Source organism: Lissotriton helveticus, chromosome 4_1, assembly GCF_964261635.1.
Source record: "Lissotriton helveticus chromosome 4_1, aLisHel1.1, whole genome shotgun sequence".
Taxonomy (NCBI): Eukaryota; Metazoa; Chordata; class Amphibia; order Caudata; family Salamandridae; genus Lissotriton; species Lissotriton helveticus.
Genome location: NC_136063.1, coordinates 1,928,921,249 through 1,928,993,337, shown reverse-complemented (window position 1 = coordinate 1,928,993,337; position 72,089 = coordinate 1,928,921,249).

The following is a 72,089-nucleotide window of genomic DNA, read 5'->3' as shown; positions in this document are numbered from 1 at the left end:
TGTCTTGCTCCCTCTAGCTCCCTCTCTCTTATTCCCTCTAGCTCCCTCTCTCTCTGTCTTGCTCCCTCTAGCTCCCTCTCTCTCTATCTTACTCCCTCTGGCTCCCTCTCTCTGTCTTACTTCCTCTAGATCCCTCTCTCTCTGTCTTGCTCCCTCTAGCTCCCTCTCTCTTATTCCCCCTAGCTCCCTCTCTCTCTGTCTTGCTCCCTCTAGCTCCCTCTCTCTCTATCTTACTCCCTCTAGCTCCCTCTCTCTGTCTTACTTCCTCTTGCTCCCTCTCTCTCTGTCTTGCTCCCTCTAGCTCCCTCTCTCTCTATCTTACTCCCTCTAGCTCCCTCTCTCTGTCTAGCTCCCTCTCTCCCTGTCTTACTTCCTCTAGCTACCTCTGTCTCCCTCTCTCTGTCTTACCCCCTCTAGCTCCCTCTCTCTCTTTCTTTCTCACTCTAGCTCCCTCTCTCTCTGTCTTACTCCCTCTAGCTCCCTCTCTCTCTGTCTTACTCCCTTTATCCCCCTCTCTGTCTTACTCTCTCTAGCTCCCTCTCTCTCTTTGTTACTCCCTCTTGCTCCATCTATCTCTGTCTTGCTCTCTCTAGCTCCCTCTCTCTGTATTACTCCCTCTAGCTCCCTCTGCCTCCCTCTCTCTCTTATTCCATCTGTCTTCCCTGGATTTGTATAAACAAGAGTGCGAGCAACAGGTGGCACTGTAGTAAAGAGCAAGCTGAAATTTGGAACTGGTTCACTGGAAAACTGAAGACTGTGCAAGATAGGAAACCATGCACCCTCAGATGAGCTAGGCTGCTATAGAGTTGCCTTGTGAGCAAAGAAAATTGCAGTAAAGCATTCCAGATCTCCTGCAAGACGCTGGCGAGTGTGAACAGCATGAGGAACAAGCTTGCACAGGGAGCGACAGTAAAGGTGAGAGCAGAGGCGAGGCTGCAGTGCAGATTGGTGTCACCCCATGTGTTGGTGTCACCCGGTGCGGTCCGCACCCCCCGCACCCCCATAGTGACGCCACTGTGCCCTGGCATTGGAGCCGCTGGCACATTGGGTAAGGACGGATCCTGGGTGTGGGGCATAGCCATGGGGGGTGGAGGGGAGGAACGCATATCCCTTTACGCCGACGATATATTGTTATACACCCAGCGACTGTCGGAATCCATACCGCTACTAATGGCTATGCTGCGACTCTTCGGGGAATACTCCGGGTACCGTGTCATCTGGAACAAATCCTTGTGCTATACTCTGACGGGGCCCCAACCTCACGCTGTGGTGGGTTGTGAGGGCCCAGTCTGGCACGCAATGTTCTGTTATTTAGGGATATGGGTCATACCGTCTGACACCGAGTTTCTCCAGCTCAACGTACAGTCGCAACTAGATCGCTTGCACAGTGACGTGCAGCACGGAAGACCCTACCGGTCTCCCTTATGGGCAGAGCTGTGTTATTCAAAATGATGGCTTTGCCCCGTTTGTTATATGTGCTGCAGAGTTCGCCCTTCCCGATCCCGGAGCACGTCTTTAAGACGGTGGAGTCTGAGCAGCGCTCTTTATTGTGGGGCGGAGGATGTCCGAGGATTGCCCTTCGGAAACTGCAACGGGGTCCCTATGAGGGGGGCCTGGCAGTACCCGACATCCGTCTATATTATTGGGCGGCACAGCTGATTAACATCAACGGTTGGGTGTTTGCTCCGCAGGAGGAACCTGCATACCGGGTCGATCGTATGGCCCTAGGAGTAGACTCCTAACTAGTGGCTCTCTATTCTAAACCGAGGCGCAGCCAACCCTTGCCTCCCCAGACTGCGGTGGTGGTGGGAGTCTGGAAAAGGGCAACGAAATTGCTCGGGTGGGAGATGAAGCTTACGGCACAAACGCTCTTATGGAAAGGCGACTTCCTCGGGGAGATGGCGAGACTTAGCGACCTACGCCAGTGGAGCCTGATAGGTATAGACGTGCTGGGGGACGTCTGGAAGAGGGGGCAGATAGTGGAGTTTGCGACTCTTCGGACAAACTTCCAGATGGGTGAAGGCGAGTTCCTGCATTATCAACAATTTAAGCCCGCTCTGCACAAGCAGGGGGACCAACTTCCTGAGCACGCTCCACTCGAGGATAGGCTACTATTAGACCCCATGATCGACAAAGCAATCTCGCTTACCTACAAGAAGCTTATTCAGATTCAGATTCAGAAATATCTTTATTTCGGTTAATATTTTACCATAAAAGACGTTCATAACATACAATTAAAACTGATTGTACTAAAAAAGGTTTATACAACAAATTGTAAAATTTATAAAATCAGCTTTTAGAAAAATCCAAATTGCACCCTGTTAGCCTGTGTGCAGAAAAATCAGTTAACAGCTCTGAGGCATTTCCTTCTGAGAGCGCCCAGGTACTTAGCCACTGCAAACACGATGTGGTCAGACAAATCAGTTTTAAGGACTCTAAAAGCGGCCATGCACTTCACAAATCCCAGATTCCTGCATAAGGGAACAATCCAGTACTTGCGGATCTCTCGGTAGGCGGGGCAAAAAAAGAGAATGTGAAGTTCGGTTTCATCCGAGGTTTTACATGCTGGGCAAGTACTGCTTGCATCATCACTCCAGTTAGATGTAAATGTTCTGATAGGGAGTGGCCCATGTCTCCACTGTAGGTATAGTTTCCTAAGTAGAGAAGGGTATACTTTATCCAGGGTTGGTTCCAGGTTATACTTGGCCTTGAAGGACATAAAGGAGACTGTCAGAGTCCCGAGGTTTTGTTGGTTAGAAAGCAGTGATAGTTTGCTATCTCGGTATGTCTTGGCAAGCTCCTTTTTGGAAATGAGTTGGCACGTAGTCAGGGGATCGGACCACAATTTAGAAAGGCCCAAACCCTCCAGTTCCAGTTTGATGAAATTGAGCCATTTAATTTTTCCCGCCCCCGAGATAGCAAGGACATCCTGGAGTCCTTGTCTGTAGCTGTCCAATTCTGGAGTTGACCATAATCTGCGCCAAAAGGCCAGCGGGCGGAAGGCCAGCTCATCATCAAGCGGGCAAAGGCCTAAATCCATCCTGAGAGGAACAAGGGGGGTGCTCGGTGGTAAACCAACTAGGTTTCGGATAAATTTGTTTTCCACTTTCAGGAGGGCTGATGTTCCAATGTGGCCCCAAAGTTCAGACCCATAAATTACAGCCCCCTTGGCCTGGGATCTATAGATCTGCATTGGTGGGCCGATGGGCCTGATTGTGGATTTGTTGTTTGCCAAGAGCTTCATAATGCCCCCCGATTGTTGCGTCAGTTTGAGTGCTGCCTTCTCTAGATGTGTGTTCCAAGTAAGTTTGTCATTTAGGACAATGCCCAGGTATTCAAAGGTTTTCACTCTCTCGAGCCTGATGTGTGCAATGCTGGGGCTAGAGTGGAATTTCTGTGGGGGGTTGAGGACCATGAATTTTGTTTTGATGGCATTAATTTCCAATCCATGGGCCTCACAGAAATCCACGAAGCCATCTAGGATGCGCTGGATGCCCATTGCCGACTTAGATAACAGCAAAGTGTCGTCGGCAAACATGATGGCTGGCACCCTTTTAGCGGCTAGTTTTGGGGCATCAGAATTGGGTACCCCCTCTAGGTGAGAGATAACCCCATTGACATAAAGGCAAAACAGGGTCGGTGCAAGCACACAACCCTGTCTTACCCCCCTGCCAACGGGGAACCTCTCAGACAGTGCACCCATCCTGCCACATCTCACCTGGGCAAAGTTAGTGCTGTGGAGGCGGATTAACATTTTTAGCAAGCCTTCGGGAACCCCCAATTTGGCAAGGACCTCCCACAGCTTGTTCCGGGGGACCAGGTCGAACGCTGCCCTCAGGTCCACGAATACAGTATAGAGACTGCCACCCTCCAACTGCACCGTTTTCCAATAAATGAGGACAAGCCGAAAGACCTGGTCGATGGTGGAAACCTTCTCCCTGAAACCTGCCTGAAAGGGGCTCAGGATGCTAAAATCCCTGATCCACTCGTGCAGGCGGTTTAACAACAGCTTTGCAAAGAGTTTTTGGGACACATCAATCAGGCTTATTGGCCTGTAGTTGGTCGGGAGCAGAGGAGACCCCTTCTTAAAAATTGGGACTATCTCAGCCCCCGACCAAGTCGGAGGGATTGGCATGCCTTCCAAAATGGAGTTAAATAGCACCCTGAGGTAGGGAACCCATACCTTTGGCTCGTGTTTGTAAAGGTCGCCTGGAAGCCCGTCCAGGCCCGGCGCCTTGCCAGCCGCCAGTGTCGAAATTGACATGGTGGTTTCCTCTATACTAAATTCATCCATGTCAGTTACTCTGTTGTTGGTGGAGTGTAGTACTTTATCGGGTTCGTTCGACACCTGGTCACTGCTATGTGGTTCATATAGACTTTTGAAATGTTCCTCCCAGACAAAGGGTGCTATATTGGCCTCTACAGCTTCAAGTGGTTCAGCAGAGCCGTGCCTAACTATCTGCCAGAAAGTCCGTGCGTCTCGACGTGCAAGGGCAGCTGTCAATTTGAACCAATTCCCCTCATCCCAGTCTATTTTGGCATCACGGAGGGCTAGTTTGTAGACTAATCGTCTCTCCCTGATTACACTTATAGTGTCTCGCGCCTTAAGTGATTTTAGTAATGCGGCTTTTGCTGCCCCGCAAGAGGCATTGAACCAAGTGGCTCTTTTCAGCTTGGGCCTAGTAGGCCTGACCACTGGGTTCAGCACCTCTGCGAGGTTAGTGCATAACTCGGAGTGAATTTTACCAAGTTCAATCATTTGTGCCGGCTTATATAAGGGGGGATTAGATGCCCCAGGATTAGCTGTGGGAACGAATTCAGATTCGCTAGCTGAGTGGTGCATACAACGCTCTACCTTTTCCAAGGCAGGAACGACCAATGCATAGAGTCTCCCGATGTTACTTTCCCATTTAATTCTGCGCCTATTGCTGGTTAATGCAAGGTCTGACTGTGGTGCCGAATTATCGTCAACCTTATCTATTTGACCACCGAGAATCTCGAATTTTAATGAGAGCAGATTGTGGTCGCTATCGAGTCTGGGAATTACGCCAAAATCTTTCACTTTCCCCCAGTCCCTAGTTGGAACCATTATGTAGTCGATTCGTGACTCATGACCCAGTCTATTAAAGGTGTTTTTAGGCGGGATATCACTTTTAGTCCTGCCGTTACAAGCCCTCAACGAGTGACTAAGCGTGAGGGACATTATCTGGGTGGCAAGTGGGGACCAGGCCCTAATCGTTGAGCTTATTAATAATATTCCGGACACACTTGGGCCACTGAGAGAAAAGTGGGAATCTGACCTTGGTCTGTTAGAGGATGACGACTGGAATGAGGCCTTACAGTGTCCTAGGGAGGTGGCGATCCGAGCTCGATTCAGGTTGGTGCAGCTGCGCATCCTCCATAGGTCCTACACCCCTCGCACAGTACAATTTAAGATGGGGTATGCGTCATCACACTTTTGCTTGAGAGGCTGCGGAGAAGAGGGCACATTCTTCCACATCCTTTGGGACTGCCCTAAAATCCGTACATATTGGGTCAGACTGAAGGACATAATGGAGGAAGTGGTAGAGGCGGAGGTGCGCTGGAGGCTAGATGGCACGTTCTGGGAGTCACGGGTGAGGTGACATGGTCTAAAAGAAATAAGGTGTGGTTAGCTTTCGCCAGCATGGTAGCCAAGAGAAACATCGCACGGCTCTGGGGGAGTGACTTGATACCAACGATTGAGGAATGGGAACGGGATATGGATTGGTGTCAGAGGGCAGAAAAGGTCATATATAATAGTCGGGGTTGCCCCAAGAAATGGGGGAAGATATGGCAGGCTTGGAGGAGGCACAGGGGGGAATGGATGGCTACACCAGATGTTTCACCATGAAGGTCTCCCCCACTGAGCACCACACAATGTATACATTTGACACATCCACTTCTTGGGAGGTCAGGAACCTCGGCTGGTGAAGAGCTCTATACATGCCAGAGGGGGTCGGTAGGGGGAGGGAAGGTGGGGGGAAGACTTTGACCTGGGAGGGGGGGCTAGATGGGGGGGTGGAGACGGATGGGCGGACCTATCTGTATTCTGTTAGGGCGTGACATGGGGGCACACCGCTATTATGGCCGCTGACGACTGATTGATTGTAGTTATCTTATGTGTAAGTATCACTGCTCTTCTGCTGCTGCCTGATGAGTCTTTTGATGGAGCTGTTTTGTTTCAATAAAAAGATTTTTTTTTAAATAAAAAAAATAAAAAATTCCATAAAATGAATAATTTGCTATCTGCTGTATTCGCAGCCCATGACAGTTTGGACCATGCTACATCTCAGAGTTCTTTTTTTTCTGGCTAGAAGCACCTCTTTAAAGTTAAATCTGAGAGATTTAATAAAAAGATTATCTCTAGGTTGTCTGCAAAGGGCCAATTTCAAGTCCCTAGAGGCTCTAATACATGCGTGGTCAAACCATTCTCTATGTTTAACATGGCCTATTTTATTCGGGCGTGTCATATGTGCATCTACTATGTTGGCAATGCCAGTAAATCTGTGGAGTAACTGATTGGGGGTGTCTACATCTTTTAGGCACGAATGCCATTGTTATAACCCTTAGAGCAAATGTCATGGAAAATTTGGGTCCACTCCATCCCACTTTATGTGGACCCCATTTGGTCGGTAATACAACTAAAAGGTGTATCATTGGTCTTGCCCCGTAAAAAAACTGTCAATATAATACAGTTATGATCACTCAGGCCCGGGCTCACAACCCTTGGTATGGTACACCACTTGTATGCACTAGCTTATATCAGGATATGATCAATAACAGACGCAGAATTCCTCCCTATAGAAGTTGATATTGGGTCCCCCATTGCTATCCCAAGTACATTTTAATAAGTGTAAATCGAACTTGGTAATCAAGGAGTTCAATAGATCACCATAATCATTGTGAGGGAAGTGCAAATAACCAGTTCCATCCTCATCAGTGACCCCATATAGCTGTGTAGCAGAAAGTAGGCAGAAGTGAATGTTAAAATCTCCTGCCCAAATGAATATGAAGCTATTAGTGATGGACTGGAGTAAAGTCCCCCTTCAAGGGCTTAGACCACCTTACCCCGGGTGTTGTTAAAACAGTATTATGAAAATTGACCAAAATTAGGTACGAGCCACCCCTAAATGTTAGCCATAAAATTTATGACTGAGGGCCTATGGTTGTTTTTTTCTTCATGCTTACCGGGAGCATATTCGATATAAGGACCATAAGCCCCCCTTTTGCCCTACTTGCAATCGATTGCTCGGCCTCCAGACAGTGTTTTGAAAAACCTTCAAAATAGGCAGGCGCAATATGCCAAGTTTCTTGATTACATATTATAGCCAGGTCACTTATAAACTCCACCCATCCTAGTGTACCCTGTTTTTTCGCTAACCCTCCTACATTCCAGGTGGCGATTTTGTAACCGCCCTCCATCCCTAAGCCAGTACTACCAAGAGATAACAAGTTAGATGAAGCAACTGCTAAGAGTATGGGATCCGCAGTGTCGTTATAAAAATGACAATGGGGCAACAGATATAATATCAGTAATAGTGTGGTTGCCCTTAATGACAGGGTTTGTATCCTCTTCCCTCCCCTCAGGGGGTGAAAGCTTGCTTACCGTGTAATGCCCCGTCTCATGTCAATCAATGACCTGGGGGTCACTCAGTCTTTGGTATCTATTGGAGACCGCCAAAGGTTGGTATAAAGGGTGGTCTGGGACAGGGTAATTGGCTGTCAATTCTATTCTACTCATCTGGGGCACAGGGTACTGGAGGTGCCTGTAGAAAAAACCTAAGGGCTGTAATGATATGTTCTGTTCTAGTTGTAGTTGACGTGCCCCCTCTGTTAAAACTCCCCTTGCCCACCTTGGTTCTCTAACATTAATTATGATACAATCCCCTTTTCAATGTTTTCTCAAAGGGCCAATCCAACTCACTCTACTTGTAAACAAGATTTGGTGGGAATCCCCTACTGGGTATTGAGAATTCCTGTTAAGCCAAAGTACCACTCTTTTCTTTAATTAGTCGTAGGATTCTATTTGGCTGGGACGCAAGGGGGAGTGCATTGACTATGATTACCACATAAGGGCAACTTTCTGGAGGTAAGTTAATGGTGACCTGAGCATCTGTTATTTTAGCATTACTTTCAGTTACTAGTTTATTAACTCAAGAGGTGTGACTATGTGTCAGATGCACATTACATACGTTAGATTGCTGTGGTTGTTGCACTACTTGGGACGTAGAAGCAAATAGTCGCTCAAAATTCCTGGGGATGGATTCAGGCGTTACAACCACAACCGGTGGCTTCTAAATCTTTGCTCTAGATGTCACTATGCTACTACTCAGTGAGTCAAAGGTTGTAGTTGGCATTAGTAACGTATCAGGGACCTCCTTTGATTGCCCTTAGAGGGGTTAAAATGATGCGATCTAATCTGTTTCACCTCGGATATCAAGGTCTCTAGCTTCTCCCAGATTGGTGCTAACAGGTCTTCCACTCTAGAGGTGATGCCCATTGTAAATCCACGAGGTACTTGTTTGTGTCACAGCCTCTGTACATAGTGGAATTATAGTCTGGGGGATATGTGATCCTCCAGTTATAACAATGGCCTTCTTACATTTCCTTATCCTTTTGGGAGTAGGGGGATGGTCTGTAGTTGTACAATTATCTGAGCTAGGGGTTAATATTGCCTCAATGTTTGTCTGGATGGGTAAATTATCAGCAACACTAGGGCCATTCGTTTTCCTACTCTGGATCTCTGTTACTGGTGGTATATTTATTCCATCTACAGGGAGCCCAATAATCCCCACCCAGTCCCTCCTCCTGGTGAGAGACGTTGTTCTACTATATCTATCTCTTAGGAGATCACATTAACCGCCCGTACTAAGAAAGAATCAATGGTTGTCCGGGCATTATCAGATACTGGAGGGACATTTTTTGCCTTACGTTTACCCACAACAGCCTGTAAGTCTACTTGGAGAAAAGGAAAAAGTAACACAAGTAAGTACAAGGAAAAGGGAAATAGAGCACTTTATCAGGTTTATAACCAGTCTGTAGGATAAATCATAAAGATACAACAACCCGTTGGTGGCGTCAATTGTCAAGAGAGTCCAAGAGATTGTAACTTAATTGTTGGGAGTATCACTCGGTGTTTAACTGTGAAGGGAAACAGCTCACCCAGTTCCCTATTAGAAGCTTAAAACAGCCTTCAAACCAAGCAATTAAGACTGATAGAAAACAGTACCTTCCAATAAGTTTGGGCCTCAAATGCCAGAGGGGGGCCCAGCCCGGCCTTCTACGGTCAGTGACGGGCAAGGGTGGGCCGGCGCGTGTCCCCCGCACGGAGCCTTGCAGCTGCCTTTATGCGCCTCCAGGTGCCAGAGTATGATGCAGGAGGAAGCGGAGGAGCCTGGGAGCTCTGGTCCGCGCCTTGGCTCGGTAAAATCAGCTCTTTTTCCTTGACCTTTAGTTCTTTTCCTTGTAACCACATTGCATTGTGCTTGTAGATGACTGCATTTACAAGCATCTCTGGAGAGGTCGTGCCCGTGCTTGGACTCTGGTAAACAAAAGAGATAGTCAAGAATATTTCAAATGTAATTTGCTCACATTTGCTTATGACTTTAAGGTCCTGCTGGGAGCTCAGCTATAGAACGTTCAGATTCTAGTGTCTCTTCTATTTTCCCTTATGCCGTTGGCTTTCCGCCTCAATGCAATTTGCTTGGAAGACCCTTCAGGGAATAAATGAGATGATGGAGCGTAACCTAAAGTAACCTTAAATGTAATATACACAGAGGAACAATTGGAGTGATATGTTGTTGAGCAATAGGAGGTTAGAAGGAGTTTATATCAGCATATGTGCACGGCAGATCCTGGTTATGTATATAGACCCTATATATATTCCTCATGGTCTTATCAGTACACAGGATGCAAGGCATGCATCGCTCTTCCCCGTGAAATGAGAGTGAAATTGCGTGGAAGAGCAACATATGCAGTTGTTGAGGTAGCAGCTTGGCAGCACTCAAGAGTGGATTCCTCCCTTACAAATCACAGAGCAGTAAGGAAAACTAGAGTGTTAAACATACGAGCAACATATTCTATGGAATTCAAGATATTGTCCCTTTTCCTCCTCCATGTATTTGTTGACCACCAGTGAGCAAATACATGGCTTAACACAGGTCCTGCAGCCCCTGCAGCAAAGGGTGGCCCTCACCCTCAGGGGACCTCCATTCAGTCTAAAACCGATGGATATTTGTGAGATGGAGGAGTCCAGGGGACCCTCATCACGTTCTGCATAGGGGGCATAATTTTGCGTTGTGTCACTCCTACGTGATAAAAATCCAGTGCTTTGGAGGGCACAGGCATACTGTGAAGCAGAACAATGAACTAGTGACTTGCTAGGTCCTTTTTTTTTTGTTATAATCCAACAGTATTCTTTGAGGCCCAGTGATACCCGTATATCAGTCAGTTATACCGCAGGCATACGCCTCTTATCAGCTTCACTCCACCTCGCTCGAACATGGGCAAAAAGATTGAGGTATTTGAGAAAATAGCAGAAAAGAGACTTAAACCCAAGATAAAGAAGACACCTATATAGTTTTAGCATAAGCAAACGTAGAGATATCCAGCCCCTCAATAACAATAATTGAGTGCACAACCTGCTGGTAAAGGCAGAGCTATTGTGGTGGTGGATCACCAATATTATATTAGAGAGATGAAGAGCAAGAGGAATTACCTGTGAACAGGGCTGCAGGAAAGTAAAGATCTCCACTCAAATGCAGCTGATCTCTGAGAAAGAAAAAAGAATTGTAGAATAAAGAAAATTAATCTATTCCAGAAATGCATGGCTAACAGAAAGACCACAAAAACATGGAGGATCCACCAATTAGACTATTATTAGGAGTATTCATTCTGTGCCAGAACCACTGTCTCAATATAACTTTTTCATGACACCGCCTGTTTCTAAACTATCCTTGTGATCATTATATCGACATTAGAAGATATGCGCTAAACCCTCAGTGCCAGTGCTTTGTTACACATAACATTGCTGCTCTGTACACAAATATTCCACAAGGACCAGCTTTAGTAGGTATTCGTATGTTCTCCAGAAAAATTCAGGTTCCTTTCGAGGTTCCCTACACTTCATTGTGAACAGTGCTGAAATGATAATCTGCAATAACTTTTTATGTTAAAGGAAACAAAGGTCAACTTCGTTTAGGGGCCACAAGTGCTTCTAGTTTATAAAATCTATATGCAGTTAAAAGAAATATGTATATAATTTAATCACTCCTTTGTCTGAAAATGTCAAAAATGTATCTAGATCTAAAGACAACATCTTTTTTGTGTGAAATAATAAGCGAAATAATCTGAAGTCATTCACAAATTGGGGCCAGATTATGAGTACAAAGGTCCATGGATGTCTGTACTCGCGGTGGAGGTGCGGTGGCGGTCAGGGACTGCCGCACCTGTGGTCTGATGGCCGAATTACGAGTTCAGCGGTGGTTGCGCAGCGGTCAAGGAAAGCAATATGCTTGGCGGTGCCACTGCGGCACCACCAAGCATTTTACGACTTTCCCGACAACCAGTCTTTTCATTGCGGCGAGCCTTCAATGAAAAGTGTGGTGGTGGGGAAAGAAAGGGGGCCCTACGGGGCACCCTGTTACCCCTGTACATGAGGATGCCTGTAAGGGCTCACATGTGTGCGCCCTGTATGCATGCTCCCCCAGTACCTGCACGGCATGGACTGCACAGTCCATGCCATACAGTTATCGGATTTAGCACTCCCATTGTGGTGCTTATTGAAAAAGGCACTGCCGAACGACCCCCAGACTACAAAACAAACTCGTAATCTAGCGGACGGGTAGCCGTCCACTTTGGTGGTCTGGGAGCGGGGTGCTGGCATTGTGGACCGCTCCCAGACCACCAAAGTCATATTCAGGCCCTTAATGTTTTTGATCCTAATTCATTGTTTACATCTAACATCTCAGAGGAACATGTGCTGTTCATGGACAGTTTCATGAAGCATGGTTGTGGGATTATTCTTTTTTTTTAAACTCTTTTTATTAAAAAAGAAAGGAAAGACATTACAAAACAGAAAAGAAATCGCAGGTGATCACATATAGTTTCATCACATGAGTCATCTTGGCAAAATACAGAATTATGCGTGCAGTATTTAATACTCGGGTCAAGGGGATTCCGGCGCTTCCGGTTCCATTCTTGGCGCAGGCGGTTGACAGATCTCTCCTCGTGGGTATTCCACGCCCCCCATATCTTCCCCCACTTCTTCGTGCAACCCCTGGCTACATAAACCGATCTCTCTCTAAACATACACCAGTCTAGATCTCCAGCCCACTTAGAGACTCGGGGTGGCCGGTTGGCTCCCCAGAGCTGTGCTATGTTGCGTTTGGCCACCATGTATGCCAGTGTCACCCATTGCTTCTGGTACACGTTTAGATCTGTGGGTTCCCAAACATTCAACAGACATCTACGAGCCTCTGGTGGTATCTCAGCGCCCATGACTTCTCCCAGCTCATCATGAACCTTCGCCCAAAAGACCTGTATCACCGCAGTGTGCCAGAGAATATGCATAAGGGTACCAATGTCTCCACAATCTCTCCTAAACTCACCATTCCCTCCTCGCCCCATTCGAACCAGTCGGGCCCAGTGATTCAGGATCCATGTAGAATCTTTGGATGGACAAAGCGAAGTCTCATCTGGATAGCCACTACCTTCGGGGAGGAAACCGCTTCCACCCAATCCTCATCATCCAGTTCCAACCCATCCGCAATCCACTGAGCTCTGACTCGCTCCAGTGGGTTCTCCATGTTGTTAACCAGTTTTCTGTGTATTAAAGAAATAGTTTTGGTGGTGGTGAGAGCGTGCCTCACTTGCCGATACCGGTAGTGTCCGTTGTTATGTAAACTATACGGTACGTCACTGTTACAACGCAACTTTTACGTCGGAATGCTGTTACAACGCAGCTTTTACAACGCTGGTTCCATTACATCGGATGCCATTACAACGCAGGATATTACATAGCAGATGCTATTACAACGCATACCATTACATTGTAAGTATTGGTAAGTATATAATGTTTTTTTTATTTTTTTTAATATTATATAATTAATTTAATCATTATTAATTTTAAATAAATTAATTTATTTATATTTTTTAATATTATAAATTATATATATTAATTTAAGTAATTTTTTAAATAAGTATGAGTATAGGAGTATATGTTTTGGGGTACTGAGGTATATGTTTTGGGGTGTTTGGGTATTTTTAGGTTTTAGAGCAGGGTTTGGGTTTTGGGGTACAGGGGTATTTTTAGGTTTTAGGGCTGGGTTTGGGTTTTGAGGTACAGGGGTGTTTTTAGGTTTTAGGGCAGGTTTTGGGTTTTGGGTTTTGGGGTACAGGGGTGTTTTTAGGTTTTAGGGCTGGGTTTGGGTTTTGGGGTACAGGGGTGTTTTTAGGTTTTAGGGCAGGGTTTGGGTTTTGGGGTACAGGGGTGTTTTTAGGTTTCAGGGTAGGGTTTGGGTTTTGGGGTACAAGGGTGTTTTTAGGTTTCAGGGTAGGGTTTGGGTTTTGGGGTACAGGGGTGTTTTTAGGTTTCAGGGTAGGGTTTGGGTTTTGGGGTACAGGGGTGTTTTTAGGTTTCAGGATAGGGTTTGGGTTTTGGGGTACAGGGATGTTTTTAGGTTTCAGGGTAGGGTTTGGGTTTTGGGGTACAAGGGTGTTTTTAGGTTTCAGGGTAGGGTTTGGGTTTTGGGGTACAGGGGTGTTTTTAGGTTTCGGGGTAGGGTTTGGGTTTTGGGGTACAGGGGTGTTTTTAGGTTTCAGGGCAGGGTTTGGGTTTTGGGGTACAGGGGTGTTTTTAGGTTTCAGGGTAGGGTTTGGGTTTTGGGGTACAGGGGTGTTTTTAGGTTTCAGGGTAGGGTTTGGGTTTTGGGGTACAGGGGTGTTTTTAGGTTTCAGGGCAGGGTTTGGGTTTTGGGGTACAGGGGTGTTTTTAGGTTAAATTAAATTAATTATATTATATTAATTACATTTCTTAATTAAAATAATTAAATTAAATACATTATTTTAAATAATTTAATTTAATTACAATTTAAAAAATATTTAAATTAAATTAATTTCATTATATTAATTAAATAAAATTAATTACAATTGTTATTAAAATTAATTTAAATAAATAGATTTAAATTTATTAAATAAAATTAATTACTATTTTAAAATGTATTTTAATTAAATTAATTAAATTAAATTAATTAAATTAACTTCATTACATTTTTTTAAAAAAGGTATACTTACCTATACTTACGATGTAATGCCATGCGTTGTAATAGCATCTGCTATGTAATGCCATGCGTTGTAATGGCATCCGATGTAATGGATCCTGCGTTGTAAAAATTCCGATGTAACGGAATGCGTTGTTATAAACCGCGTTGTAGTGACACCAATCCAAACTATACAGCTCCTTGAGGGACTCAAATGTAAGTACCGCATTTTTGGCCCATACATCTTTAATCCGAGTAATGCCAATAAGGTCCCATTTATCGAATCCCTTAGTTCTCCACAAACTACCCAGCCTCTCCGAGTTCAGTAGCCGGGTGGCTAAAGTTAGTCTGTCCTTCCAGCCTAAATATCCATTAGCCGCATGCCACACCTGTACTGCGTGTGCAGTTGGGCCCGTCAGCGGAAACCTACTGGGCCTAGAATATAGGGCTCTATCTAGAATTCCACCAGGGACCTGACCCCGGACCATGGCATATCCTGGTTCACCCGGAGGTCCGTAAATGATGTTGTTAACAGCGGCTAGTTGGGAGGCCCAATAATATTTCCATAAATCCGGGAGTCCGATTCCACCATCGTACCATGGAAGCGTTAGCTTTGCGAACGATATACAGGGCTGACCGTCCTACAGGACCGTCTCTGGAGAGACTCGATCCCCTTGAAATAAGAGGCCGGTACAGGGTCCATTGAGTTTCGCAGAGCATATAAGAACCGAGGCAAAGCCATCATCTTGAAGAGAGTGGCCCTCTCGAGCAAGGATAGCGGGAGCGCCATCCAGCGCTCCACGTCTTTCTTACACCTGCGTAACGGGGAAAGAAGATTATTGGGAGTATCCCAGCTGCGAATCGAGCGTAATGTAAATACCTAAGTATTTGAACCCTATTGTCTCGATCTGAATTGGGCACGACCGTGGGGTCACAGGCCGGTCCCCAACAAGGACAAAGAGTACCGACTTCGCCCAATTTATAGCCAATCCGGAATACCTACTAAAAATGGTCAAGACATCAAAAAAGTTAGATAATGATGCCGTGGGGTTGGTGAGATATAAAAAAACATCGTCCGCATTGAGCGAGATCTTATCTTCCCAGTCGGGCGTCCATCGTATGGCACGAATCGATCTGTCCCATCTGACCCAGGTCGCCAAAGGCTCCATTGCGAGTGCGAAAAGCAATGGGGACAGCGGGCATCCCTGCCTCGTGCCCCTTCCCAGCGGAAAGGCACTTGACTTACAGTTGTTGATGACCACTCTGGCAAGGGGGTCCGCATATAATAGCCAAACCCAACCAATGAATTCACTCCCGACACCTAACTTCGCCAAGACCGCAAATAAATAATCCCATTCCACCCTATCAAAGGCCATCGTGGCGTCCAGTGAGACCAATACTGTTGACTCATGGATTTTCAAAGAGCCTCCAAGGACTCCATGGAGCCTACGCAGATTCAACACCGTGTTACGACGGGGCATGAAGCCAGATTGGTCTGGGTGAACCAGTGTCGTGGTTACCTTGACCAGCCGAGTGGCAAGGAGTTTCGCCAATACTTTGGGCTCTGCATTGAGGAGCGAGATAGGCCGATATGCGGAACATTGTGTCTTGGGTTTGCCCCCTTTATGTATAACCACTATATTAGCCACTCGCTGGTCATATGGCAGTTGAACCTTCTCCCTAGTCTCCAGAAACATGGCTCGGACATGTTGAGCAAGTCTATTGGCATTTAGCTTGTACAGCTTGAAAGGTATCCCGTTGGGGCCGGTCGCTTTACCAGACTTTAACTGCCTAATAGCCTGCGTAACTTCATCGTCAGAGAGCGGAGAATCTAGATAGCTCCTGTTTTCCTCCGACAAAGTCGGCATTGCAATGTTAATGTTAACCTAACCATTTTGCTGTTCTCAGCCTCCGTGAAGGCGCTACCAGCGGTGTAGACCATCTGAAAGTGTGCGGCAAATTCGTCTGCCACCTCCTGCGGCTCCGTAATATTGCACGAGTCTTCGCCCTCTAATTCCGGTACTAGCCTGGACGCCCGATCTCCGTGCTCAAGCCACGCGATTAGGGTTGTGGGATTATTAAGGGGAATCTGCACACAAATTTCAAAGGTATGTCAACAACAAAGGTATGTAGATGCATTTTCAAAGAAGTGATCCAAGAAGTTAAAAACAATTAAATCTTTAAGAAGTTACAACAGTTGAGAAGGCACCACACTTCAGTTGAGGGTCACTGTCATCTGCCAAGAGGTTGACTATAAAACTAATGTCATAAAGACTTCCCAAAAACCATCCACTGAGTACTTAAATGGGCCTGGTATCATAACCGAGAGGCTGTTCAAAACTTGGCAATAGGAAGTGTCCTAAGGAAATCAGAATAATCAGTGTCACCACTTTCAGTCAAATCAGTAACAAATTAAACAATATAGTTAACAGATGTCCCAGTCTCAAATCAACTTTTTCGACCCTATTTGAGGGTCACCCCAAATGAGATATATACCTTATTGGGCTTGAAGCCTATGGGCCTCATTGATATTTACAACAAGGGGTGGTGAGGGACAGAGTCTCTGAATTAAGCAGAATACTCTCACCCAGTCAAGAGATCAGGGCTAGATCCAACACCGTGTTTTAGCTCATTGCACCATCCCAGTTTCAGAACCTGGCTGTATGCAAATTAGTCTGTCCCTGGCCCAGTGCATCATGGGAACAGGGCAGACCAGACTACAAAAGCCAATTCTTACACTGGGAAGGAAAAAAGCTTCCGGGGACCGGTTTCTGGCATTGCAGCCGTCTTCGGCCCGGCTTGCTTGAATCCTGATGGTGCAATGAGCAAGGGACTCATGTCTGAGTATACCCTTCCACGCTTGGGGTGGACAAAAATATTTACAACAAGGGGTGGTGAGGGACAGAGTCTCTGAATTAAGCAGAATACTCTCACCCAGTCAAGAGATCAGGGCTAGATCCAACACTGTGTTTTAGCTCATTGCACCATCCCAGTTTCAGAACCTGGCTGTATGCAAATTAGTCTGTCCCTGGCCCAGTGCATCATGGGAACAGGGCAGACCAGACTACAAAAGCCAATAGCCTTCCTCAGCGCCCAAGATATTAACACTGCTTCCATAGTCACATAATGGTCAGGTCTGCTGCCCACTGATTGAAGCAGAGCACCTCCGCCCCCAATGATGATTACACACCACCTGTTGCCGCTCACCAGATTGTGATGGACTGCAGCACCCAGAATGCAGTATTCGGATTCCAGGTGAGATGGCGTTTATGTATGAATGTTACACAAAGTTATTTGGGCGGAATTGGAACTTGTGATGTTGGAAGCCCAATGTTAGTTCTTGTAAAGCAAACAAAGTTCTCCCTTGGGTCCCCACACCGCTTCAGCCTGCGGGTTCAGGTGCAAATTACAGCGGGGGTTGACACGACAATGCACGTCACCCACTGTAAGGTAAATACCTCACGACAGCTCCATTCTTCTTCAAACACCGTGGCCGGCTCTAAAACAATCCAATACCTCGGAGCATACACGAACTGCCGAGACAGAACCAGCGTAGTCCGGGCCACTGTAGGAAGCGGGGGCCTCTGTATTGTGTCCCTGGCCAGCGCAAACAATATGACTCCAACTCCTTCACACGAAAAGAGCAGAGGCCACACCGGGGGAATTCCTTGGAAGCAACTTTATTAGCTTTCTGTTGGCGGATGCATTTCGGCGACAATAGCCTTCCTCAGGGCCGAAGATATTAACACTGCTTCCACAGTCACATAATGGTCAGTTCTGCCGCCCACTTATTGAAGCAGAGCGGCTCTGCCCCCAATGATGATTACACACCACCTGTTGCCGCTCACCAGATTGTGATGGACTGCAGCACCCAGAATGCAGTATTCGGTTTCCAGGTGAGATGGCGTTTATGTATGAATGTTACACAAAGTTATTTGGGGCGGAATTGGAACTTGTGATGTTGGAAGCCCAATGTTAGTTCTTGTAAAGCAAACAAAGTTCTCCCTTGGGTCCCCACACCGCTTCAACCCGCAGGTTCAGGTGCAAATTACAGAGGGGGTTGACACGACAATGCATGTCACCCACTGTAAGGTAAATACCTCACGACCGCTCCATTCTTCTTCAAACACCGTGGCGGGCTCCGGAACAATCCAATACCTTGGAGCATACACGAACTGCCGAGACAGAGCCAGCGTAGTCCGGACCCCCCAGGATATAGCGGCATGGATTAGCAAATTTAGCGGCACAAAAATGGAAATTTAGCGGCACAAATATGGAAATTTAGCGGCAATTTAGCGGCATTTTATTTGGCGGTTTTTCCTACAACAAACACAGATATCTGTGTGTGTTGGTCCCTGGTGTGTCTGTGGTCTGTGTGTGTTGGTCCCTGGTGTGTTTATGGTCTGCGTGTGTTGGTCCCTGGTGTGTTTGTGGCCTGTGTGTGTTGTTCCCAGTGTGTTGGTCTGTAGTGCGTTGACGCCTGTGCCACCGGGCACTGATGCTTTCCTCTTGTCCTTTTACTATCTGAAGCTGCTGCTGTCTGCGGACACTGAAGTCCCCCCTAGGGCCCTCAGGGGACCGGGCAGTGCACATCTCCAGACAAGGGTCCGTCCGGGAGCCAGGAGAGTGAAGGAAGCCCCCAGAAGGGCTGGGGCAGAGTCAGGCTTCCAGCAGGGACGGATCCCCTGGTCTGTGCAGCTGCATTAAATGTCCCTGTAATTACGGACACGGCTTTCTTTGAAAGAGCCATCATTGTCAGAACTATTCTGGATGACATTTATTCAGATTCCAAATGCAGATCCAAAAACCTTAACGCTGCCTACTGCGGAAACTTCACCCTCAACAAAAATGCTTATTTTATGTCTGAAATTTGGAATATGGGGAGCTTTGTTTTCTTAGTCCAGTAGGGAAAGCAACAAGGTATGGCATTTGCTGTGCCACGGATTCGCGAAGGAACCAAAGTCATGTTGCATTCAGGGGTGAGCAAGAGGTGAGTGTAGATTGGCCATTGGCCATTGCTTATGAGAAGTCTTTCTTTTTTACTTGAGCGGGCCAACACCTCTACTGTACTGCACTGCCCAGGTTTCCTGCACTTTGAACCAGTATGGACATTTACTTACTGTCACCATTACATTCATTATCTTTCCTCGTGAGTTTGAATAATCAAATGGTCAACATTAATGTATTTGTAGATATGTTAAGGGTCATTGACTGGTTTGGTTCAGTGCAGTAGCCATTGATAGTAGTAGTATAACCATTTCGTATATGATTTCATATAATTTAACATTAACATACATAACAGTACTGTTAAGAAAAACATTTTTATTGCAAAATTAACAAAATCAATATTTTAAAAAATCAGTGAGCTTAATTAAATACCCAAACTAAAAAATACGATAATCGCAGCTTCCTGAATACATATTCATAGTATATAACAGTGTCAAACCTGCTCTCTTCAGATGGTGCATATTTTTAATGCATTTGTCCCCACAGACTGGTAGCAATTCTGAAAATAGGAAAGTAATAGAAAAATGCATTGAATCAAAAGCTCGGCTAATTCAGTCAGGCACTTCATTCAAGCCGCCATTCGGGCAGATGTGGCATTTTATGTGCTGAAAGAAATGCACCTCTTTAGCGGTGGTATTATTTACATTAACTATATTGTCCTGACACGTATACCTTGTGCTACACTTAAGTGCCGCTCGCTATTCTGCCAGTAATTTTCGGCTTTCATCCATATGGTCCAAATGAGGCTTTGAATTCATCAGCTGCTGCCGTTTCAGTTTCGCTTTCAAACGTTTGTTTCTATACAGAACTCAGATGAAAGACAAAGAATATTTCAATATTGATCGATGTTGTACTTCCATATCCCCCCCCAGCATATCCAGGCAAGAATAAACCATTGGACTGACAGGCCTGTTGTTCGGAGCATGGATAAATCCCTTAAAATATACTTTTCTGATAGGTACAAATTAAATGAGGGTCGCCCTACACATTGGTTTGATATGTCTGTACTTGGCAGGCCAGACGTTATTGTAAGATGCCATCTGAAGCATTCCTGTTTTCTAATTAGGCTCTCACTGCCAGTGTCTAGTAAACTTCGACTAGGACGATAATTCGGTTCGGTGTTGTCTGAGAGTAAGCTCTGCAGCCCCCCCCCCCCATTCGGTACTCGTCACTTTGATATGGAGGCATACAAAGGAGACAGTATAGCAAAATATTCGAGAAGGGACGAAAGCTAACCTTTTATTATGAAATAGATAGGGAAACAGTCTGAGTAGCGTTTTCAAGCAATGTGGTACTGGAGAAAGGTAATGTGCCATTTCATTGTGACTGATACAGTGCCCAGTTCATTCCCGATAGGAAAGCAGATCTGGGTGCCAATTGTATTGAATTTCAGGCTTTGGATTCATAGTATATAACAGTGTCAGAACCATTCCCCCTCCCCCCCCCCGCACAGGTCGGATGCTCTCCTTGGAGCCTCCAAGTTACAACGTGGCCCTCTCTCCCCTCGATCATGGGATCAGCAGAGAGCACCCCTGGAGGGTCCCACAGAGTGGCCCCTCCCCAGGCATCTCACGGAGGGAGCAGAGGCTGCCACCGCCTCCAGAGGCCAGATATTGACCAGATGGCTCTTTCCACCGGCCCTCTGGGCCCCCACCCCTCCGCAGCCCCCTTGAAAGGGGTCAGGATGTCTAGATATCGCGGGCACTTTGGAAAAATCCCGCCATTTTTACAAAAGTGCGGATTTCGCGGGCACTTTTGTAAAAATCGCGGCATTTTCACAAAAGTGCCGATTTCGCGGCAAACCACGAAATCGCGATATCCTGGAGGGTCTGACTGTAGGAAGCGGGGGCCTCTGTATTGCGCCCCTGGCCAGCGCAAACAATATGACTCCAAATTCCTTCACACGAAAAGAGCAGAGGCCACACCGGGGGAATTCCTTGGAAGCAACTTTATTAGCTTTCTGTTGGCAGATGCATTTCGGCGACAATAGCCTTCCTCAGTGCCCAAGATATTAACACTGCTTCCATAGTCACATAATGGTCAGTTCTGCCGCCCACTTATTGAAGCAGAGCGGCTCCGCCCCCAATGATGATTACACACCACCTGCTGCCGCTCACCAGATTGTGATGGACTGCAGCACCCAGAATGCAGTATTCAGATTCCAGGTGAGATGGCGTTTATGTATGAATGTTACACAAAGTTATTTGGGCGGAATTGGAACTTGTGATGTTGGAAGCCCAATGTTAGTTCTTGTAAAGCAAACAAAGTTCTCCCTTGGGTCCCCACACCGCTTCAGCCCGCGAGTTCAGGTGCAAATTACAGCGGGGGTTGACACGACAATGCAGGTCACCCACTGTAAGGTAAATACCTCACGACCGATCCATTCTTCTCCAAACACCGTGGCGGGCTCCGGAACAATCCAATACCTTGGAGCATACACGAACTGCCGAGACAGAGCCAGCATAGTCCGGGCAACTGTAGGAAGCGGGGGCCTCTGTATTGCGTCCCTGGCCAGCGCAAACAATATGACTCCAAACTCCTTCACACGAAAAGAGCATAGGCCACACCGGGGGAATTCCTTGGAAGCAACTTTATTAGCTTTCTGTTGGCGGATGCATTTTGGCGACAATAGCCTTCCTCAGCGCCCAAGATATTAACACTGATTCCATAGTCACATAATGGTCAGTTTTGCCGCCCACTTATTGAAGCAGAACGGCTCCGCCCCCAATGATGATTACACACCACCTGTTGCCACTCACCGGATTGTGATGGACTGCAGCACCCAGAATGCAGTATTCGGATTCCAGGTGAGATGTGTATATATATATTCACTGAAAAAACCATAGGTTATAGACCATATATAGTTAGGAATTAGCATTTACAAAACCTTGAAAATTCACTGAAAAAACCATAGGTTATAGACCATATATAGTTAGGAATTAGCATTTACAAAACCTTATTTTACTCACACAAAACCATTGAAATTCGCATATATAGTTAGTTGTACTAACTATATATCGCGCACCCGCAATCCACTGCTGATCATGTCACATATTACATCATTCATGACATGGTTAGTGACATCACTGATGACATCACTGATGACATCTCAAATGACATCACTGATGACATCACTGATGACATCTCAAATGACATCACTGATGACATCACTGATGACAACATCCAGTGACTGTGTATTTCTGTAAAGTTAAAATATGTCTTACATATTGAAGAATGAGTGGATGTATAAGTGTCTGGATGAAGGATTTAGTAGGTACATGACTGACTGTATGAGTGAGTGATTAAATGTGTCTCACTGAGTGCATGGGTTAGTGACTAAACTGTCTTAATTTGTCCATCATTATGTCTGTTGTTCTGTAAACTGCTGCATGTGTTGATCAGTAGCTATATGAGTAACTATATGGGTTATTGATTGGTTGCCCAAGTATTTGTATGGGAGACTGAGTGTGTGTGTGGGTGGCTGGGAGGTGTATGACTCTGTGCATAGATGTGTGAGCAGTTGATTCACTAGATGTATGGGTTCAAAAGTGCATGTGGAAACAGCTGTATGGGCGGTTGACTGTGTGCATGAGTGTATTGGTGAGTGAATGGATATCTCAGTGCTACATGTCAAAGTAAGTACATATGTAAAACACAGTACATGTGAGAGTTGACATATATAAATAACTGTGCATAAGAGCCAGTGAATGTGTGAGTGGCTGTATGGATCATTCTGAAATTGTATCAGGGATTGTATAAGAGAGTAAATATGTGTTAGTATCTGTTTGAATAAGTAAAGTGTGTATAACTGTATAGTTGAGAAAATGGAGGTGTGATTGATTCTTTGCATGACTGAGTAGGTGTGTGAGTAACTCCATGGATGAGTGACAGTCTGTGAGTGTCTGTTTACACTGAGTGTATCTAAGGTTATATTAGAGTCTGAAGAGGTTCATCGTATTATCACATGAATGATGTCATCAGTGATGTGATCAGTCATGTTATCAGTGATGTCATCAGTGATGTCATTTGAGATGTCATCAATGATGTCATCAGTGATGTCACTGACCATGTCATGAATGATGTAATATGTGACATGATCAGCAGTGGATTGCGGGTGCGCGATATATAGTTAGCACAACTAACTATATATGCGAATTTCAATGGTTTTGTGTGAGTAAAATAAGGTTTTGTAAATGCTAATTCCTAACTATATATGGTCTATAACCTATGGTTTTTTCAGTGAATTTTCAAGGTTTTGTAAATGCTAATTCCTAACTATGGGGTCGATCAGGATGGCGGACGGAAGAGCCACCGCGGCCCGTGAGTAGGCGGAAAAAGCCTTTTCCGTGTCCGCCTGCCGCGGATACTCCGTCCGCCATATCAGGATAGGAAAACGTGTCAAATTTCCGTCCGCGACGGAAAAGCACGCTCCGCCGGCCAACTACACACGACCACGCGGCGGACGGAACACATCCGGACGCTCCGCCGTACGCACTGACGTCTAAGACCGTCCCCCAAATCAAGATGGCGGAAAACACACATAAAACCGCAGCGGAAAAACAACCTGTCTTAACACGGCGGAATCCCCACAGCGAACATAGGTGACACAGCCGAGATACCCACCGCAAGCTGACCACCACCATGGACCCGGCGCTACACGCTTTCCCGATGCTCTTCGCGATCCACCACGTCCTAGTCATGGCCTACTATGGACGACGACGCAGGTAAGGTACAAACCATTGGCTGTCTGGAGGGGAATACCAGCAAGGGACGTGACGTAGGGAGGGGGAGTGTCATGTTACCGAAACCACTGATGAGAAGCATATACGAATACACATTTGCAGTACGCAAGCAGGAATGACAACGACAGACCACGAGACTTGATAGACTACCTTTATTGTCCAAAATAGGGGTCAAATCACAGTGTATGCGTGAGCATGGGCAAAGTGGGCACCAGAGCAGGTACAACATAGCAGGTAACGAGAGGGCAGCATGCAGTATCAGAGCATCAACAGGGCATTGTGCAGTACAGAGCAGGTACATCACAGCAGGTAACGAGAGGGCAGCATGCAGTATCAGAGCATCAACAGGGCATTGTGCAGTACAGAGCAGGTACATCACAGCAGGTAACGAGAGGGCAGTATGCAGTATCAGAGCATCAACAGGGCATTGTGCAGTACAGAGCAGGTACATCACAGCAGGTAACGAGAGGGCAGCATGCAGTATCAGAGCATCAACAGGGCATTGTGCAGTACAGAGCAGGTACATCACAGCAGGTAACGAGAGGGCAGTATGCAGTATCAGAGCATCAACAGGGCATTGTGCAGTACAGAGCAGGTACATCAGAGGCAGCACGTGAGAGGGGCAAAGTGCATCAACAGTCCATTGCACGGAACAGGCCCATCAGAGGCAGCACGTGAGAGGGGCAAAGTGCATCAACAGTCCATTGCACAGAACAGGCCCATCAGAGGCAGCACGTGAGAGGGGCAAAGTGCATCAACAGTCCATTGCACAGAACAGGCCCATCAGAGGCAGCACGTGAGAGGGGCAAAGTGCATCAACAGTCCATTGCACAGAACAGGTCCATCAGAGGCAGCACGTGAGAGGGGCAGTATGCAGTATCAGAGCATCAACAGGGCATTGTGCAGTACAGAGCAGGTACATCAGAGGCAGCACGTGAGAGGGGCAAAGTGCATCAACAGTCCATTGCACAGAACAGGCCCATCAGAGGCAGCACGTGAGAGGGGCAAAGTGCATCAACAGTCCATTGCACAGAACAGGTCCATCAGAGGCAGCACGTGAGAGGGGCAGTATGCAGTATCAGAGCATCAACAGGGCATTGTGCAGTACAGAGCAGGTACATCAGAGCAGGTAACGAGAGGGCAGCATGCAGTATCAGAGCATCAACAGGGCATTGTGCAGTACAGAGCAGGTACATCACAGCAGGTAACGAGAGGGCAGCATGCAGTATCAGAGCATCAACAGGGCATTGTGCAGTACAGAGCAGGTACATCAGAGGCAGCACAACTACGTGTCCCTACCAACCCGTCACAGGGACCACAAGAGTGCCACGCAGTTCTCAATGGACACACCATGTGAAGTAACATTTGAGTGAAGTGTACAGCACCTCACATCACAGAATCAGGGGGACTGCGTGAACTACCTGCCTCGGACACACTGGCAGCACCAGCAACAGGAGTGTGAGACACAGCCACAGCCCGAGTGACACACACATGGGCCACGGACCCAGACACACTGGCAGCACCAGCAACAGGAGTGTGAGACACAGCCACAGCCCGAGTGACACACACATGGGCCACGGACCCAGACACACTGGCAGCACCAGCAACAGGAGTGTGAGACGCAGCCACAGCCCGAGTGACACACACATGGGCCACGGACCCAGACACACTGGCAGCACCAGCAACAGGAGTGTGAGACACAGCCACAGCCCGAGTGACACACACATGGGCCACGGACCCAGACACACTGGCAGCACCAGCAACAGGAGTGTGAGACACAGCCACAGATGTAGTCACTGACACGTGAGCCACTGACCCAGACAGACTGCCAGCACCAGAAACAGGAGTGTGCAACACAGCCACAGATCTCCTAACTGACACGTGAGCCATAGACCCACATACCCTGCCAGGATCTGCAACAGGAGAGGGCACAACTGACACTGTGCCACCATCTGATACATGAGAGTCAACTGCACCAGCGCCACTGGGACAACTGAAATGATGAGCCACAGGGCTGTATGGGCCAGGAGGCAGGGTGGGCCTGGGAGCTGGGGATAGCTCACCTAGAGCCAAATCGGGGTTGGCAGGTGTCAATGGTGTGTGTCTGCGTTTCTTAGGGAGGTGTGAGTGCACCCTGGACAGGACAGGACTGCCAAGTGGTGGGGACTCCAAAGAATCACCACCCAGCATAGGTGGAGCAACTGCTGCCGGGGATCTGGTTTCGGGGGACGTGCTGGAGCCTGCTTGTCGTTTGCTCTGTGCCTGCCGCCTGGACTCGGAATGATGTATAATGGGGGATGCAACAACAGGGGACACCCTCCTCTGCTTCTGACTGGCCTGGATGGGAGTGGAGGTATGGGGGGACTCCGCCGCGGAGACATCAGTTTGGCGTTTAGTAGAAAACATCAGCCTCAGTGCAGCCAGGGGTGAAGTATGCCTGTCCTTGATAGCGCCATTGTCCATGCTAGATGCCTTGTCCGTAGGATGTGCCTTATCCTTAGGTGGAGTGTTGTCTCTGGATGTAGCCTGTGCCCTGCTCGCCGCCCTGTTCCTGCCAGCAGACTTGTCGTCTGTGGTGCACCTGCCTCCAGCAGACACCTGCTCCCTGTGTGTGTCCCTGCCCTTGGGAGTGTTCCTATCCACTGCTGTGGGCCTGCTCTTGGGAGTCTCCCTGCTCTTAGTAGGTGCCTTAGTCTTCTCACTGTCCTTGGGAGTGTTCCTATCCACTGCTGTGGGCCTGCTCTTGGGAGTCTCCCTGCTCTTAGTAGGTGCCTTAGTCTTCTCACTGTCCTTGGGAGTGTTCCTATCCACTGCTGTGGGCCTGCTCTTGGGAGTCTCCCTGCTCTTAGTAGGTGCCTTAGTCTTCTCACTGTCCTTGGGAGTGTCCCTTACCTGTGCTGTGGGCCTGCTCTTGGGAGTCTCCCTGCTCTCAGTAGGTGCCTTAGTCTTCTCACTGTCCTTGGGAGTGTCCCTTACCTCTGCTGTGGGCCAGCTCTTGGGAGTCTCCCTGCTCTCAGTAGGTGCCTTAGTCTTCTCACTGTCCTTGGGAGTGTCCCTTACCTCTGCTGTGGGCCAGCTCTTGGGAGTCTCCCTGCTCTCAGTAGGTGCCTTAGTCTTCTCACTGTCCTTGGGAGTGTCCCTTACCTGTGCTGTGGGCCTGCTCTTGGGAGTCTCCCTGCTCTTAGTAGGTGCCTTTGTCTTCTGACTGGCCTTGTCCAAGGAACAGTCCATGGACATGTGAGTATCCCTTGCCTTGGGAGTACCTTTCGTGTTGAATGCCTGTGTAGCTCCGGAAGGCATGTCCCCCAACAACACTTGTGGATCCTGTGTGTGTACTCCAGTGCATCTGACGTCGTCTACGTGAACAGATTTAGCTGATCTAGGGGATGGGGTCTGTGCCCTGCGTGCCCTGACGTGCTGTCTGACGCTGCTTCTAGTGCAATAACCTGTATTTGAGTCCTGCTCTGAATAATCACTACCCCCTGAGACATCCAGCGGTGTAGATGGGGAAACAGAAGTAGCACCCTGTTCATTCGACTGTACTATTGCAGACGACACACTGCTTGCCAATGACTGCACTGTCCTGTGTAGACCTGCAAGATCGCCATGCATCCCTTCCATGAATGCCACCACCTGCCCCAACTTCCTATCATGGTCCTGGAAAGCATTTGTCATATTGGTCTGCCCCACACACAGCTGTCGCAGCAGATCAACGGCCTCAGCACACAGTGCATTTTGGCTCACCGTGGCAGGGGCAGCGGTGCCTGCACCGAACGCCACTCTGCTCCCCCTACTCCTCCGGCCACGAACAATACATGGTGCAGTTGGCGGAAGTGTGGGCCCTGTGTGCTGTCTTCCGACAGAAGGTGATGAGTGCCCACTCCCAGTCTGTGACAACAGTGCAGGCTCACCAAGAGTGTCCGACGAGGAGGACGATGGTGTCTCCACATGCGAGTCCTCAGGGACGGTCCTGTCCCCCTCTCCGGCGCTGGCCTCCTCCGTGTCAGTCTGCGTGTGTGCGAAGTCTGAGCCGGACTCATTTCCTCGGCTACTCTCCACCGTCTGTGGCTGAGTGTCCTCTGTCAAAGCTGAAATGCACAGAAAAGATGTGTGAGTCATGGGCACACTCACGTACAGAAGGAACAGGATAGCCAAATCACATAGCAGACAAAGGTTTAGGAGCCCTCATCCTGCACATGGCCCACCCCTACCAGTCATCCTCACATTTTCTGCCATGGGGCCATGGACCACTAGGGGATGTGCTTTAACACTCAACTACTAAGCAAGTGGCGTGTCAACATGGCGGACCTGGATGTCAAATGAGTACCACCCAATGGGACCAAAATGGCATCACAGGCATACATACGCAACACGGAACTCAATAGTGTGTCTGTGCACCAATACATGCATAGCACTCACAAGTTTCCTACACAGACAGTATGCTCACCGCTAGTTTGCTGTTGATCGGCACTCAGACGTTCGGCCAGTTCAGGATGCGTCACTGCAATGATACGGTGCATGAGAGGGGTCATGGAGCGTCGGGCCAGACGGGGCGTCCTTGGAATCAGGCCCAGTGTTACTTCAGCTACATTCTTGCTCAGCCTGGAAATGTCGTCCCAGCGTTTGTGGCAGTGTGTATGTCGTCTGTTGCACACCCCCAATGCCCGTACTTCCTGTGCTATGGTCCTCCACAGGTCCTTGCGAAGGTGCAGCTTGACCTACCATGATGGGAGACAAAAGGGTTTAAGTCAGTGGACAGGTGGCCTGTCACACACATAGGGGCAAGACGTTACTGTCAGCAGCCATGCACAATCAGGAACATATGTCTAGCCCACACTACACAGCTAAGATAGAAATAGGCCTGATCATTTGGCCCCCTCATGCACACCAACATGTCCCACACTGCACTTACCACCCGTCCCGGTGCGCCGTAGAGGCGTCCATAGTTGCGGAGTACACCGTCCACGAGGACATCAAGCTCCGCGGCGGTGAAGGGTCGAGACCGGATCTCTTTGCCACTCGACATGGCAAGATCACGGAGTATGGCACTAGAGCAGCAGTCGGTGGTCAGCTCAGCAGCAGCAGCAGGTCGAGGTGATGGTCACAGGCAGCAGTCGGTGGTCAGCTCAGCAGCAGCAGGTCGAGGTGATGGTCACAGGCAGCAGTCGGTGGTCAGCTCAGCAGCAGCAGCAGCAGGTCGAGGTGATGGTCACAGGCAGCACTGGTCCCCAGGGTAGGAAGTTTCATTTTGGCCAAGACACATATATAGGGCCCTCAGCACGTGTCAGTGGCATACGTCGCCAGCAATTGGTCAGCCCTGGAAGCGTGATCGTGAAATGGGCCAATGACTGGCCCTGTTGTTGCGGTGCACAGCTTCCGCTACTTGCGATTGGCCGTATGCGGCCAGCGTCCCTCTTCCCATTGGCTGCATGTGCAGGGACCGTCACGGGCACACATCGGCAACCGCACGTGCAAGCCTCAGGCACGGATGCTTCAGTTGCAACATTGTACTATCACTGGCGCCTCCATGGCGGTGCACGTACACAGTGGGGGAGGTGCAGGCCTATACACCCTGCAGATGTACTCAATGGACATGCCAGTTCATGACCCCCCTTACAGTCACCTTGCATCATCCACCGTACACCGGCCGGAGCGGCCGGCCCATGAACAACCGCCGTGCCCGGCCATGAACACAACCGCCATGGCCGGGCACGGCGGTTGTTCATGGCCGGGACCGGCGGTTGTTCATGGCCGGGCACGGCGGTTGTTCATGGCCGGGACCGGCGGTTGTTCATGGCCGGGCACGGCGGTTGTTCATGGCCGGGACCGGCGGTTGTTCATGGCCGGGCACGGCGGTTGTTCATGGCCGGGCACGGCGGTTGTTCATGGCCGGGACCGGCGGTTGTTCATGGCCGGGACCGGCGGTTGTTCATGGCCGGGCACGGCGGTTGTTCATGGCCGGGCACAGCGGTTGTTCATGGCCGGGACCGGCGGTTGTTCATGGCCGGGACCGGCGGTTGTTCATGGCCGGGCACGGCGGTTGTTCATGGCCGGGCACGGCGGTTGTTCATGGCCGGGACCGGCGGTTGTTCATGGCCGGGACCGGCGGTTGTTCATGGCCGGGACCGGCGGTTGTTCATGGCCGGGACCGGCGGTTGTTCATGGCCGGGACCGGCGGTTGTTCATGGGCCGGCCGCTCCGGCCGGTGTACGGTGGATGATGCAAGGTGACTGTAAGGGGGGTCATGAACTGGCATGTCCATTGAGTACATCTGCAGGGTGTATAGGCCTGCACCTCCCCCGCTGTGTACGTGCACCGCCATGGAGGCGCCAGTGATAGTACAATGTTGCAACTGAAGCATCCGTGCCTGAGGCTTGCACGTGCGGTTGCCGATGTGTGCCCGTGACGGTCCCTGCACATGCAGCCAATGGGAAGAGGGACGCAGGCCGCATATGGCCTTTGGGAAGTAGCGGAAGTTGAGCACCGCCATGGCGGCGCCAAATATGTGATCTTGTCAGACGCTGCACCGTGATGTGTTGTGTGCAGTTGCGTCATGAGGGATGTGAGCGTGATTGTGAAAGGTCATATGTCATACAATATAGCATGTGTGTCCATACAATGGACATCGGTCGGCACACAATGGGCAACAGATGTGCATTTGTACGTGTTGACGTCGGGTTTGACCCTACAGACGTTGTTACATCTTCACAACTACACAGTACATCACGGCTGTGTGGCCAATTAATGCATCTGTTGTCAGTTTCTTGTTGTGTCGAGGTGACTACAGTGGTGGTGGTACACATGCATTCCGTGTATGTGATTTCTACGTTGTGTCACCATGCATGTCATTACCGTATGCACATCATTATTGGTGGTGGCATTTGTGCTTGATGACATGGCGTGTGTAAACTTATCGTTTGTGTGCATGCAGTTGCATGAGTGTCTGTGATGTGTCTACGATACATTAGGGTGATGACTGAAGTTTTGTCAATAAGGTACACATGTGATGGAGTTGTACACGTATGCGTCGTTTGTAAGTTGACCTAAGTTACATCTCTCTCCCACACAGGAGGGCTCCAAATGTGCATCGCCCATACACTCTGCTGGAGGATATGGTAGACGAGGAGGTGATTCAGAAATTCAGGCTGGATCGACGTCGGTTGCTGGAGCTTGTGGCTCAATTGTCTCCTCATCTGCAGCCACGTAGAACGTATCCTGGCTCGTTTACACCCACTGCAAAGGTCATGGCGGTACTACATTTCTTCGCTACTGGCACATTTCAGTATACAGTTGGAGGTGCCGGGGGGATGTCACAGGCCATGTTCAGCACGGTTCTTCGGGATGTGTTAACAGCTATGATGCTGTACAAGGATGAGTACATACATTTCCCACGTCCGGAAGAGTTGCCAGCTGTCAAAGCTGGTTTCTATGCACTGGGCCACATACCTCACGTTGTGGGCTCAATTGATGGCACGCACATCGCGCTCATTCCACCACGGGCACGCGAACAAGTGTTCAGGAATCGCAAACACTTTCATTCGCTGAACGTGCAGGTGGTGTGCCTGGCGAGCAACATCATCTCCCATGTGTGTGCAAGATTTTCTGGATCCGCACATGACGCCCACATCATGCGGACCAGCAATGTCCCACGACTCATGGCAAATCTGCCACCCGGTCAAGCGTGGCTTGTTGGTGAGTGTGCAGTGGGGACTCTTGTGATCTCTGTGTTGCATGGGGTACCCACCATATCTTGTTCTGATGTTTGTCTCTGTCATCCCCCTACATAGGCGACTCGGCTTACCCAAACCGGCCCTGGCTCCTCAGTCCCCTACGTAATCCGAGGACGGCGGGTGAAATGCGGTACAATGAGGCACATGGAAGGACACGGAGAGTCATCGAACATACCTTTGGACTGCTCAAGTCTAGGTTTCGGTGCCTCGATAAGACCGGAGGGGCCCTGCCTTCCTCACCAGGAAAAGTATGCAAGATCGTGATTGCCTGCTGCATGCTCCACAACCTGGCAGTACGCAATGACATTGAACTGCTGTTGGACCCTGAAGACGAAGGAGTTCCTCGGCCTCCCATCCCACCCATGTCGACTGATGAGGATAGTGGTGAGGAGGAAGGTGTGGACCAGAGGCGCCAGCTCATTGATCGCTACTTCCCTTGAATGTGAGTATCTACCTCTAGTGGCGGTTGACAATGCCTCATGTATGTTTTCTGGTGTTGTGTGGATATGGGGTTAATCAGCTGGGTGTGGTTTGTGATGGTTGCACATGTGTGTCTTCATGTCTTTGGACATAGGAGTGTCCATGATGTGTGTGCTCCCATCCCATGCTTGTGTGATGGTTGTCGTTTGTGTAATGTTGCTGTGCATTGTGTTGTGATGTGTGTGAATCTCTTTACTGACGTGTGTTTGCTGTCTCTGGTTTTCTCTAGGTCACTCCCGCAGCGCCATGATCATGTGCGACTATGATCCCTGTACCTGTTTACGTCTGTATCTGATGGCAATCATGTGAATAAACATGGAGGCAAAACATCATTGTGTGAGTAAATGCAATTTATTGACAGGTTGTGCTTTTGTGCTGGTGAATATTTACAAGTAAGTGGGGGGGAGGGAGTTGGAGTTGAAGGTAATGGCAGATGAAATGTCCGTGCTGACACCACATTGGGGGGTGTCAGGCTAGTCCAGCAGACCAGTGGCAATGATTGTCTATGTGGGACAGGATGCTTTGCAGGGTGAATGTCTGGCACAGGCAGTGGCATTGTCAAGGTCCTCCCCTCTTGGAGCGTGTGCCTGGCGCTCCAACACTGCTCTCAGCCACTTCCTGCCTCGGCCGCCCCCTCCGTCTCAGAGGTGGTACAGAGTCAGCTGGGAGGGCAGGTTGGTGATGGGCCACATCCGTCGCCAGGGGCTCAGGTGGTGGTGGCGGCGGTGGAGGCGGAGGCGGAGGTGGCGGGGGAGGCGGAGGTGATGGGGGAGGCGGAGGTGACGGTGGCGGTGGCGCTGACACACTTGGTGGAGGGGGGGGGTTGTTCCGGCCAACCCATTCCCTCCACATCGTTGCCTGCTGGCCCATGATCAGCAACATCTGGCCAAGGATGCCAGAGATTTCGCGCAGGATGTTGGTGTTGTCCACTGAGTCCTGGTGAACACGATCAGCGTTTGCCTGGGACCGGTCGTATGAGGCCTGGCACCTGGCAAGAGCTTGTAGGGACTGTGCCACTGGCTCGGGTAGCTGTCCTTCCTCTGCACGGCGGTGTGTGGCTCGCCTGATTGGCTGTTGTCCCGTTGCCTGTGTTTGTGGCCCACTCACCCTGCTTGTGTGTGGGGCCGTTGGACCAGCGTTGCGCACTGGGTTATGCTGGGTGGCACCGGCAGGAGTCGTGGTGCTGGTGGTAGTGGTGGTACTGGTGGTACTGGTGGTACTGGTGGTACTGGTGGTGGTAGGGACTGTGCAGATCACAGAGACAGGTGCCGCGGGAGTCACACATGCGACGTTGGTCGGTCCCGGGAGTCCCTGTGAGCCAGATGGCCCTGGCTGCGTGCTTGGTCCCGCTCCATCCTCCGCCCCGGAGCTGCCTGTGTCGTCGTCAGCAGAGAGTCCTGTAGGTGTGGGAGGCGAGGCTGGCGGCCGGGTACTGCTTTCCCCAGTCAGTTGACGATCACCTGAGGGACAAGATCGAGCTGGTCAGTAATGTGGACAGTACATGGTTACATTGATTTGTAGACATTTCTGTTTCCTGTCGCACACACCCCACCCTCCACCACCACCACCCTCCCCGTGAACATGGGGGCCTGTTGGGAGTTGTAGTTTGGGCCTCTCACACACCCCACCCTCCACCACCACCCTCCCCGTGAACATGGGGGCCTGTTGGGAGTTGTAGTTTGGGCCTCTCACACACCCCACCCTCCACCACCACCACCACCACCACCCTCCCCGTGAACATGGGGGCCTGTTGGGAGTTGTAGTTTGGGCCTCTCACACACCCCACCCTCCACCACCACCCTCCCCGTGAACATGGGGGCCTGTTGGGAGTTGTAGTTTGGGCCTCTCACACACCCCACCCTCCACCACCACCACCACCACCACCCTCCCCGTGAACATGGGGGCCTGTTGGGAGTTGTAGTTTGGGCCTCTCACACACCCCACCCTCCACCACCACCCTCCCCGTGAACATGGGGGCCTGTTGGGAGTTGTAGTTTGGGCCTCTCACACACCCCACCCTCCACCACCACCCTCCCCGTGAACATGGGGGCCTGTTGGGAGCCATGGACATGTTAGTGTGTTGGTGTCTGACGTGCATGGGTTGGGGCGTGGGGGATGTTTCTTCTCAGTTGTGTGAGCCTGACCATGTCGTGCTGATCGTGGTGCTTGGTTTGTACTCACCAGTCTCTTCTCCTTCGTCAAGGCCGTCTAGGCTCTCTGGGTGTAGTATCACCAGCACCTTCTCCTCCCAATCGGTGTAGGGTATGGGCTCCGGGGGTGTGCCACCGCCAGTAAGATTGGCTCTGGCGTGGTTTTTCGCTCGGATGCCCTTGACCCTGGTCTTCAGGTCATGCCACCGCCTCTGAATGTCGTGCTTCGTCCTCGGCACAGTCCCCGACGCATTCACCCGAGTGACGATCCTGTCCCACATGTGGTTCTTTTGCGCCACGGTCGTCTGCTGGACTTGGGCCCCGAAGATGTTGGGCTCCACACGGATTATTTCATCTACCATTACCCGCAACTCTTTCTCCGTGAATTTCGGGTTTTTTTTGGGTGCCATGGTGTGTGGTGCTCAGTGTGTGAGTTGAGTGAGTTGGGAGGTGCAGGTGTGTGGTGTGTGATGTGTAGGATTTGTGTGGTGGGTGTTTGTGTGGTGGGTGTGGTAGGGTGGTGGGTGGGTGTCTTCTATGTGATTTTATGTGAGTTAGCAGTGTCTCGAATGGCCCTCTTGCTGGCAGCAATGCTGTGGTGCAAGGGATTGTGGTTGTGTGTGGGTGTCTTTTTGTAGTCGTGTCTCAATGGTTGTTGCGAGTCAGGTGGTAGGTGGGCGTGTTGACTTGTGTGCATTATTGGATAATTGGGACGTGTCATGGTGGCTTGTGCTTGGTGGGGGGGGGCCTTGTCAATGTTCGTATGTTTGCTTAGGACTTGCGGTGCACTTTCATACATTTGTTAGGCGCTAGGGATGTTGTGCGTGTTGGCCTTCCGCAGTGATGCTGTGGTTCTCGTAGCATTGTTTCCGCCGCGGACGTGGATGGCTGTGAGTTCCGTGGTACGGGCGGATTTATCCTAATTGCGGCCACGGAGTATTCTCAGGTATGGCGGTACATGTTATATTTTCCGCGGTCATTTCCGTCCGCGGCAGTGGTTGTTCATTGGACTCCGTCCGCCGCGAACGGACTTGGTTGTGTTCCGTCCACCGCGGACGGTGTTGGTTGTGATCCGTCCGCCGCGGTCGGAGTTTCGTGACATGAATATCCTAATCCCAACCGCGGTTTCTCCGCGGCGCAGCCGGGAGTAAAATTTCCCCCACCATGGCGGACAGTACCCATTTCCGTCCGCCATCCTAATCGGCCCCTATATATGGTCTATAACCTATGGTTTTTTCAGTGAATTTCATAGGTTTTTTAATAGCAAATATCTATATGTATGAAAGTAATAATTTTTATTAGAAATTTTAAAATGTGTAAATATTTTTTTTTAATTATTTGCCCCGGTACGCGCCCCGGGGTGCTCCCGGGGCACGTACCGGTGAACGTACCGGTGAGCGCCCCGGGGCGCGTACCGGGGAGCGTCCCGTGAGCGCTTTTCCCGTGAACGAAAACAACATCATGACGTTTCGCGTAGTCGCGTGATGCGCCGCGTAAACGTGACGCATCGCGTACCCCCGTAATGCGTTTCTTCGGCGTGCTCCGTAAACGTACCCGGAAGCGCTCCGTGGCGCGACCCGGAGCGCGCAACGTAAGCGCTCCTGTGCGCGTAGCGTAAGCGCGTCGGGACATGTGACCTGAAAATAACACTTTTCATTGGTTCTCAACTTTTTTTTTCTACAAATGATGAAAGCCCCCTCCTTTTTTCCTCATTCTTACTTTTTTCTTTGAGAAAGCAAGAGCTATTTGTGAGACATGGCTTCAGTAGTAGCTGCAGCTAGTGCACCCCCACCACCACCACCACCACCACCCAGAAAGGAAGGTCCACCACCCCAGATCCTTCCAGGAGTTGAAGAAGAGGAGGAAGAAGATGATGAGGACCAACAAACCATAACATACTTGCCTGAAGAACCAAGACAAAGCCATGTCAAAGTTCATTATATATGGCAGTATTTTTCCATCCCTGCTGGGCAAAAAAATGTGAATGCCCCGAAGGTGACATGCTTAATTTGCAACGAGGTCATGTCCAGGGGCAACCCAAATAAAAAATATTCATTTGGGAACTACACAATGATCCGCCACATGCAGAGGTGGCACCCTAACAATCTGGCACAAGCTGAGGTACGGGATCTGGCTCAGAAAAAAAGAGACCATCAGGCCAGCACCTCCTCAGGTGAATCTTCATTTGCAGCACCAGAAGGGCGTAAAACAGTACCAAATATACAAAAACAATTTGGTGTAATAAAAATGGTCTGCATTTTTTGCGGAAAGACCCTCTGCTACGGGGAACTAAGCATTCACCTTATTAATGCTTCCATCGACAACCACAACTGCAGCAAGAGAAGAAAGCAGTAGGTTTTTTTTTTTTTTGCTCCTCTCGAGCCACTGTTAATTCCCAGTTTTTTGTTTCTTGTTTTTTGTTGAGCCCTTTATAATGGCTGTTTTTCGTTGTTTCCCCCCCCAAAAAACAAAAAAAACATAAAATTGTTCAAAAAATACAAAAAAAACAAAAAATGTTCAGAAAAATTAAAAAAATATATAAAACAACAAAAACATTAAAAAAAAAATATCTATATGTATGAAAGTAATAATTTTTATTAGAAATTTTAAAATGTGTAAATATTTTTTTTTAATTATTTGCCCCGGTACGCGCCCCGGGGTGCTCCCGGGGCACGTACCGGTGAACGTACCGGTGAGCGCCCCGGGGCGCGTACCGGGGAGCGTCCCGTGAGCGCTTTTCCCGCGAACGAAAACAACATCATGACGTTTCGCGTAGTCGCGTGATGCGCCGCGTAAACGTGACGCATCGCGTACCCCCGTAATGCGTTTCTTCGGCGTGCTCCGTAAACGTACCCGGAAGCGCTCCGTGGCGCGACCCGGAGCGCGCAACGTAAGCGCTCCTGTGCGCGTAGCGTAAGCGCGTCGGGACATGTGACCTGAAAATAACACTTTTCATTGGTTCTCAACTTTTTTTTTCTACAAATGATGAAAGCCCCCTCCTTTTTTCCTCATTCTTACTTTTTTCTTTGAGAAAGCAAGAGCTATTTGTGAGACATGGCTTCAGTAGTAGCTGCAGCTAGTGCACCCCCACCACCACCACCACCACCCAGAAAGGAAGGTCCACCACCCCAGATCCTTCCAGGAGTTGAAGAAGAGGAGGAAGAAGATGATGAGGACCAACAAACCATAACATACTTGCCTGAAGAACCAAGACAAAGCCATGTCAAAGTTCATTATATATGGCAGTATTTTTCCATCCCTGCTGGGCAAAAAAATGTGAATGCCCCGAAGGTGACATGCTTAATTTGCAACGAGGTCATGTCCAGGGGCAACCCAAATAAAAAATATTCATTTGGGAACTACACAATGATCCGCCACATGCAGAGGTGGCACCCTAACAATCTGGCACAAGCTGAGGTACGGGATCTGGCTCAGAAAAAAAGAGACCATCAGGCCAGCACCTCCTCAGGTGAATCTTCATTTGCAGCACCAGAAGGGCGCAAAACAGTACCAAATATACAAAAACAATTTGGTGTAATAAAAATGGTCTGCATTTTTTGCGGAAAGACCCTCTGCTACGGGGAACTAAGCATTCACCTTATTAATGCTTCCATCGACAACCACAACTGCAGCAAGAGAAGAAAGCAGTAGGTTTTTTTTTTTTTTTGCTCCTCTCGAGCCACTGTTAATTCCCAGTTTTTTGTTTCTTGTTTTTTGTTGAGCCCTTTATAATGGCTGTTTTTCGTTGTTTCCCCCCCCAAAAAACAAAAAAAACATAAAATTGTTCAAAAAATACAAAAAAAACAAAAAATGTTCAGAAAAATTAAAAAAATATATAAAACAACAAAAACATTAAAAAAAAATTCTTTTCAGAACTACCTCCCATTTTTAAAAAATTACTAACATTTTTAGCACTCTTGACTTCATTTTTCTCATTGGTGCGCTTCCCAGTACGCGCACCGGTACGCGAACCGGAAGCGAACCAAAAAAAAGAAGAGTTAGTATAAGGGAAGGAAACAGAGAGTAATGTTAAAAGAAAGACAGCTAGAGGGAGTAACAGAGAGATACTGTTTAATAGATCTATTTACCGAAGAAAAGATGGAAGAGGGTATAATTGTGAAAAACAAAATAGATAAGGAAGTGAAAGAATAAAAGGAGAGTAGAAGAATAATAAATAAGAGTTTCTTAGAGAATGTGAGTGAATGTTCAAAATAAGAAGAAAAATAGTAAAGGATGTGGAATGAGAGGTGGGGATAGAACCGGACTAAAAGAACAATCCTGAGGGAAAGTGTTAAGAAAACAGTGAGCAAAAGTAAATAGGAATAAAACAAGATGTATGATAGTGACTAAGGTTAAAACATGTGGAATAACAGAGAGAAAAAACAGAAAGCAGAAAAGAAGAAGTGACAGAAAAGGAATGATTGAAACAGCAAAGAAATGTAAATAACATAGGGGCATATTATCAACACAGGCGATAAAATTTTCGCTGCTTTTATCGGCAGAAAACTGCAGCTAAAGCCGCTTTTGCGGCAGTTTTCTGCCAATAAAAGCAGCGATAATTTTATTGCCTGTGTTGATAATATGCCCCTTAGTGTGCTTGAACTACAGGGAGAAAGCATAATGAACAAGTAGTGAAAGAGTGATCAGTCAGAGACAGTGAGAGTAATAGAACAGGAGTGAGGAACTATGAGAACAGAGGGACTGAGAAAAGGAGTGGAAGGAGTAGAGTAAGTAAGTAATAGAGAAAGGAATGAGGGAAATAGCAAAGGCAGGAAACTGAGGGTTAAAGAAATGAAGCAGTGGAACTAATAGAAGTTAAATGTGATAGAAATGTAACGAAAAGAGTACAAAACATTTACCTTATAATTGTCGTTAACTTAGTCACTTGTTATTTTTATACTTTCAATCTGTGAAAGAAAGAACACAAATTTGAAAAATATTAAAACATGTATTTAAAAATTAGAAAAGACAAGGGAAAAGATTGACAATCATCCAATTTTACAAAGAAATAAAGTTAGAGATAAACATGCAGAAAAAAAGAGAAAGAAACGGTGATAGACAGTCAGACACAAAAAGAAATTGAAATAGAGTAAATTACTAAGAGAAAAAAAAGAAGATACTTTCAGTGACAGAAAAGAAGGATAGAAGAGAAAACTAAATTGAAGTTGTGTAAGCTACTAAAGGAAAGTGAGTAAGGTAAACTATATAAGGAAAGGGTGAATAAGGAAAAGAGAGTGAGGGAGAGAGGAGACAGAGGAAGTGAAGGAAAGAGTGTCAGATACAGACTGAGTGAGGCATCTACACAATGTGATTCATAATGTTAGGAAACACAGGTAATGTAATTGAAAAACGTTCAATTTTTTTTGCTCATTCCACAATCACATCACCTGTGTTTCCTTTGCTTAGGTATCTCATTGTGCAGATGTAGTCTAGCATATGAAAGACTACGCAGAAGGTGAGCACTGTATGCAACAACTTTGACACTTACAGAAGACTCTGCTTCTCCATGCCCCCTACACAGTCCTAAATATATACATTTTAAACTGACGGTATCTTATTGCAGATGAAGTGATGCCTATCTTGCAACATGGTGCATCTTTTGCACTGCTGCTGTGTCACAAAAGTGACGCAACGGCGGCGCAAAAGAGGCGCACGGCCATCATAAAACTGCCCCTAACATTTTAAATGATTGTTTCAGGATGCCGATAAGGTGTGGCCTATCCAGAGATTTGTTTGAGGTGAGGCCTACTCAGAGTTACAGATTAAATTTAGGCTTGTTGAAGAGTACAGAGGAGATAATACATGTGCAGGCCTACCAACGAAGTGAGTCATGTCCACTGCACTCTTGAACAAAGGCCAGACCTCCTCTGTCTCCCTGGACAGGTCTAAACCTCATCTGCACAATGTGATTCATAATGTTAGGAAACACAGGTGATATAATTGAAAAACGTGCAAATATTTTTGCTCCTTTAACAATCACATCACCTGTATTTCCTCAGCTTAGGTATCTCATTGTACAGATGTAGTCTAGCATATCCAAGAGTACGCAGAAGGTGAGGACTGTATGCAACAGAGCAATGTACATTACTCACCTCCCTTGACACTTACAGAAGCCTCAGTTTCTCCATGCCTCCTACACAGTTCTAAATGTATATCATAAATACAAAAAGTACAGAATTAATTATACATGTTAAATGGTTTATTTTTGCTGTTCTCAGAATATATCAAATTTCACTAAAAACAGTGACTTGAAGGTATTCATCATATAACAGCGGAGAAAAAAAAACACAATCAAAATGATTGTGTTTAAAAAACCCATATAACATAACCAATCAGAAATCAGAACTCCTCAAAAGTAACTTACTTTCCATGACGTTGAAGGATGTCCTATGAACAGCTTATACTCTGTTGTGCTGTTATTATTTTCAGCCCGCCACTTTCTGAAAGAAAAGCTCCATCGTTTTGACAAATATGTTACATACAATAAATGACTTCTCGCTCTCTACCGCACTTCTCCTCAAGGCCAAATCGTGTAAGAGACATTTATAACTCTTGGAATTCTTCTAAGCAAATCCCGTCATTTTCTTTTTCCGCAACTTTCAGAAAGAAAACGTTCAAGATCACTTTCACAATCCTGTACTAGTAATATCTCACCCTCCTTGCTCACTCATGTTCCACATTTCCTATGACACTGATACTGCTTACTATGAAGCAGACTTACACTACATCTATGACTACTACAATTATTTAATTCTCTACATCACTTTTAATCACAAAGCAATTTAAAACAGTACATAAAATTATATCAACTCCTAGAATCATTATAGGCCAGTTACCTACCCTAAATTCTTTCTTCTGAAAACAGAAAGAAAGAATATTTTTAAGTCAAAAGGCAACATTGTTTCATAGACAAATGTGAATCATTTCCGAAACATCAGCTTTTTTTACATTTTCAATACGCTGTGTAATAAGCAGATGTTGTCAAAGGACCATTATGTCATATAATAGCTGCAGTTAGAAATGTTCTTCCTAAAATTAACAACTGTGTAGCCACAACATTTGTAATTAAAGTTGAAAACTTATTTTCATCAGGTTTATATAGTTGGAATTTTAAAATGACATTATAACCAAAAGTTTGTTCAAAAAATGTGTACACCATTGCAGACTTACATTACCTCTACTCCATGTTTTGATTGGCTGCTTGAATTAGCTTATTAAAAGAAACAGTTTTTCTGAACTCATTCAAAGTGCAGTTATTTTTCCATGACGTCAAGTGTTATGGTAAGAACACCGTTTGCTTTGGGGAATACTCTGTTGTCCTTTAACTAATCCGTGCCCACCACTTTCTGTAAGAAAACCTTTTTTTTTTCAGGAACTACTTAAAACTCAAAAATAACTTTTTACTCTGTACTACACTTATCCTCAAGGCCAAATAGTGTAGGAGCCATTAGAACCTCTTGAAATTCCTCAGAGCAAATCCCGAGATTCTTTCCCTAAAAATTTGGTTGTAAAAATAGCAGGTAAGAATTTTTAAGGTCAAAAGGCAATTTTTTTTTTAAAGTTAAAACAGAATCATTGCAGAATGACCAGCCGTTTCTAGACTTCAAATAAGCTGTGTAATGTCCTGATGTTGTTGAAGGACCGTCATGATATATAATTGCTGCAGTTACAAAAGTCCTTCCTGATATTGACAACTGCGAAGCCACAACATTTTTTATTAAAGTTGTCAATTTTGTTCCATCAGGCCTACATCGTTGGAACATTAAAATGACATACTGGCCATATGTTCGTATAAATAATGTTGACAACATTGCAGACTTACATTGGCTACACTCCATGTTGTGATCAGCTGCTTTACTAGCTTATTAAAGGACACTGATTTACTGTCTGGCAAAGTTAAATATATAAATCTTTCTGAGTCTACACTAGTAGTACTTGATAACCTACAGTTCTCGCAGTCATGCTGCCATTGATAAGAAAGGCCAAAGAGATGATCTACATCTACACCTTCATCTTGCAATACATCAAGCATATACGTTAAAAACTCCTGATAATCTTGCTGAATATTTTGAGAGAATTGCGTTTGACCTGAACATTTGTCTAACAGATTTCGAATTTCAGACACACTTTCTATTTTTATTCTATCAGTGCTACATGTCCCTAACACAGAATTCAACAAACTGCTAAATCTTTGATCCGAATTGACCACAATCTCTTCTTTTAAAGTTTCTAGAGAAAAGACAACATTAACCACTACATTAGCATAGCAGTTGACACCAGAACTATTTTCAAATTGAAAACCAACAACATCTTCAACAGAATCCATTTTTTTTCTGCTTATAATTTTGGGTTCATCGACTTTTCGTCTTTTTGCTACAACCTCCCTACTATTGGTCACATTTCTTCATTTCCGGCCTACCACATGTTTCTCAAACAAAGGATATTGAGGCAAATGTGGCGCATACTCTCTCCTTAACCTATTGTATTCCTTAATACAATCTAGATCCGCACAAATGTTTGTGACATCACACTCAATCAAGTACAATCCCGATAAAGTTCTGACTCGTGACAATGCCACATATGCCATACCTTCCTTGAACACAGAACTGCCAATATTCACCAATGCACTGTCTACACTTAAACCTTGCGATTTATGGATTGTCACCGCATATGCTAAGCAAACAGGAAACTGCTCACGGCGAACATATAAGTCTTTTACAAGCAAAAACCTAGCAGAGCAACGACCAATTAGCTGTACTTCCTCAATGCCATCAAATTTAATTTTTAAAAATTCAATTCCATCTCTATTTCTGTATTTCTCAAAATCAACAACATTACCCATTGATCCATTTACCAGACCTCTTTCAACATGTAAATTCCTTCTTAAAATTATACGGCAATTTAAGCACACATTCAGAGTCTTTTCAAAACCAGCAGTTTTAGATATAGTCTTCTCTAATGAATCCAATTTTGATTTCAAATTCTCAGACAAAATAATTGTTGCTCCCATATGCTCTATTCTGTCAATAGCTTCCAGTTTCACAATCTCTTGGTTTTCTAAATTCAACATTTTATTGTTGAAGATGGCACATTCTGCAAGAGTTGGCATCAAACATATTCCAGATTTCTTCTCAGTAATTTTCCGAAAAATATTCTCAGGCACAACGTTTTCTTCTGGATACAAATTTGACAGTAATCGTGCATGTAAAGCTTCTTTCCCATGCTCGGTCACTTTTCCGATTCTAACATCTTGTAGAATATTCTTATAATCTTCATCCTTCGCTTGACGCATATTTTCACGCAGTTCAGCATAATTGAAGTTTAACCATATATTGACATTGCCAATGCTCCCTAGGCACTTCCTGGTATCTTCATTCGTGAGCATTTTGAACACAGGTTGTTCTTTCACTGGTGTCAGCTGCAGAAGATCACCGAAAACAATGATGTGTTTGCCACCAAATAACACATCATACTCTGTTTTGAGAACTTCTTGCATTCTCAAATGCACAAAGGCAAGCATGACATTGGAAACCATGCTTACTTCGTCAATGATAAGAAGTTTCATTTTCCTCAAGACTCTTGAAACTTCACAACAAGCATCTCCAGATAACTTGTGGTATTGTAATTTGTTATCATGCTCCACTGGCAGCATCAGTAGACGATGCAAAGTAATACCTTTAATGTTATGTGCTGCCATTTCAGTTGGAGCGGTGACAACACAAGACAGCGATGACTCAGTCCTTTTCTGCAAATAATATGAAATTGCTTTAATGAGGAAACTTTTTCCAGTTCCCGCTTCTCCACTCACGTACAGTCGGACAGGCTTCAACAACGTACATGAGCACTCTTTCTTCTCATGACTTAATCCATGATCAATTTGGTGTGTAACTTCGTCATATATTTTCCTCTGCTCAACGTTGAGTTGTCTTTCCAAGTCTTCTAAGTTAACCGCATCCTCCTGAGCATGTGCCATGGCTCTTTCCACTTCAATCATGGCAGTGGCAGCTTCATTTTCGATAACTGGTCCTCCTAGTGGATCCTGACTCAATGAAACAGAACTCTGACTGTCCTGAGAACTGTCTCTAGCAATCTCGGCTGCAATCGTTGCTTCCTGCTCGATTTCCGCATTCAACATTTCTAGATATTTGCGAAAAACAGGACATTCTATGGTCTCCTTGGCGGCATTGAAAGAGTCTTTGTAACAGAGGAAATCTCCAAGCAGTTCCTCTTCTGCACGCCAAGGCTTGAAAAGTTGCAAAAGTGCTAAATAGAAAAACTCTTTTCTTTCAGGAGATTCGCCACTCAATTTTCGATGGTTTACCAAGTGGCATTTTCTTTGCTTGACCAGACATCCCTCACTTCCAATTACAGCATACACTACTTTATCAATATCTTCTTTGATGTTCCTCTTGAATATGTAATTTTGTAGAACCTCATATAGACAAACATTCTCGAGGTGACTGCTTCTATTTGGATAATATGTATCCAACATGTTGGTCTTCAAAATATCTGTACTGTTTGGCTCCTTTTCCGCCAAATACTCAATTTCTCGTACAGGTTTCAGAACTCGATTACGTGTTGCAGCAAGACCAAGACTCGCCCAAATGATACTCCTAGATTTGGCATAGAGACTTGCTGAAGACAACCGGTCAGAACATTCGTAAGCTCCGATTTCTCGATGCGACAACATCTTCAGACTGAAACTGTACAACTTCTTACTGAGGCTCTTTTCATGGGAAATGTCCTCCCACATATCCTTCAATTCTGTATTTTCTTTTTTGGTGATGTAAGATGTCACATACCGAGCCACAGCCATACAGTTATCAGCCACAAACTGTATATCCATGTTAGCATTCCACATGGACAAAATCACTGGGTTGTAGTCGTTGATGTACTTGGACTCTTCGTTCCTTTTCAAATTGTATGTATTTTTGGGTGATTTCCTCGTCACATTATGTCGCAGCGAAGACATCAAACTGTTCACTCTTCCTTTACAAATCACCGGTCGTGGAAAGGCGAAACGACATTTTGTGTAGAACTTGTCCTTGTTTCTGAATTTACGACGACAGTACTTTCCACAACGATGGCTTTGGAAGCGTAAAACTTGTTCTCTTAGGCTTTTGTCTTCCTTTGTGTTTGGAACAGCACATGTAGAATACTGTTCTATGAAACTCATCACTAAGTCATCCGGATCTGTTCCAAATTTGGGTGCATCTTTGATCCATAGCAGCATATGTATATGAGGAGCACCTCTTGCTTGGTACTCCTTTCTCCAGAAGAAATCTAACACCTCTCCAAGAGGTGGATTCTTCTTGTTCATGATGAAAGACATCATAGCTTCAAATCTATGATTGAAGTATCTGCATACATTCACTGGATCCAAAGAGCACAGTTCTCCAGGTGTCTTGAATTCGATATTTTCAATGTTTCCATTTGCCTCTCGTAGAAATTCAAGTAAGTCTTCCCAGCCATACTCAGCACAGCTGAGAGTGAGGAACCATGTGGGAGTTCCTAAGTTCCTCAGCATACATTTTAAATCACCATGACGACGGTACCAGTACTCATTAGTACCACGCTGACACGCCATGAGATTAATCATGTGAGAATCCAAAATACTGTCTTGCACAACGACTTTAGCCATAAAGTCCCTTGCCGAGATATTTTGCATCTGTACACCACTTTTCAAAATGTGGTTCACTGCATATGACAGTCCAGACAGATCACTTTCAAACAGTAGATGAAACAAATAGGGAATGCATTGACGAAACCTAGGATCTTCTGCATACAATCGTAAAGTCCGGTATTCAGAAGCAGGAATTTGATGAGGTCGCTCATCATATCTTCCTCCTTGACCTGTTGGAAATAGCTGTGGGAAACACCGAGCTTCCAAACTTTCCTCCCAAACACTAATTGGACTCCCTTTGGCTTGTTTCATTTGAAACAACTCAATAGCATTCCCCATGACTTCCTTGGAATGCAAATGATGAACACTATAATGTTCATATATTTCTTCATTTTTAGAGGCTTCTACTTTCTCAATTTGTCCAGCACACAAATCGCTGTCCTCTTCTTCACTTACTTCCTCTTCTGCAACACATACATTCTTGTAGTACTCATTGTTTTTCTTCAAATACAATGTTGCCTTTTTGACTTTCCTAACATCCACTAAATCTTGCCAGATATTCTTACTCTTTGTCGGAACCCCATTAACTAGGATAACCAGAGGTTCCTCTGCCACTTTCTCTACTCCAATTGTATTAATGTTTTTCTTGAAATCTAGAGGCAAATAAACAACTCTTCCCTTTAATCCTCTCTGTAAATCTGATGGAGGCAATTTCCCTGTCTTTGGCTCCATTCGTACAATAGCCTGAAAGGGATGGACACTTTGAATCAAAATAGATTAATAAGTATTTAAATCCTTCAATTCAGAAGGAATCTCAACCAATTCCAGACTATTATGAACCGCTCTAGCAGGCATCTGGTTTTGATTTAATTTGTTACAACAATAAGTACACACACTTTGATCCGATCCCAAATCAAAACAATTTTCTACCATCAAGTATGTTGCGAAATCCTTCCATTCACTATTATTTTCCCTTTCACTTTTTGCATATAAATCCACTAACTTAGTCTGATTCTTATAATAAGTGCGTCGACAACACACACAAGTGAAATTAGGCCTCTCACTTGATTTCACCTGAAACGTGGCAATTTCCTTCTGAAAATTATCTGTACTGGAAACCTGTACACTCTCTTCCACATTACCTTCTTCTTCTGGGTCAATTTCAACATTCTTCTCTTTACTTGCAAAGTAACAAAACTCAATTTCTTCAAAAATATTCTTCACATCTACTTCAGAACCATGCAAAAGAGCAGTGCATAATTGTTTAAGCATAATTGCTGGACTCTTAGCATAATACAACATTCTAACTAATTTCCTCACTTTATTATGATGCACTGCTAGCATCCTGAAATGATGAAAAACACTCTGGCATACTCTCCTGGAAAGACAAGCCAGTGAATGACCATGCAAACCTGTCACTTCTCTCACTCTGCAAGGATCTAATTCTTGCAACAACTTCATTTTCTGTTTTAAAGTTTTCTTATTAAATGTCCGTACAAAATCACAAAGCAAATTGATGGAATCCTGTTGCACACTGCAAATACTACTACACTTCCAGGTGTACACTGGTCCCTTAGGACGTCTTCCTAAAACCTCATTACCTAACACCTCTTCTGCCTCTGTTGACACAAGTTTTTCTTTTTCAACCGGACAACCATCTTTCACTTCATATGCTCGACCACTGGTGTCAACTGCATGCACCAAATCATTATCCTGGAAATAACTCTCCTCATTAAAAAATGCCTCACAACTTGAACTATGCATACATTCTCCTGAAAAAACTTCACAAAAATTACTACGATTAACTGTTCTCTTCCATCTACTATTTGTTTTGAAATCATAAATTACCTTGTTTAGTTTCCTAATTCTATTGATTATCAAAATAAATAACTTTCGCTTAATTTCGAATGCCTGATCAATAATTTTCTCAATGTTTCTCTTTCTCTTATAAAAAGCCACTTTCTGTTGACGTTTCTTAACATTTTTTAACAAATTGCCAATTATCCTGTTGCGAAACATTCGTCTATGAATGTCCCTAAACTGATTTTTCCTTCTACTACCATGCATAGAGTTATCTCCTGCTCTAACAGTAACATTTTTGATTGGCCTTTCCTTTCCGTTTAAATTGGCTCTCTTTTTCTGGACTAAAACATGTTCTGTACTGATATTTTTTTTTCTGCAAATGTTTCTTATGAATGATTTCGTTGTCTTACCCGGAGGTTTCTTGGTGACTTGACGACTTTTTATTGTAGAGGACTGCTGCAAGCATGTAGTAAGCTGCTGTCTTTGACGTTTTGTAGCCTTTCGGCTTCTTTGTTTCGATGGCATACTGTAGTTTTGAAATGATCTGCAGTTGAATCTGTGGTAAAATATAATAAAAAATGTTATTAACCACTATTACCAAACAGTAAATCAATAACAGTCGTCAAAAAATTAACACACTACTTGTCAATTCTACATACAATAATTTTTAGTGCATTGGCAAATTTAGTACTCACAAATAGTAGCAAAGAAATAGAAGGCTTCTACATTTGACCTTTGCTCTTTTATATGTGAATCTGAACTAATTTTATCAGCATATTTCACTATTTTATTAAAGACACTTCACACAAGCTGTTTTTGAAGTTGTGTTTAATTTTAAATGAAACGGTTAACATGGTTACTTTTCATTTCCAGTAACTTTTAAAAATAACTGTTTATAGTTCCATAGGCTCGAGCAGGTCAGCTTCCCACCCTATGTCATACAATTCTGACAAATCGGCATCCTCATCATGTTCTTCATCATCCTCAGGATTTAAATCATCCAAGGGATCTACTTCCACTGATGTTTCAATGACAATTTCAATGATAATATCGAGATCAACAGTTTGCTCATTATCACTCATGCTTGATGTTGTCGTTATCTTTAAAAAAAGAGAACAACAATGAGATGTTGCAGAGTAAGAGACAAATCTCAGAGAATATAATAGTAAAATTGTTTAACAAGAGTAACATTTTGCAGATATTATTTAACCATGTCCAGCGATGCTGAGGAGGTAAGGCCTATGTCCAAGTTTTCAGTGAACAGGACTCATCTCTTCTTAACCTTGGATAAGCCTCAACAAATCTGTGTCCCCTGCTCATACTTAAATGTAAAGGGGCAGATTTATGTTAACTGGCACATCCTCAGGGATGCAACAGTTAACGTGCGCCGCTGCTCTGCCACCCTTTACAATGCGGTGCACCATTGAGCAAAAACAGCACAGATGCGTCACGCATCTGTGCCACAAAAGCGGCGCTTTGCAGGAATCACGTCATAAGCGCGACATGTCTACTGCAATGCACAGGGGCAAGCCACACATTGCATGGTGCGTCACTCCTTATGCCTGTTTCAAACAGGCGTAAGGATTTGATTCAGCAATGCCATAAAGCTGACTCAGTGAAATCTTGTAAATTTCACTGTGTTAGTTTTACAGGGCTTTCATGCAAGTGAATGCCCACCCTGCTACAAAACGCCCACATGAAACCTGACGCAGGTTTCATGTGGCACAGGACTTTACAGCGTGACACATCTGCCTAGATGCATCAAGTTGTCAATATGTCACAACATAGCGCATCTTTTGCGCCGCTGTGCGTCACAAAAGTGACGCACAGCGGCGCAAAAGAGGCGCACGGCCATCATAAATCTGCCCCTAACATTTTAAATGATTGATTCAGGATGCCGATAAGGTGTGGCCTATCCAGAGGTTTGTTTGAGGTGAGGCCTACTCAAAGTTACAGATGAAATTTAGGCTTGTTAAAGAGTACAGAGGAGATAGTACATGTGCAGGCCTACCAATTAAGTGAGTCATGTCCACTGCACTCTTGAACAAAGGCCAGACCTCCTCTGTGTCCCTGGACAGGCCTAAACCTCATCTGCACAATGTGATTCGTAATGTTAGGAAACACAGGTGATGTAATTGAAAAACGTGCAATTTCTTTTGCTCATTTCACAATCACATCACCTGTGTTTCCTTTGCTTAGGTATCTCATTGTGCAGATGTAGTCTAGCATATGAAAGAGTACGTAGAAGATGAGCACTGTATACAAGAACTTTGACACTTACAGAAACCTCAGCTTCTCCATGCCCCCTACACTGTCCTAAATGTATACAGTTTAAACTGACGGTATCTTGTTGCAGATGAAGTGAAGCCTATCTTGCAACATGGTGCATCTTTTGCACCACTGCTGCGTCACAAAAGTGATGCAACAGCGGCGCAAAAGAGGCGCACGGCCATCATAAATCTGCCCCTAACATTTTAAATGATTGATTCAGGATGCCGATAAGGTGTGGCCTATCCAGAGGTTTGTTTGAGGTGAGGCCTACTCAAAGTTACAGATGAAATTTAGGCTTATTGAAGAGTACAGAGGAGATAATACATGTGCAGGCCTACCAATGAAGTGAGTCATGTCCACTGCACTCTTGAACAAAGGCCAGACCTCCTCTGTCTCCTTGCACAGACCTAAACCTCATCTGCACAATGTGATTCGTAATGTTAGAAAACACAGGTGATGTAATTGAAAAACGTGCAAATATTTATGCTCAATTCACAATCACATCACCTGTGTTTCCTCAGCTTAGGTATCTCATTGTGCAGATGTAGTCTAGCATATCCAAGAGTACGCAGAAGATGAGGACTGTATGCAACAGAGCAATGTACATTACTCACAATAAAGCATTTCTTTTTTTTTAAAAACGATTTTCTGGTCATAATTTGAAAACACAACACAGCTCCTATGTAGAAGCACACCCTGTCAGTACTTAAATTTGCCAAGCACACATGGTGGCGTATTTACAAAGACTTTGCAGCACAGGGAAATGTCTTAAATTAAAATGGGGAAAATAACATCAAAGTGACTCAAAGGCCTTGTAAATATGCCTCAAGCAGCCTATGAAACTCTAGCAGTACATATCAAGAAACCTAATTGATTTCAAAAAACGTTTTTAAACACTTCAAGTAAATCACTTATTTACCCACATTCATGGGGAATTGACTTAAAATGCCCTAACACACATGAAAGCGTATTTTTAAGGTCCTTGCACCATTTTTGCGTCAGTTTTAACATGGCTATGTAACTCAAAGAAACAAAGTCTAAATTTGCCAAGCACACATGGGGCGTATTTACAAGGACTTTGCACCACGGGGAAATGTCTTAAATTAAAATGTGGAAAATAACATCAAAGTGACTCAAAGGCCTTGTAAATATGCGTCAATCAGCCTATGAAACTCTAGCAGTACATATCAAGAAACCTAATTGATTTCAAAAAACGTTTTTAAACACATCAAAAAAACAAATTATTTTCCCACATTCATGAGGAAGTGACTTAAAATGCCCTAACACACATGAAAGCGTATTTTAGGGCCCTTCCACCACTTTTGCGTCACTTTTAACATGGCTATGCAACTCAAAGAAACAAAGTCTAAATTTGCCAAGCACACATGGTGGCGTATTTACAAAGACTTTGCAGCACGGGGAAATGTCTTAAATTAAAATGGGAAAAATAACATCAAAGTGACTCAAAGGCCTTGTAAATATGCCTCAAGCAGCCTATGAAACTCTAGCAGTACATATCAAGAAACCTAATTGATTTCAAAAAATGTTTTTAAACACTTCAAGTAAATCACTTATTTACCCACATTCATGGGGAATTGACTTAAAATGCCCTAACACACATGAAAGCATATTTTTAAGGCCCTTCCACCATTTTTGCGTCAGTTTTAACATGGCTATGTAACTCAAAGAAACAAAGTCTAAATTTGCCAAGCACACATGGGGGCGTATTTACAAGGACTTTGCACCACGGGGAAATGTCTTAAATTAAAATGTGGAAAATAACATCAAAGTGACTCAAAGGCCTTGTAAATATGTGTCAAGCAGCCTATGAAACTCTAGCAGTACATATCAAGAAACCTAATTGATTTCAAAAAACGTTTTTAAACACATCAAAAAAATTTTTTTTTCCCACATTCATGAGGAAGTGACTTAAAATGCCCTAACACATATGAAAGCATATGTTTAAGGCCCTTCCACCACTTTTGCGTCACTTTTAACATGGCTATGTAACTCAAAGAAACAAAGTCTAAATTTGCCAAGCACACATGGCGGCGTATTTACAAAGACTTTGCAGCACGGGGAAATGTCTTAAATTAAAATGGGGAAAATAACATCAAAGTGACTCAAAGGCCTTGTAAATATGCCTCAAGCAGCCTATGAAACTCTAGCAGTACATATCAAGAAACCTAATTGATTTCAAAAAACGTTTTTAAACACTTCAAGTAAATCACTTATTTACCCACATTCATGGGGAAGTGACTTAAAATGCCCTAACACACATGAAAGCGTATTTTTAAAGCCCTTCCACCACTTTTGGTCACTTTTAACATGGCTATGTAACTCAAAGAAACTAAATCTATTTGTAAAACACTTGACACAAAGCAACATTTTAAATACACAACTTTCTTCATAAATTTATCCCTAATGCATAATATTCTCTATCTAAATTAAATGAATCTTTTCTCACTTTTTGAGTTTCAAAACAGTCTCAGACACACACCAATTTTTCTTTAGCAGAGCAAAGGGTATGCACTCCAGAGGCTGCAACCATCAATGGCACAGAAATGCTGTAATTCATAACACATATCTCTCATGTCACCCAATCAAAACTCTTCCCTCACTTTTTTCAAATCAACACCCTTCCCCCCTCTGCCCTTTCTGCCTTTTTTCCATAGCAACCACCTCCTGAAAGACCTGTCATGTTTACAAGTTCACACAACAATGTTTCAAATGAACTCTGAACTCTCAGTACACCTGCGTATCCAGTGCAATCTTTCATAAAATGATTTTTTCTTGACCATTCAAATTACATCTTTCAAAGAACTCATCCATGCACCCTAACTTTCTGTTTTCAGCAATCAAAATCCACCAATCACTGCTACTGAATCATTAGCACAGAAACTCCACACTTGTTTTCATTACATACTCCTACTATTTCAACTGCCATTTCATTCCCACACTTCATCTGACTGCAGCAGAACCTCCTCTCACCATGTTTTCTGTCTGGATTGTTGGACATAGTTACATCCACTGGGCTCAAAGGTATGCTGATAACAGAAATTTACACAACCTCAATTTACAAAATGTGGAAATCAACTGGATTGGTCACAGAGGATTAAGATGTCACCAATTGATACCATTGGTGAAAACCTTTTTGCATTTGCCAAACCCTGACCTGTTAATTGTGCACTGCGGAGGAAATGACTTGGGTACTTTGACTGGGGTAGGTCTGGAAATGCTTTTAAGGGACACCTTTGAGCAATTGATGGCACTTTTTCCTCAAACTGCCTTGGTATATTCAAATATATGCCAAAGACAGAAATGGAAGTGGTCCAACCAATTTTGTCCACAAATTGAGAAATCGAGGAAGCATGTAAATAAGTCTGTTTCAGCTTACATGAGAGACCATGGAATGGGCTCCATCTACAACAATAACTTGCGTTACTACATGCAAGATATCTATAGAGGAGATGGAGTTCACTTCTCAGATGAGGGGAACAGAGTTTTCATCCTGAATTTAAGACTATGTATTGGTACCTACTTATAAGTACCTAAATCTACCACATACCTAAAAGCTCTTCTCAGAGCTACCCTGACTATGATCACTCTAAACAAATTTTAAATGTAACTTTTTTTTTACTAATTTTCACAATTTACGCTTTCCGGCGCACCGGACGCGAACTGCGCAAAAATTTGAAAAAAAAAATGTTTTTTTTTCACACATATGGGCCTCCTCAGCCACCCTCAGAAAACCTAGGGGGTCAGGATACGTCTACCGTGCCCCCTTCTACCCATTCTGAACATTATTTGCCCTCCATCTTGTATCTCAATTCTACCGAAACACAAAATGGAGGACTCCCGTAACGCTGCCGGTGCGCGTACCGGGGCGCGCACCGGGAAGCGCTCGCTTAAAAAAGGTGGGAAAGTAATTCACAGAAAAACCACTGGAGACACTTTCACCAAATATAGATGAGCTCATACTACATACCAATCCCTACCATTTTCACAAATTTGATTGGAATTCCATTTAGCCATTTAGCCTGTAGACCTTTCTAAATACCCTGAGGTAAATTACTTCACAAAACACATCTGAAGTGTTGGAATTGACAACCAATTAAAATGTTACTTTCATTTTCTACTTTTTTTACCTGTTATTTGATTGGTTATGTACCTGAATATATATAAAGAAAGAGAGAGAAACACAGCCATTTTGACTACTACTTCCTGAAGTACATTGCAAGAGCATTTTCACTGACAACTTAAACTTGTTTTTAAAAGGTAAGATGTTATTTTGAAAACTGAAGTATATTGTGCACTTTAGGTTAATATGGAAAACTTTTTCTGATAGTTATATACTATCCCTCTGTAATAGTTATAGATTTAGATAGACTTCTCTGTTATAGTTATGGATGGATTTAGGCTTGTCTTGTATAATTATGAATTTACTAAGGTTTCATCACATACACATTTTTATATTTCTACCACCAGTCTGATACCATACACTGCCCAAAGCTAAATTCACTGTTAAATGTATCCCAACAGTGCCCTATCTCTACTGATATATATATATATTTTATGCAAATTTCAGGCAAAATGGAAGGAGAACAAAAAGTGTCATTTGAAATTGTCCTTGAAGAGACCAATCAAGAAAACATTGAAACAAATGACATTGAATTCATGGATGAATCACAGGACCATGAACTACTACAATGTGTACAATCTGTAGATTTCCTCCTTCAAAATGAGGACATTTCAGACACTCAAATGTTGCAAGTTATGTTCACTGAAAATGACGACATTTCGGACAGTAAAATGTTAGACGTTCTATTAAATTTCGAAAAACAATCACAAAAATAAAAAAAAACAAAAAAAACCCAACAAAACGAACAATCAATAAACATACAATATTTGAAAAGTCTATCATTCTTTTTTCCTCATAGTACGCTCCCCGGACCGCTTCCCGGTGCGCGTACCGGGCGCTCCCCACGCAAAAAAACTGAGTTTTTTTTAATTTGTTTTTGCCCCGCGGGGCCCTTTTAAAGCCTCCACATCAAACCTAGGGGGTCAGGGAGGATCTACTATGCCCCCTTATGGTCATTTCCCCCTTTGTTTTGGCCTCCTCTTGTCTCTCAATCCTACCGAGAGACAAGATGGCGCCCGCTCCGGACTGTTTAGAATGTTGACAGACACCGGAGAGCCAATCAGCTTCGCTTCGCGAAGTTCCGTTACGCGTCAGGTACGTGGACCGGGGCGCTAACCGGGGCGCGCTTACAGATATATATATTTTTTTTAACGTTAATTTCTCAAAATCCACTGGAGCACATATATTGAGACCTAGCAAAGGCACATCGGGCAAACCATATCTACAATTTTGTCAAGTTTCGTGGAAATCCATTCAGCCGTTCGAGCTAAAAGTGAGTCCAACCGCCCTATGGAAAAATGAATGGGAAAAACGCGTTTTGGGACCCCCTTTTTTCTCGGCCCCCCCTTGACGAAACCCCCCCAAACAGGGGCTGCTCAGAAACAAAATGTGCCATTTTCCTGAAAATTTCAGCCAATCCCGTCCTCAAACGCCAAAGTTATTCAACATAGAATTTTCAAAAACCCCATAGAAAAAAAATCCTAACTATATATACCTACTGGCGACCGCCAGTAGGTAATATATATATATATATATATGTATATATATATGTATATATATATATATATATATAGATATATATATATATATATATACATATATATATATATATATATTACCTACTGGCGGTCGCCAGTAGGTATATATAGTTAGGATTTTTTCTCTATGGGATTTTTGAAAATTCTATGTCTAATAACTTTGGCGTTTGTGGACGGAATTGGCTGAAATTTTCAGGAAAATGGAACATATTGTTTCTGAGCAGCCCCTGATAATTTGGGGGGGGGTTCGTCAAGGGGGGCCGAGAAAAAAGGGGGGTCCCAAAACACGTTTTTCCCATGTTAATTTCCATAGGGCGGTTGGCCTCACTTTTAGCCCGAACGGCTGAATGGATTTGCACAAAACTTGGCAAAATTGTAGGGACTGGTAGCCCGATGTGCCTTTGCTAGGTCTCAATATATGTGCTCCAGTGGATTTTGAGAAATTAACGTTCAAAAAAAGATATATATCTGTGACAGCGTCCCGGGTAGCGCTCCGTTTCGCGTACTTTTCGCGTTACGGAGCTTTGCGAAGCGAAGCTGATTGGCTCTCCGGTGTCTGTAAACATTCCAAACAGTCCGTAGCGGCCGCCATCTTGTCTCTCGGTAGGATCGAGAGACAAGAGGAGGCCAAAGCGAAGGGGCAAATGACCATAAGGGGGCATAGTAGATCCTCCCTGACCCCTAGGTTTGATGTGGAGGTTTTAAAAGGGCCCCGCGGGGCAAAAATAAATAAATAAATAAATCGAACGGCTGAATGGATTTGCATGAAACTTGGCAAAATTGTAGGGACCGGTAGCCCGATGTGCCTTTGCTGGGTCTCAATATATGTGCTCCAGGGGATTTTGAGAAATTAACGTTTAAAAAAAGATATATATCTGTGACAGCGTCCCGGGTAGCGCTCCGTTTCGCGTACTTTTCGCGTTACGGAGCTTTGCGAAGCGAAGCTGATTGGCTCTCCGGTGTCTGTAAACATTCCAAACAGTACGGAGCGGCCGCCATCTTGTCTCTCGGTAGGATCGAGAGACAAGAGGAGGCCAAAGCGAAGGGGCAAATGATCATAAGGGGGCATAGTAGATCCTCCCTGACCCCCTAGGTTTGATGTGGAGGCTTTAAAAGGGCTCCGCGGGGCAAAAAAAAAACGTTTTTTTTCGTGGGGTGCGCCCGGTTTGCGTAACGGGAAGCAGACTGGGGAGCGTACTACAAGGAAACAAGAATGATTGACTTTTAACTTATTGTATGTTTATAGACTTTTTTTTTTCTTTTTTTTCTGCTGAGTGACGTCTCGGCCTATCTCCACGGGATGCAGTCCCTACCATCTCGGCGTTTAAGCCGAGGGGGACCGGTAGTGTGGGAGAGATAACGTCTGTTAACGTTCGATTCGAAGGAAATCAGGAAGTGTTGATAAACATTGTCTGCGCCATCTTGCCTTTTTTCAAATGCCACACTTTTGTCGTGCACGGCAGCCATTTTAGATGCCTTGACCAGACCCACTCTCTGCACGCTGTCGATCCTTAGCATGGCTCCCCACCCTTGCAAGCATCTCCCCCAGGCACTGGTCACCCCCGCTCTCTGTCTTATGCATGGGCAATAAACCTCCCCCCATCTGCGCTGCTCTTCCCTGAGAATCACACCCTGTGCCTGCCCGACACCTCCCTTTCTCCCTATTCACTACCGCACCCTCTGAAACTCCTCTTCCTCTGTGTCCGATTGTCCAGGCCGGTCCCAGGCTATCACCTAGCCCTGCAGATGTAGTTTATGGCCACAGCTGTAAAGAATCACCCCTCTTCAAAGGAGTTACAGTAGATCAAGGCCCCCACCCGATGAGATCCGTCACACCACACGCGTTCCTACTATCTGAAAACCATCCTGTATTGTGATTGGGGAGGGGACCGAGCCTGAAGCGGAAGATTCGAGGGATGCCTCTTTGTACATAAAAGTTTTTACAATTATGTGTCACATTAAAAATATATAGCACTCCAACAAAGTAGTAGGATTATAAAACTTTAATAACTTATAAATATATACAACGCAACAAAAACAGTAAAAACATTTAAACATTTTTAGGAAAAAAGAAGCAACAATGGTCAGTAGCTGTGTTTTGTGCGAATAGTCCCAAGGCAGCACAACGTGCTGAGTTCTGGACGGCACCCAGGTGATGTTGCCTGGGTGCCGCACTGGTTTTGGGTATCCTACAATGCAGCTCCGAAAAACGGCGTGGGGCGTCCCGGGGGGTGGCCTCGTCAGTAGCGGTCTGTTGTGCGAATAGTCCCAAGGCAGCAGAACGCGCTGAGATGTGGATGGCACCCAGGTGATGTCCAGTAAGTTGCCGCACTGGTTTTGGTATCCTACAATGCTGCTCCGAATAACGGCGTGGGGCGCCCCGGGGGGGGGTGAGGCGGCGTGAACGGGCCTCCCCAGGTGGAGGCTCGTCTGCTGTAGTGGGGCGCCCCTTTACCGTTTCAGTTGCCATTCCGCCCGCTTTTGGTACACTGTGCCAAAATCCGCCATTCAGCTGAGTTGCGCCCACTCTTGCGGTGCAGCGATGGGCGGCTGCCACAGGACTCTCAAAATGGCGGCAGGCTCTTTCCTTTTTGGGCCTGGTCCACGGAAATGGCCCTGGGACACTTTGGAAATCGGACGCTTGTCTGCTAGGTCTTGGACCCCATTCTCGAAAGCGTCCCCTCAGCCTTGAAGATTCTACAAAAGTCTTGGGGGCCCCCGACTCCTGCAGGCTTCCGGTGGGGAGCGGCTGCCATGATTGCTCGCGGAATGACCACGACGGAGCCACGAGATGGTGGTGCTTTCATGTTCCAAGGTGTCGCAGGGCCATTTTAGTGGACCACGCCCAAATCTGAAGAGCCGGCCGCCATTTTGAGAGTCCTGTGGCAGCCGCCTATCGCTGCACCGCAAGAGCGGGAGCAACTCAACTACATGGTGAGCGAGACGCTGTAGTCGAAAGAGCGGGCGGTAAACAGCTGAATAGCGGAAGAGGCACAGTGCAGCAAAAGCGGGCGGAATGTCAACTGAAACGGTAAAGGGGCGCCCCACTACTGCGTGTCTTTAGGTGAAACGGATTGTGGGACAAGGTCAAGAATGGAAGAGTCACCAAAAGGCAAAAAGTTCCGCTTGACCCCGGGAGCCGGCCACCTATGTCGGGGGCGATCTCAGGCCACACCAGGGCAACACGACTTGGAGAGGGGGCCGGAGCCAAGCGCCCCCTCCGAGTCCGCGCCATCACACCGTCCCTCGGGGGCCTCCGTCAAGCGGTTCAGGGTGGCACCGCATCATATTGTTTTCAAATGCAGTCACGTCCTCAAACAGCCCCCACTTACATTGAGAATAGTGAAGCTGTAGCAAGTGCAAATAAGCTTCAGACAGTGTTACAAGCACTCCTCAAAACTTTGAACTATCAGAGTGCATGAGTTTCATGCTCGATCGATTGAGCTAGCCGGATCGGGCACCAAAAAGTATAAAATAGTTATGTAAATAGTTATTTAATAAAATGTTTTACCCTGTTACTTTGCTGGTGTGTTGTATATATTTGTAATATTTGCATAGAGTTTATCGTTATTTTGGGCGGGGTGGGTGGCGGAGCCGAGCTGTCTTGCAGCCATCATGGTGTGGAGCTCAGTTCATCTCACTAGTTTCGTATTTCTCATGAGGGGTTGTTCCTAATGTTTCTATTTTAGCGAGGTCAAAAAGAGATCCCATTAGTGGCCTACTGATTTTGCTCGATTCCTTTTGTTTTTTTACACGATTTTTCACTATCTGCAAAGACTAAACAGAGTATTGCGACTCTGTGCTTGTTTGTAAATAGAGAATGAACCAAAGAGAACCAATTCTAAAACAGTAAATGCTTGGATAACAATCAATCAAATGGAGAGAGAAGCAGGCACGACGGATTACAACGGGGGCAAAGGCCTGCGTTAACTACCCTTCACTATCTGCAAAGAGAGAGTACTCCTAATAGAAATGAGGGGGAGGGGGGGGCAGCATTCAAAGCAGATCAGTGTGCATAAACACGAAAATGTTTTTACTTACCATGTACTTGACATTCGACAGCTTATGATATTTGCTATTAAAAAAACATTGAAATTCACTGAAAAAACCATAGGTTAGAGACCATATATAGTTAGGAATTAGCATTTAAAAAACCTTGAAAATTCACTGAAAAAACCATAGGTTATAGACCATATATAGTTAGGAATTAGCATTTAAAAAACCTTATTTTACTCACACAAAACCATTGAAATTCCATATATAGTTAGTTGCACTAACTATATATCGCGCACCCGCAATTCACTGCTGATGATGTCACATATTACATCATTCATGACATGGTCAGTGACATCACTGATGACATCTCAAATGACATCACTGATGACATCACTGATGACATCTCAAATGACATCACTGATTACATCACTGATGACATCTCAAATGACATCACTGATAACATCTCAAATGACATCACTGATGACATCTCAAATGACATCACTGATGACATCACTGATGACATCTCATTTGACATCATTGGTCACATCACTGATGATATCATTCATGTGACAATACAATGCATCTCCTCACACTTTCATATAACCTCTGTTACACCCAGTGTTAAATACAGAGTATAATTTTTTAAACCATTGACACACCAATACTAGTTACTACATACGCACTCACTGATTCCTATGTTTACACAAACACTCACTCATTCACCCATACAATCATTCATACATACAATCACTCATCTTTACAACACTATCATATGCACTCATACACCTATACAGACACTCACACTCTGCCACTCATCCATGGAGTTACTCACACACCTAGTCAGTCCTGTAAAGAATCAAGCACACTTCCATTTTCTAATCTATACAGTTAAACATAGAGCACCTTACATTTTCAAACATATACTAACACATACTTACTCTCTTATACAATCATTGATACAAGTACACATTGATCTGCACAGAGTCACCCACCTCCCAGCCAGCCACACACACACTCAGTCTCCCATACAAATACTTGGGCAATCAATCAATAACCCATATAGTTACTCATATAGCTACTGATCAACACATGCAGCAGTTTACAGAACAAAAGACATAATGATGCACAAATTAAGACAGTTTAGTCACTAACCCATGCACTCAGTGAGACACATTTAATCACTCACTCATACATTCAGTCATGCACCTACTAAATCCTTCGTCCAGACACTTATACATCTACTCATTCTTCAATATGTAAGACATATTTTAACTTTACAGAAACATACAGTCACTGGATGTTGTCATCAGTGATGTCATCAGTGATGTCATTTGAGATGTCATCAGTGATGTCATCAGTGATGTCACTGACCATGTCATGAATGATGTAATATGTGACATCATCAGCAGTGAATTGCGGGTGCGCGATATATAGTTAGTGCAACTAACTATATATGGAATTTCAATGGTTTTGTGTGAGTAAAATAAGGTTTTTTAAATGCTAATTCCTAACTATATATGGTCTATAACCTATGGTTTTTTCAGTGAATATATATATATATATATATATATATATATATATATATATATATATATATATATATATATATATATATATATATATTCACTGAAAAAACCATAGGTTATAGACCATATATAGTTAGGAATTAGCATTTACAAAACCTTGAAAATTCACTGAAAAAACCATAGGTTATAGACCATATATAGTTAGGAATTAGCATTTACTAAACCTTATTTTACTCACACAAAACCATTGAAATTCCATATATAGTTAGTTGCACTAACTATATATCGCGCACCCGCAATCCACTGCTGATCATGTCACATATTACATCATTCATGACATGGTCAGTGACATCACTGATGACATCACTGATGACAACATCCAGTGATTATGTGTTTCTGTAAAGTTTAAATATGTTTTACATATTGAAGAATGAGTGGATGTATAAGTGTCTGAATGAAGGTTTTAGTAGGTGCGTGATTGACTGTATGAGTGAGTGATTAAATGCGTCTTACTGAATGCACGGGTTAGTGACTAAACTGTCTAAAAGTGTGCATCAGTATGTCTGTTGTTGTGCAAGCTGCTGCACGTGTTGATCAGTAGCTATATAAGTAGCTATATGGGTTATTGATTGGTTGCACAAGTATTTGTATGGGAGACTGAGTGTGTGTATGGCTGGCTGGGAGGTGTGTGACTCTGTGCAGATCAATGTGTACTTGTATCAGTGATTCTATAAGAGAGTAACTATGTGTTAGTATATGTTTCAAAAATGTAAGGTGTTCTGTGTTTAACTGTATAGATGAGAAAATGGAAGTGTGATTGATTCTTTTCAGGACTGACTAGGTGTGTGAGTAACTCCATGGATGAGTGGCAGAGTGTGAGTGTCTGTATAGGTGTATGAGTGCATATGATAGTGTTGTAAAGATGAGTGATTGTATGTATGAATGATTGTATGAGTGAATGTGTGTGTAGACATAGGAATCAGTGAGTGCGTATGTAGTAACTAGTATTGGTGTGTCAATGGTTTCAAAAATGATACTCTCTATTTAACACTGGGTGTAACGGAGGTTATATTAGAGTGTGAGGAGATGCATTGTATTATCACATGAATGATATCATCAGTGATGTGATCATTGATATCAAGTGAGATGTCATCAGTGATGTCATTTGAGATGTCATCAGTGATGTCATCAGTGATGTCACTGACCATGTCATGAATGATGTAATATGTGACATGATCAGCAGTGGATTGCGGGTGCGCGATATATAGTTAGTGCAACTAACTATATATGGAATTTCAATGGTTTTGTGTGAGTAAAATAAGGTTTAGTAAATGCTAATTCCTAACTATATATGGTCTATAACCTATGGTTTTTTCAGTGAATTTTCAAGGTTTTGTAAATGCTAATTCCTAACTATATATGGTCTATAACCTATGGTTTTTTCAGTGAATTTCATTGGTTTTTTAACAGCTAATATCTGTAGCTGTAAAATTTATTCTTCTTTAAATCCAAAAATATATTTTATATGTTTATGAATAATTATTTTTTTAAATATTTTTTTTTCTTCGTTCCCGCTTCGCGAATCGGGAACCTTACAGTAAAAAAATGTTCAGAAAAATAAAAAAAAAAGTTCTTTTCAGAACTACCTCCCCGTTATTAAAAAATTGGTACAATATTTGGAACTGTGCCAACCTCTATTTCTCTTAGTTCGCTTCCTAGTTCGCTCGCTGGTACGCGAACTGGAAGCGAACCAAAAACAGTAAGTATAAGGGAAGGAAACACACACTTATGTTAAAAGAAAGACAGCTATAGGGGAGTAAACTAGAGATACTATTACCCATAATCCACTACTGATGATGTCACATATTACATCATTCATGACATGCTCAGTGACATCATCAGCAGAGGATTGCGGGTTTTTTGGCAACATGCCTTATCGACGGTTTAATAACGCTGCCTTTTGCTTTATATAAGTTTTCAAATTGTATGAAATATATACCAATAGGTCTTTATGAACCTTTAGGTAGTGCTTTTGTTCATGAGGTCTGGTCGCTTCCATACACATACAGATGTTTCAAAGATGATCAAGAAGTTTATCTGAATGGAGAGGAATGCACTGAGACGCCAGATCATTCACTAATGTGTAGGCACATACAGTTACACGATTCATGCAACAAACAGCGACCAAATATGGCTTGCGTGATGCAAGGCACGCCAGTTCCTGCTATCATCCCCACGTTCAAGTTGTTGGAAAATGGTAGTTATTTGATGCTCAATAATGAAGATTGTTCTGAGTTAATTAAAAGTATTCCTTTTATCGTAACAGTAAGTGAACGGGTTATTTGCTGCAGAAATGTTCTATTTCCTCCCACACATGAACATAGGGAGTTTTCAATCTGGCCACAAATACCAACCTTGGGACACGTTTCAACGGCATGACAAGAATAAGAGCTCTTTTGTCTCAGAGAGAGGTGGCCTTGAGTTCGGCCCGTGAAACTTTCGTACTTCACATAGCGAACACCCGTACACAGGTTTGCCTTTCAATTTCAGCAACATGTTTCCGACTATCTTTAACGCATCCTCCACAAAATCCCTGGCACACTTTTTTAAAGTTGTTACCAGTGGTCTCGTGACTTCATTTGAGAAAATCTTTGGAGTCATCCCTGCTCCCTTTCATTCCATTTTCTCCACTCTGGTTCGTGGATTGCATTTTTACTTGCATTACCAGCGGACGCTCTTGTACTTTTTTACATTTTTAAATATGGATGTCCCTCCTATGCAACCTCCGACCCTGCAGCTGCTGACACTGTTCCGCAATCGCATGCTAGAATATTATGGCACAATGCCGTTGGCGATATTAAGCACGGCATATGGATTATCTTTTCGGTTCTCCTACTTCACCTGTGTCCAGCCTGTATTTCACTGCCTGACCTGTGATTTCGATTGGGCCATTGATTTGTGTCTCTGCGGACCGGTTTCTCCTGACGTCGACTTTAATCAGCTGATGACTCCTATCATTACTCACGAGTTGATTTGTCCTGGCGAAAGGATTATGGCTGTGGCATTGATGCATGGACTACTTGGTCCCTGGAATTTACTGGCGGCAGCACAGTCTTTCTTGGAACACAGCTTTCTTGAAAACCCACCGAGCTGTCCTCTGATGGTGATAGAGGATCCGGTGCTGGGAGAGCACGTATGTTCTTTTCCGCTTTTAAATTGGATGGCTGAACTGTTTTCGGATGAAGACGGTGACTTCCTGTTGGAGGCTGTTGCAGCTTATTTTGCATACACAGTTATGTCATAGACCTTTTTCATGTTTCATATGCTGAGTACTAGCATTTCATTGACAATTCATTGACTTAATTGTCAAGTTTTTATTATTTACCTTGCCTATTGGCTTAAGACTCGATAAAGTACTTGGCTGTTTTATTTTTCTTTAGCATTGAATTTTCCTAGTTTTTAATGCTTTACCTTGCGGACCGTCCACATATAAACTTGCAATCTGCTCTCATGAGATGGCACTTCTATTATCTTATTCAGTTCATTTCCGGATCATGAGGAGGTGTCATCTAGGTCCTGGATATCTTTACACCGTGTTAAGTTAGCATGGGCTCATTACCGGTTTAAACGCCATTTTTCCTTTTTTGCAACTTCTGCACACGACATTTAGTTGTTGCTTTAGCTTTCCACCTAGTAGTTCATCGTGGTTTACATGAGAATAATATGTTATTGGTCTACTATCTGCTTTACTTGTTAAACTATATCTGTACAGCGAGTGCTAAAGTTTCAAGAACAACACGGTACAGAATTGTTATGAGGTCTGATCTCCACGACTTCATACTCATAACATAAGTGCAACTTCTGCCAATTCTGGGCATGAGGCGGGTTTTATATTGCTTTGCCGAACACACATACACAACAGTTGATGCGGTTCACATGAAGAGAGAGCTGGTGTATGCTGATGTGATTCCTTCAAATCTAAGACACTAAAGTATGGGCACGCCCTAAACCAACACAAAGAGACCTTCTTAGCAAATAATATAATATGTGTATTAGGGAGGGTGAGATATAAGCAGCCGCGGGCCGTGGAGGGAGTTACGGTGAGGCAGGGAGGCGGGGAGGGGGAGAAGCAGGGTGGAGCCCTCTCTACCTTGCCCCTCCCCCTCCCCGCCTCCCTGCCCCACCGTAACTCCCTCCACGGCCCGCGGCTGCTTATAAGTGTTGCTAACTCTTATTCATTTACAGCATGTTAACATACTGTCACCATTCGCTTTTTATGTACTAGTAACTATGCTGGTAATTTTGCTACTGATAATATGTGTACTTGTATTCTCCACCCTGCTTCTCCCCCTCCCCGCCTCCCTGCCTCACCGTAACTCCCTCCACGGCCCGCGGCTGCTTATAAGTGTTGCTAACTCTTATTCATTTACAGCATGTTAACATACTATCACCATTCACTTTTTATGTACTAGTAACTATGCTGGTAATTTTGCTACTGATAATATGTGTACTTTTATTATCTAAGGTACTACGCCTGAGAAGACGGCATTAGTAAATAAACATTTCAAATACACATGTGTTCTTCTTAACTCCATGTTCTGGTTTCTAAGAAATATATAACGACCGACTGTTCATGAGTTCCACGTATCCTGAGGTACTATAAGTTCATATTCTGGATTGTCTAAACATTGAGAGTTTGTTATATCCAATGTGACACTGTACCTAGCTTGCTAAATAGTTTTTGATTACTAACGTGAGTTTTGGGACACCCTAATTCGCCGAGGTTCCAATCCTCTGTCCACAGTTCTGTGTGAGAACAGAAACCCTGCGACAGGGGCACCCCCGACCCTTGCTGGACCTTCATCACACTTGCGATACAACTCCAGCAATGCGCCACCTTTACGGCACAGATACATCACGCATCTGTGCTGTTTTTGCCCCGTGATGCGCCGCATTGTAAATGCAGCACACCATAGGTGACGGAACAGCGGCACAGAATGACTAACACATCCCTGGTGATGCGCCAGTCATCATAAATCTATCCCTATGCTTCTTATCTTGTTAGAGATGAACCGCCATATGTATCATCAAAGTTATTTGCATTTCCTAAATAGCGAACTTTAAGGAATAAATAGCGATTCTTTACCATTCCTAGTTTGCGATGAGCTATTTGCTAATTAGCCGAATGTAGCCCAATGAAGCCCGATGTAGCCCAATGTAGCCCAAAGATGGCCGCCAGACACACAAAAAAACAAATGTAGCCCAAATATCAGCCAGATGTAGCCCAACTATAGCCCAGTGACAGAATGACCAATCAGCTTCGCAAACCTCCGTTACGCGAAGCGGAGCGCTGTTACAGATATATATCTTTTTTTGAACGTTAATTTCTCAAAATCCACTGGAGCACATATATTGAGACCTAGCAAAGGCACATCGGGCTACCAGTCCCTAATATTTTGCCAAGTTTCGTGCAAATCCATTCAGCCGTTCAATTATTATTTTTATTATTTTTTTTTGCCCCGCGGGGCCCTTTTAAAACCTCCACATCAAACCTAGGGGGTCAGCGAGGATCTACTATGCCCCCTTATAGTTATTTCCCCCTTTGTTTTGACCTCCTCTTGTCTCTCGATCCTACCGAGAGACAAGATGGCGGCCGCTACGGACTGTTTGGAATGTTGACAGACGCCGGAGAACCAATCAGCTTCGCTTCACAAAGCTCCGTTGCGCGAAAAGTCCGCGAACCAGAGCGCTAACCGGTCCGCTGTTACAGATATATATCTTTTTTTAAACGTTAATTTCTCAAAATCCACTGGAGCACATATATTGAGACCTACAAAAGGCACATCGGGCTACCAGTCCCTACAATTTTGCCAAGTTTCGTGCAAATCCATTCAGCCGTTCGGGCTAAAAGTGAGGCCAACCGCCCTATGGAAAACTCAATGTTAAAAACACGTTTTGGGACCCCCCTTTTTTCTCGGCCCCCACTGGACGAACCCCCCCCAAATTTTCAAGGGCTGCTCAGAAACAAAATGTGCCATTTTCCTGAAAATTTCAGCCAATTCCGTCCACAAACGCCAAAGTTATTAGACATAGAATTTTCAAAAAACCCATAGAGAAAAAATCCTAACTATATATACCTACTGGCGACCGCCAGTAGGTAATATATATATATATATATATATACTAACCATATCATAATTGGGTATAGATGACCGGTCAAGTTGTGGACACATACTATTGGAATCAGCTATCTGCTTATGAGGTATGAGTGGAGATGTTGGCATTATATATGGCATCAATAAGCATATATGACAAAATAATAACTAACATTCTAAACACATATTTTAACATGGGCATTACTTATGTAAATAGTGTCACGATTAAGAGCATATGATCCATTATTCAGCATCAGTAGGTGCCGTCAACAGCCCAAATATGAGGAGAAACGATTATATGTTTGGCTCATATATGGGTCGGTTTAAACATTTATGTATTTGTACGGACAATGGATTTTAACGATGTATTTTGCATTTCTTTGCATTGATGTATGCTTTTCGAATGGGATTCAATTAACCCAGTATGAAATATCAACGGTTGTAAAAGGATTGACACTTAATTGTATTTCGGGTCATGAATTTGCCAAATACACATAAGCACTTTAGCAAATATGTAACAATATATATATTTGTCAGCCTTAGCATGCTTAGTACGATTACCTATGTATATAGTATATGCCATAAACTTCTGTCCTTTGCATTTTTACAAATGGCGCCCGCTTTAGCAATGATACGCTGGTAGTTTTCTTACATAGTCCTATTTCTGTGTCTATGCATGATTACGGTTTGGCGCGAAACGAACAGGAGATCATTTTAAAATCACAGTGCCTAACTACCGTTTGACATCAGTAGGCAAGGGCACGGACGTGCCCGAAACGGGTCTGACGATATGCACCACTTAGTGCATAATTAAAAAAGCATCTATAAAGAAGAAGTCTGACTCTGGCGAATTTGTCATTATTGCTGTCTGCGTACCTGTCTGTGCACGAGCCACTTTAGAGGCAAGGTGGATCGTATATATATATATATATATATATATATTCACTGAAAAAACCATAGGTTATAGACCATATATAGTTAGGAATTAGCATTTACAAAACCTTGAAAATTCACTGAAAAAACCATAGGTTATAGACCATATATAGTTAGGAATTAGCATTTAAAAAACCTTATTTTACTCACACAAAACCATTGAAATTCCATATATAGTTAGTTGCACTAACTATATATCGCGCACCCGCAATCCACTGCTGATGATGTCACATATTACATCATTCATGACATGGTCAGTGACATCACTGATGACATCACTGATGACATCTCAAATGACATCACTGATGACATCACTGATGACAACATCCAGTGACTGTATGTTTCTGTAAAGTTAAAATATGTCTTACATATTGAAGAATGAGTGGATGTATAAGTGTCTGGACGAAGGATTTAGTAGGTGCATGACTGAATGTATGAGTGAGTGATTAAATGTGTCTCACTGAGTGCATGGGTTAGTGACTAAACTGTCTTAATTTGTGCATCATTATGTCTGTTGTTCTGTAAACTGCTGCATGTGTTGATCAGTAGCTATATGAGTAACTATATGGGTTATTGATTGATTGCCCAAGTATTTGCATGGGAGACTGAGTGTGTGTGTGGCTGGCTGGGAGGTGTGTGACTCTGTACAGATCAATGTGTACTTGTATCAATGATTGTATAAGAGAGTAAGTATGTGTTAGTATATGGTTGAAAACGTAAGGTGCTCTATGTTTAACTGTATAGAGTAGAAAATGGAAGTGTGATTGATTCTTTACAGGACTGACTAGGTGTGTGAGTAACTCCATGGATGAGTGGCAGAGTGTGAGTGTCTGTATAGGTGTATGAGTGCATATGATAGTGTTGTAAAGATGAGTGATTGTATGTATGAATGATTGCATGGGTGAATGAGTGAATGTGTGTGTAGACGTAGGAATCAGTGAGTACGTATGTAGTAACTAGTATTGGTGTGTCAATGGTTTCAAAAATTATACTCTGTTTTTAACACTGGGTGAAACAGAGGTTATATTAAAATGTGAGGAGATGCATTGTATTGTCACATGAATGATATCATCAGTGATGTGGTCATTGATGTCAAATGAGATGTCATCAGTGATGTCATTTGAGATGTCATCAGTGATGTCATCAGTGATGTCACTGACCATGTCATGAATGATGTAATATGTGACATCATCAGCAGTGGATTGCGGGTGCGCGATATATAGTTAGTGCAACTAACTATATATGGAATTTCAATGGTTTTGTGTGAGTAAAATAAGGTTTTTTAAATGCTAATTCCTAACTATATATGGTCTATAACCTATGGTTTTTTCAGTGAATTTTTAAGGTTTTGTAAATGCTAATTCCTAACTATATATGGTCTATAACCTATGGTTTTTTCAGTGAATTTCAATGGTTTTTTAATAGCAAATATCATAAGCTGTCGAATGTCAAGTACGTGGTAAGTGAAAACATTTTCGTGTTTATGCACACTGATCTGCTTTGAATGGTGCCCCCCCCCTCATTTCTATTAGGAGTACTCTCTCTTTGCACATAGTGAAGGGTAGTTAACGCAGGCCTTTGCCCCCGTTGTAATACGTCGTGCCTGCTTCTCTCTCCATTTGATTGATTGTTATCCAAGTATTTACTGTTTTAGAATTGGTTCTCTTTGGTTCATTCTCTATTTACAAACAAACACAGAGTCGCAATACTCTGTTTAGTCTTTGCAGATAACGAAAAATCGTGTAAAAAAAAAAGAAAAGGAATCGAGCAAAATCAGTAGGCCACTAATGGGATCTCTTTTTGACCTCGCTAAAATAGAAACATTAGGAACAACCCCTCATGACAAATACAAAACTAGTGAAATGAACTGAACTCCACACAATGATGGCTGCAAAACAGCTCGGCTCCGCCACCCACCCCGCCCAAAATAACGATAAAAAGCGGCTGCCATGATTGGTTGCGGAATGGCCACGACGGAGCTACGAAATGGTGCTGCTCTCATGCTAACCCCAGCTTCAGTCTGAAACATCCAGAAACACTGTAGACTACCAATTCGATCAGTTCTGGTAGCGCCCCAATGTAACCCGGTAGAGAAGAACTAGCCCTCCCCTCTTTGACTAATGGTTCTTGTTGCCTGTCCCTTCTGTTGTCATTTAACAGAACTATTTAGCCTGCTGAAAGGGGTTGTGTTCCGACCGCTGGTTGGTGGACACATTTTGACTATATTCTGGACCTGCGTTGTCGCGTAATGCGTCATATGACGCGCCGCGTTAGCGCATCCGGAAGTCATCCGGGGCGCGCAGCGCGTAACGTAAGCATAACCAGTCATGTGACTTGTTAATAAAACTTTTCAATGGTTCATTTTACTTTTCTTATTCTAATGATGAAAGGCTTGGTCATATGACCTAAAAATTACGCTTTTTATTACTTCCGAACATTATTTTTTCTTAAATATATGTTATAATGTTCCAGGCTAATGTACTTTCCCGGAAAATTTACAACTGTCCTGCAAGTAAAATATATTCTTTTTTCGAGAAAAAGAGCGTTTCTTCGTCCCATGACGGAGCCGTTGAGCAAAAGAGGGTCGACCTGCTGTCTTAGTCGCCGATACGCCTGAATATGAGATTCTTATCGATCACTTTATGTTGCAGGAATAGAAAACACAACAGCCCTTGACCATTTATCTTTACTACGTTCCTTCGTATTATACCTTTTACCCTTCATGTAATTGGTCTGCTTTATTTCACTTGCCTTTTAATGATTCTAAAACAGTGACTATTATTAAAAACTTTACCAATGTATATACTACTACCATGTTTTCTTTTAAAAACCTTTATTGTGAAAATTTCATTATACAAATACGAGCCTATAACCACGTGGGCCTGCCACAGAGCAAACTGTAATCGTATATGATGAATAGACATTTACACTGTAGAAGAACGTAACTGGCGGGCCATTAGGTTGCAAGAACTAAGGTGTCTAACAGTTACGGAATCGGTGGACGTACATTTTATAATTAAAATACGACAGGGCCAGTTACAATAAAATTATCTAGATATACATTTGCGGGCAAGTACCATGGGTGACGTTAATTCGAACTTTCAACAGTACAGTAATCAATAACACATCAGAACTTAATATCAATAGGGATGTCGAAATATTCAATCAATTCTCGTCCCCGCCCGCCATGTGCTTCAAAACTGCATACGTATCTCGTGATTTCAAGGTTCTGCAACCAGTACACAACAAGGAGTTACGAGTCCCATTTATTCCGGCGCCATTTTGGGCGAGGACGGGCAGGTCCAGGATATAGTCAAAATGTCTCTACCAACCATCGACTATGATGACGTTCATATGCTGTATTTATTAGAGTAACACTCATCTGTCCACATGAAATTAATTTGCCACAATCTAAACATGTCATTTTAATCTTTCCAAAGTTCTTCTAAATATTTGGGACCGTTTCCCTTGCCTCTGAAGCTCTCAGTGCCACTTCTTTGATGAATGTACTAGCAGGTCAGGGGTTCTCCTCCAAATCTCTCTTTTATGCAGCACTATAATTAATTGGTGCCACCTCTCCATATGACGATGCATGGTATAGTTACCACAACTATATTTTTTTTCGGTTCCTCTGGAGAGTTCATCGTGGCAGATGAAGCGTGTAACGTACCGGGCATTTACCTTTTTTTGCATGTACAGGAAAGGAAAAAAAAAA